We start from the raw sequence: 57209 nt of genomic DNA, 5'->3' as shown, positions 1-57209 counted from the left end.
TCATTGGAGTTGAAATGTCCGATCCGCGCATCAATTCCAATCGCGCTACCATAGCGGAATTTAGCTTACGGGTTTGACGTTTTTACATGTATGACGTCATAGTTCTACACCAACAACCGGTGACTATTTTGAGAATATTTCTCAGGTTTACCTAAAAAAAAATAGTCCCTGCCATCAACCCATTTTTTTACGTCTGCGTAACCTTAGGATTGGTACTTCAGAATCTTAGTTTCAATCCCGATATTCGTGGCAGTACATAGTCACTTTGATGATAGCGCATCTGTGTGCCTAAGATCAAAAACTAAAGTATTTATTCCGACAACCACATTCAAACTTATTTCCAAGCTGACTTCTCTAAGCTATCCGAATCACCCCTCTTCCGCTATCACATATATTACAAAGAAAATGTCAGAGCATATCCATCCTCTTCAATAAAAGCCATCCCTTTGCACAGGTGTAGACATTTTCGTGAAAAAAAGAGATACGTAACGATATATAGAATGGAAAACCATTAAACCATTAGACTAAATTACTTTTTGGTAACTTGGACAGAATTTCATCAAAATAAAATTAGGAAAACAAACGATCGATAAATAATAATGTGGATAACCAGCGAAAGAGAGAGAGGGGGGGGTTAGAGAGTGAGAGGCCATTGGCAATGAAATATGTTTCTTTTTTGTTGTCGGAAACATACAAACAGGATTATAACTTTCATATAATTGATGTATAGGGCTTTCGATTCCGGGTCAAATGAATTTTATATTTCGCCAATTTTAATCGCAAGATTGTTTACATGCGTCACATTATATATTGTTGATTTTTCGCATGTCCAAACTTCATAAAACTTTTTTTTTTGTTTTTGTATTATTTTAGCAAAGAAACGTAATAAACAAAATGGAAATAAGTAAAAATAAATTTAATAAATAAACAATATATGTGTCAATTATCGAGAGAAATTAAATTTAATATCATAATATTTCACACACACACTCACCCACTCACCAAACAAACATAACAAGAAAAATCTCCATAAATATATCAATCATTTTAGTAACTGAAAATTATATTTTCTATCAATAAAAGATCCACCTAAATTATATTTTAAAAACAATTGTAAAACCTTATTCAAAATTGACTACTTTAAACGAATATGACTAACAAACATAAAATAACAGAACAAAAAAAAAAACAAAACAACAACAACAAAAAAAGCTTTAATATCCCGTCAAATAACTTACAGACCGAACAATATATAAATATTTATCATTTGCCATTAATTAATGTCTTGTAAAACTTTAGCGAAAATTTGCGATCATAAATTTACCTTGTCATGTTATGTAGTTTTCAGGATCAAATCAAACTAAATTAAATTGTACATTTTTTAAAAGAATGAGTGAATTTTAACCCCGAATATATATATATACTTTAGACATTTATCTTCTTGCTCTATCTAACACTTAAAAAAAAACTACAACATCTAGAAAACAGCTATCTTTCTCTCTGTCTCTCCTGCGCTCGCTTTTCAGTGTCTATAACATATAATATACTTTAAATAGTTAAATGTTTACCAAAAAAAGAAAAACAATGAAACAAAAAAAAATAAATAAATTTTCTTTGTTATACTCACAAACATTATATAACTTCATTCAAACAACACAAAAACCCATTTTATTTGGACTTTTTTTTCACTCTTATAAAAATAATAAATGTAAGTTAAAAAGCAACATTAGAAATGCATAAATAATTGTAATTGTACCATTTTCCCTTTCTATTAAACAAAATGAAAAAAAAAAACAAAAACAAATATATATTGAACGTGCATTTAGAATTAGCTCTCCACAACAACAAAAACACTCTCCCGTTAATAATACTAATATTTAAAAAAAAATTTAAAAAAAACATGAAAAACTACAATAATTAAATTACGTTCGAAATGGTGATTGTTGTAGACTTATTGTTTATATATACATATATTGTCTACATATTGTTTAGCACACAAGTATTTGTAGTTGCTATTATTTATTGATAAAACAAAACAAAACAAAAAAAATGAATAACTTGAACTTAGTAAATTAATTGTAACCCATTGTAAAACTTTAAAACTAAAAAAAAACTAAACAAAAAAGTTCATAAAACAAAAACAAAAAATATATTTTAGACACGTATTGAAAATATGTTTCTTATATTGTGTATATTGTTCCAACAAATTTTCGTATTTTTTTTCTTTGTTTTTTTATTTTTTTACCATAATGATTCTTTCACTCAATCACTTATTGAACACTCGTACAGATATTAAATATCTCCCAAAAAATCTTTTAAAAAAATCGGAAAAGGTAGAATGACCGACGAATTTCGTAACTTAAGCACTTGATTGGGCACAAGAAAGGAATTGTTTAAAGTCTGATTAAAATAAACTCAGAGTAGAATGGACTCCGGACCCCGAATATTATTCATTCGGAATGGTATGGGAATCTTGCTCCGACATAATTTCAGACACAATCAGTATCAAATAAAATCAGGGCCAACGAATGGGAATTAAACTTGTTTAAAATTTACAACAGAAAATGGTCAACCGAAAAACGATTTCGAAAATGTAATTTTTTCGGTAAATTTTTGGGTAAATTTTGGTTAATAATAGCGATTCTCAGTAAGTTCAGTAAATAAAATTCCCAATAACATGTCCTTACCGTAAACTAAATAGGTATAGACTGGCAATACGTAGACGTAAAACTGAAGCTAAAGTAAACCGTAAAACCTAATTTGAAAAATATCCCATACGAATCAACGTTAGCGACTCACTCACACCCACTAACCATTTCGTATTTACTTTTACATCAGCGCTCGAACAAAATGTGTGTATGAAGGGTCAGTATATTACTATTTAGTCTACGGTCCTGACCGAAATCAATTAAGAGTAAGATAGAAGTTGGACTTCCAGTTCAGATGCACTTTAAGAATCTATTTAACCAATGTTTGGGTGGCTTCTGTCTTAAATCACCTTTCTTTCATTCTTATACAAATAGAATAAGCCTTGATGACGATGAGATGAAAAACGGTTAGATACATTATCTGTCAGTGTTCTACCTCCGCAACGCCCGACTTCGACTCGGGCTACAAATTTCCGAAACGTTTAAAAATGATGGATAGAAATCTGGGTGTATTCTGTTGCTAACACTAATTTACTGAATTAGAAAAGATTTTGTCCAAATATTTTTTCGGTAAATTTTCAATAACTGAGTCAGTAAATCACCTTCTAAAATGATTTAATTTGTCCAATTTGCAAGCAAGCAACGCACTTCACGCAAAAGTGCTATTAATGACAGCTGCCAAATGGAGTACTATTTTGTATGAAAAATTAACCTCACTCTTTTTACAGTGTAAAATTTTGTATGGAGCACTGTCAAGTTTCAGTACCCTATTTAGAGTACCACTTTTGCGTGCGATGAAGCAAGCTAAATAATTCTTGTTTAATATAATAAACAAAGATATATTTCCCCGTTTAACGGAAGAAAAGGCGATCGAACATATATTTGAGTGAAAGAATCATTAAATGATGAAAAATACACAAAAAAAAGTTTACGTTCGAACATTACATAAACTTAACAACATCATACTACGCAATACATCGATGTAATTTCTTTCTAAATGTATAATATTTCAGTGTCGTTTTCTCTACTATAAATATATTCGATATTAACATATAAATATATATAAATGTGAAATTTCGTTGTCCTATCAGTTTTTGTTTTTAAAATTTTTTATTTTATTTTCAAATTGATTTTATTTTCCTAATTATTTTTATATTTCTATGATCTTAATTCTCAATATCAAATAATTATAAATGTTGTAAGTCAATGTTACGCTTGTGATCCTAAAAAATACAAAAACAAAACAAAAAATATATGGAATTCTTCTCTGGAATTTGGGTGAACACATACTATTTTAACGATATGATGATAAATGACCAACAAGTTATGACATAAATCTAACACACTTAATACGCCATTTTTTTGGTTTAAATAATTTTTTAGTTTTTTTCTCTCATATTATTTTGAATACAATAATAAAAAAAACAAATTTAAAAAAACCTACTGCCTTAAATCTTAGCGATTGCAAAATATATCCTAAAATAATTATTTACTTTATTTACTTTTTACCAAACACTCGTAGTGGTAATGAGGAAATAAATTGCGGTTTCACAGTACTAGAGGTCTAAAATGTTATTAGATAAAAACACGAAACAAAAAAAGAAGAAGAAGAATAAACTGATGGAAGAAAGCATAAAAAAAGATGAAAACTATCTGGACGAAATAATGATTTTAGCGAATAAACAGCAATATATATATCAAAAAAACAAAAACAAAATATGTTACAATGAATTGGAATAAATGTATTCGTAAAATTTATTAATATTACCTTATTAACCTTATAAACAAAATTTCTTGTTTGTTTATAAGAAAAAAGCAATCTTACAAAACGCAAAAAAAAATTGTTAAAAATATTTATTTTGTTAAAAACAAAGAGTTAAGTGTTTTATCAGTTTTAAAATAATGAAAAAAGCAAAACAAAAAACAATTTTATTATCAATATTTATCACAGAATTTTTAAGCTAGACCCTAAATATATTTTTTATTTTATTTTTGACACAATTGACTAGCAAATTCATGCAAAATGTTGATAATTTATAATAATAATAGCTTTTCGTAACATGATGAGAAAAATATCAACACTTGTTTGCACTAGGGCGACAAAGTACTGAAATAATGGCATGAGTAAAAAAAGAGCCGAAAACATTCATTAGATTAAACTGTAATACGCAAAATAACTCTAGCTCAAAGAAAAGAACGAAAAACAAGTATTGCGACATCTATAAAGGACGTCCGCAATTCAATGTTGCCAGAGAGATCTTTAGTCATTGACAACTCCATAAATACGATTTTCTGAAATGTCCTGTAAGTAGAGGGTAGAGCATAAATTTACCTTCCGAAAATTCGTATTTCTCGGGTTATACTTTGTCTGACAACACTGAATTCTGGACGTCCTTTATGGATGTCGCCTATCTGTAATTTGGAATTCAGAAAATAAAACAGAAACAAAGCAATCTATCGATAAACATAATATTATATCAATGGTGTACATAGTTTCCACACAGATTTTTTGTTATCTGATTAAAGATATAAAGACAACGAAAGACATCATTTCCGCTCAGTCGACCAAAGGTACAATCTACGAAAAAAACGTCTTTTTAGTTATCTAAGACATTTAACGCCCACAATACACATTTCCGGCGCAAATTAAAAAATTGGGACCGAAAGGGTGCAAACGAAAATAGTAAAAAAAAGAGTTGTCATTCTAAGAGTGACAGCCTCCGACACCCCAACTGACCATCGAAAAATGTAGATGAATTTTTCCATTTATAATTCTGTACGGTTTTAGCCAATTCCATCTTATATCTCAGGTCCATCCTGTTTCACAAAGTTAGTGAGTGTGTGCGGTGTACAGAATTATAAACGCAGAATTTTATACTTTTCATGAAATCTGAAATATATTTCCTTTTGTACGTACATTACCATTACAAAAAGTGTGTTGATTTATCTGTTATAATTTATGATTCGCTTTCGGTCGCTACGCTCGTATACTATAGAAAAAAAACACTTCCCGAAAAAAGAACCAATCTTTACCCATGCTTCCCTAGTTAAACCAAATTTCGGAAACCCGAACCTGAAACCGATAATATTAATTGTCGAAAAACCAGATACTTTACAACCCGAGGGTAAAGCGATTCGGTGTTAGGGATCGGGCTGTCCCGCCTACCTCTATATATACATAATTGTAAAATTTATCGAAATTTCGTTGATTGTGGTGAGGTAAACTTTTCTGTTTCTACAAATTCTATACAATTGTAATTGTTAAAAAATTTTAAACTCACCGCACCGACTGTATTTATAGGTAACTGAATAACTACAGCAATAAAATAGAAACGAATAAACTTTAAAAAAAAATTGACTAAAAAATCAACATCCAAGATTTAGAATGTCGAAAATAAAATAAAAAATATTGATTTTACTTAAGACGGAGTTTCGAACAATGTAACTTCGATATCGACATAATATTCCATTGATGTTCAATATGAAAAATGGACTGCCTTCATCCTATTCATAATCACGATTTACGTTGATACAAAAAATAGCCCAGTTCTCGATAGCATTTAAAGGAACTGATAAATTTAACTCGATTGTAAAATTCAGTTAAATTTATCGATCGTTAAATTTATTGCAGCTCTGGCACTACTTTTTTGATCGGATAAATTTAACTGACAGTTGGTAAATTTGGCAGTTCTGACAGGAATTGAGCGAGAGCACGTACTGCAATTATTTGTCAACATTCACTAGCGAATTTTTGACAGTTTTAATTAGGCTGCCCATATCGCAGACACGGGTAGAGTAGAGAGATGGATAGTCAACTTTGACAGTTGTTACATTTCAAAAAAAAAAAAATTGCTGTACGCACCATAAATATACATTTTTATCGTTATTGTTATCTCTTTAAAAATTGGTCAACCATTTTTGAGACTACTTTTGACAGAACTGTGCTCGTCCGGGGAACAGCTCTAATCTCAACCGGAAGTGATATATCCATTATCAATGAATTTTGAATTTTGATGATTTTAGACTTTTAGTGAAACTTCACAATTTCACTGTAACAATTGAATGTCGTCACTTACAATTTTCGCAACATCAATCAGACACGTCTTAACGATTGTTCTTCGATCGATAAAATCAAATATATTTTTCAACGTCTCCCTTGCCAAAGGCTTTTCACTAAATTCACTAATTGAACACATAGCAAAACAATCAATATTGAGGTTATGTTACTCAAAGCACCGACTTAAAAATGAAGATAAAATTAGTAAATAACATTAATCAATATACTTACAACATACCATTCCACTAAAAAACATAATGAACGAATTGAACATTTAGAAAATATGCACCTGAAGAAAAATAAAAAAAAAATAAAATTTAACACATTTCATGAGACAACGACACTTGTACATTTATATAGAAAATACATAATCTTTTATAAGATGCTAAACAGATTTTAAAAGTAAATATGAAGAAAAAAAAGATTTATAAAAGCAAAAGAAAACTAATATTAAACTAAAAAGTTTGTGAAAAAATTGCTTAAATAATATACATAATATAAAAAATACTAAAAAAAAGAGCATTTGGCATTAAAAACAAAATGACATTAAAAGAGAATTTAAAATGTAATCTGAAAAATAAAAAAAAATAAAAATTTAAATAAACTGAAGCTTTGAGCTTTCAAGAATAAAAAAACGTAAACATAGACTTAGTGATAAATTTTTTTATGTCTTAAAGAATGTTCTAGGAGTAAATCCATTGAAACCCTATAACAAACCAACACGAGGCTCAAATACATCACAACCAGGATCGTTGAAAGGAACAAAATAAAAAGTCTTTTGAACAGTAAAGTCACTTTTTTTCTAAAAAATAATAATTAATTTTTAATTAATTCACGTTATAATAATTGAGATATTGTTCCAAGTACATTCTTTAAGATATTATATTGTTAAAACTTATACCCGTAATCGCTGACGTATATTATTAGAAAAAAAAGAAAAGAAAAATATCACTCATTGTTATATAATATAAAAATTGCTGATCATTAAAAAAAAATTAAATTAAATTCTTATATATAAAAAGCGTTTGATCTTTAGTTTTCCTTCAACAATTGATTGCTCCGCCAGCCTATTCACATTTACAGTGGATAAACAAATTGGTGGTAGTAATCAATTGGCCATTTTTGTTGGAAAAGTCAATCTGACAATGTGTGTGAAACGGTCTAGTCAAATTCGTTCGGTCAATTTATGTTTCTTGATCTGAAAGAAATATCGAATGTTGAATTTGCACTAAAAAAAACGAAGTTAAAACTCAATTATTTAAACGGAAAACATTTCCGTATCCGATCAAGACGAAGCCACGGACAAGGAAACGTACGAAATAATACGAAATAAATGTAAAAATTTTGAATCTTAACACTAGGACGAATCGATTGTTTCTCATAATTTTTTAAAGATTCGTTCTAGAGATTCGTGGCCCGATACTATTTAAAAAAAAGTCCAATGGATCCTTTGCAAATTTGTGGTCTACATTTAGGCGGAAAAGTATTCGTTTTTTTGATGATTTTTCTGAAACAAAATCTTTTTTTAAGTAAATTCATTAAAGCACGCAAAAATGTGTTATTTTTAAAGGCAAAATTGGGTTGAGGGAGATAATTTATCCCACGTGGAGAAACCTTTGAAGATTGTGTAAATTTATGCAATCTGCACAGGTTTCTTCAAGTGAGTTAAGTTCTGACTCACAAACCAATTTTTCCTTCATAAGTAACACATTTTTGCGTATTTTATTGGTTTTACTTTTTCAAAAAAAAGAAGATTTTGGTTCAGAGAAATCATCGAAAAACAAAAAAAAATCGCCTAAATGTAGTCCACAAATATGCAAATGGTCCAATACTCTTAATGATGTGCCCGAAAAAAATGTAACTTTGTGCTATCGGGTGCGGTCGGGCATCAGACGGTCTGATACTTTCGACTGAACGCACAATACTAAATCGTTCTAATAATGTTTTTGATTTGTGTTGCAACTTGAAAGGATTCAATTTTAAAAAACTGTTAAGAACTCCACGTAACTTCGATTCGACCAGTATACGACCTTAAATCAGAGGTCAGAAGTACCACTTCGAATCCCCCAAGCATTCTTGTAGCATAAATTCAATTAGTTGAACTATAGTACTTGTTTTCGGTGCGAGCTCCAAACAACAAATTTATATAGAAGTACCGTAGTCAGTCAGTCTAATTCATATTTTACGGTATACACGTCAACAGATAGATTGAAATGAATTGAATCCAAAAAATGATCACTCGGAAAATATCAATCAAAAAGAATGGAGGAATTCGGAAATCCTAAATTTTTTATAGAGAAAATTGACCATAAGAATGCGACTCTGTGTCCAATATTAATTTGCAACGACTGTAAACGATATCCGAATAAACTTACCTCATTTTAAGTTTTTGAGTTTCGATGCTAAAATGCATGAAAGCCTGACAACTTAAAATGTGATGATTTTATCGTTCATAACAACAGCATATTTCCGATATTTACATTGTCAGTGAAACAATAAAAAAATAATGTTGAAAAAAATGTTTCAGTTATTTTTTGTTAATAAAAAAAAACAAAAGATTGAAAAAAAATGTAGAAATAGAAGTTATTAAAAAAAAAGAAAATTGTTAATATTAATAAGGAAAATATGAATAAATTTAAATTTAAAACAGAAAATAAACAAAAAAATATTTCATGTATCAACAGAACTCTAAGTTGTTTTACGAAAACCAAACCAAATCAATATTTTCTTGACATGAAAAACCAAAAAATTAAGCAAGAGGGACATTATTTAAAGCGGCACTGTCTATATTGTTTTGAAAATAAGCTATAATACGTAGTAAAAAAGCCATATATTTGCATTCATTTAAATTCCCCAAGAAAAAAAAAATAATAAAATACAGTATGTTATATTCACTTAGATACATTTTAAGAAGTGTATACTGTTAAAAAAAAATTAATAAAAATTTAATTGAAAAAAAAATTACGCAAATTTAATATTTCCCTTCCTGAGCAAAAAATATATTGAAGATTCGGTACAAGACGCGTAGTTTGACACCAATATGAGGTCATCGGCATAACGTCTCGGGGAGATATGACCAAAAAGTTTTTGTTTGTGTTCGACTTTCCAAGATATATTCTCAATAAATCTCAAATGATTTCTGTAAACTTGTTTCCCTTTAGAAACGAACGCTATAATTACACAATTACACCAAATGAGACGAAATTACATTTTTAGAAGATTTAGTAGTTGCAATTAGCTCGACCCAAACGTTGCCAAAATTAAATTTTTCCATATAAAAACTGAAGATTGGTTTCATTCGAAAGCTACAGCATATGCCTTCAAGAGAAAAATTACTTTGGCTCGATCAGGTTAGTTGGGTGAGTGAAGTAGGTGAAATCAGCTTCCCAGTGGTGATAAGTGTCATCCTCTAATTTTGTCTCGTTGAGGTTATCTCGAAAAATTTTGTAACCATTTTTTTAAACGGGTTTGAGCCAAAGCAACATTTTCTGTAGGGCAATAACCACCAATTTCAATTTCAATTTCCAAAAATATCAATTTTATAGACATTTCTCCCACAAATTTTGGGCTACCAACCTCATATTGGGCTTAAACTGCGCGTCTTGACCATAGTTTTCAGGGAGTTTTTTTTACTGAAATCAGTACATTTGGTGAAAATATTTCGAAAAGTCACAAACGTGTAATGCAACTAGCCGCCGACTTCTTCGATCACACAAGTCATGCTTCGCAAGCTAAAAATTACAATTCTTGTTGGCCAACATAGCCAACATAGCTCACTTTATGCCGCAGAAATGACGAAATTTGTAACGCAACGAACCAGTTAAACATGCAGCAGTGTATAATAGTCATTTATGCAACTAGTGACGAAAAGTGACTTTGATAACTACATCGTGTGACAAAAACTACCAACCAGCTGCGAAAAATGAATTTTTGAAATCCGAAACAAACTATGCCTTTTTCCAAGGGCACCCTCTCAATAGAACAAACTGACAAATTAAAATGAAAAATCATATGTTTAAATGTGTGAGTGACAGCATCGTGTACATACAGTAAAAAGGAACTCCTAATGTCAAAAATAAAGGGACTCATAACGTCAGAAGCAAAGTTGACGTTTTCGTGTTAGAGGTTTTATTTTGTTAGAGGTGCACGGTTGGTTTGAAACGGGATTAAATAGGGAACGCCGACCACCAATTTTTTTTTTCCAGTTATTAACACATTCAAAATAATTGCGGCTTGTCAACTTTCGGCACTCTGGACTTTACTTAAAATGTCTTGGAATGCCTCCAAATAAATTTCTAAAAATCTAGAATTCAGTTTTGGACAATTGATGGACAAGAACATCGCACAGGAAAAAATCAAACCGAACGGCTGCGCCGTTTCCGTCCACGACCGGTAGATTATCAGTTAATTCTGAATATTGGGGTTGGTAGCGGGACTAATTGTAAGACTTTTTATAAAAAAACATCTTATGGGGGGGAATTCTGGTTTCTTCTAAAGTTCAATAATTCTGTAAGTTTTTGGTTGTTAAATCTTTTTTAGTAAGCCAATAATGACTTAGCAACCGTTTTAAATACAACAGCTTCAATAATAACCATTTGATTTAAAAAAAATACTTTGGAAGAGTTCCAGCAGTGCTAAAGTTCGCCGAAATATTTGGTAAATATGGTAAAAAATTGGGTCTGTGACATAAAACGTTGTATGCAACTCGATGCAAAATACTTTATTAGGCTCACGATGTGTAATATGACGTACGGCTTGCGTATCGAGAGAGGTATTTATACATACCTTGGTCTTGACCTGCTCTTTTAGAACTTTTGCCCACCCGAACATTGAACATACTCATTCCCGATTTTTGTTCAATATGAACACAACCCTGTCAGTTGTCTCAATTGTACAAAAGAGTGTCAGAGGTGTCAAGTGAAGCTTGAAAAATGGAAAGAAAATTTGATTTTCGTTGTGGAAACTACGGTAAAAAAAATCTTATTTACGCTATAAAGAGCGCCAAACATCCGTGGCACTACTTCGAAGAGAAAGATACGCTCAGTTCTGAGCATGGTTCGTTGCCAGCAGTTTTGGATTCTATGATCAGTAAATTGAATAAGATCAGTACCATCGAAGTTTCGTTAGACGAGTCCCAATGGAGAAGCTATTATGAAAATGGAAGATTCGTTTTCAACAATGTAAAACTGAAAACTTGTACGTAAATATCTGTGCAGGGCGCGGATTCTCGTATTTTCGTACCTCCAAATATTCGTAACTTTACAGTTGTGTGTGTGTCCCAAATGAACTGTCAAGATACGAATCCTTAAAGTTACGAACGTATGAGAATTGTGGCCCAGTGATTCTACTTTCCGATCGGTTTCAGTCTTACGTAGATGACTCAATACCTTTTGAATTAATATGTTCCAGACATGCAACTTGCAGGCGAAGACGTTGAACGTACGGCTTTCAACACTAAGTCATACAAGACCACGGACCAATTGGTTTTTGTTTCTGGTCAAACCAATCCACTTATTTTTCTCAAAGAATACGAGAAATGTCGAGACATAAAGTATGACGAAGATAAAATGTTTAAAATCAGAAATTTTGTTGACGCGTCACATAAAGGTAATGCACCCATCTCATACAAGTAATACACTCATCTCGAACTACATTTTTTCGGTTATTTCATTTAGCCGAATTCAGTGAGATGTACCACACAAGTGACTGGCAGACCGTTCGGAAAGCGTTCTTAAAAAGATATGCGTTGTCTTTCATAGAAAACAAGAAGAGAGCCTTGAACGTCGACTTTTTCGAGGAACTGAGTCTACGCTCATTCGTGGAACGAAAGCTCAACGGTTTCTCGTCGTATACCACTTTGACATTCATTAATCAAATGGAAATGGTTCTGTGCGATCTGCCGATTGAAATTTCATGTCTCTTTCTGGTAAACGAAATAATGACGAGAAGCAAAACGGAAATTCTGGATTTCTGTGACATGGTTCAAGATTTGGCTCTTAAAATATGTCAGAAGCCAGATACACAAAACGTGGACCATCTCGAGCCCCAAAACCCATTCAACTCGTTGAATATAATCAGATCTGACGTATCACAGTCTCCGAGCATCATCAAACGGTCAGATGGAAGAAATGAAAGTAATTCCGACGACAGCGAGTGGGAAACCATCAGTAAGTCATCGATGTCAGTTGACAATTCATCGAAGATTAAACGAGGCGGAGGACCTGGTCGTACAGAAAGTGTTGCTAAAAGAGAACGTGAAAGTCCACGAAAAACCGATAAGAAAATGCTCGAAGAGAACACAGACTACGACGCGGAATTTTCGATTCAAACGTCAGATGCTTTCAGCGCATCTCAGATATTCAAACTCTACTAAAATGTTGATAACTGAAATGAATTCAGTGATTTCTAAGTAACTTTTTCTTTCTAAATTGGGCGTAACGAATTTGTTGTTGGACTTGCGGTATGACGTTATGACGTCTACAAATCCACAACTCCACAATAATTCACAGCTCCTTGTATCATTGCCTTTTACTTTTCAATAAAGTATGAATTGAAGTTAAGTTTTCGTTTGCTTTCATTTCTCTTCTCTATCATTTTTTTCGTGGTAGGAGAGCTTCGTGTAGGATATCTATTGGTTAAAAAACGATAGGGACGAATTTCAACCAATAGAAATCCTTCACGGTGTTCTCCTACGGCGAACATTTGTGAATTGAAACCAGACTAAAAGACTTCACTGTAACAACTCTGTCTTGTTTGGTTTTATTTGAGTGAATTGACGCTGCGAACAAGCTGGGACTTAAGTTTTTTGAGGTAGGAACACATTGCAATGCCAAGTATACGTCGAAGGTCTTTAATTTGTGCTCGGTTAAGTTCTCTTCTTCAATACAATCTGCGGGATCTTCTTTTTACAAAATCTTGTATTTGTCACTGTGGCAACTTGTAAAAAAACAACAATCGAAACCGACTAGATACCAGTGGCGATCCACTTGTGAACGGACAATGCATGAACAAATTCCATAATCTATCGACAATTTGACAATATCGAGGTAAGTAGGAAAACATTCAGAAATAATTAGTTGGTATTGGTCAAAATAAATTTTACGAAAGAACAGGTAGGTGACACATAAATTAATTAATAAAATGAAAGAAAGTCTCTTCAGTCAATAGGCCAGACCTATCAAAAGAGCCTGATTTAGAGCTATGTCATACAGTGCTCAGTTTTCGTAAAAATCAGTTCATTTTGCAACATCTATAAACAATGGAGAGTCAGTGTCATGCTAAAAACAAATCAAATGTGCAAAAGCTCAGAAGTTCGAGACGAAAAGCAAAAAATTTCAAATAAATCCGTGCCATCTGTTTTCAGATAGATACAACAATAATACAGGGCCTAATTTAAGGAATTTAATTTCCAAAAATTTCACAAATTTCACAAATTTTACAAAAATTCTTAAAATTTCTAAATTTTGTTTTTTGTTATATCTTATTCCACGGCAGAGTAAAAGTAACCCAGGCAGGAGCGCTTGTTTGACTAGGGACCTGAATAATCTAGTAGCCCTATGTTTTTCGCGAATTAAATTTTTCAACTTATGTCAGTGTTCATTTGAGTTCATTTTCATACAGTGTATTAGGTCCCTCATTTGACGTTTCAATAATGAACCGCTCCTGCCAGGTTTACTTTTACTCTGCCGTGCTTATTCCAAAGTAATCAGTTAAGAGGCATAATTGTTCCTCCTAAGACACACTCCAACATGATACTTCTTAACAATTGATACTTGCTCCATCCAACGATCACAACTCAAAACAACTAGGAAATTCGGAAAAGCGCAATAATTTAAATTTGAACACACAAAATTTTGACTAAAATATGTAGATTTTCTGTCACTTATTTGCTGGAATCAACTTCTACAATGTATGCACTGGTAATGAGCGTATAATAAAGGCTGAAATCGTTTAAATTATCAAAAATTTATTTTATTATTTAGATCAAAAATTTGGCTGCCCATATGTACACTTTACTGAAATAGTTTCATTTTTGAAATCATTTTTCGGAAATGATTCGATTTAGTGTGACGCCATTTTATTATATTTTGATAATGCTTAAACCTATTGCAGTTTGTTTTTTAACATGAGTGACATATAAAGATTTATTTTAAAAATTTGTGACCGCAATTCCAACAGAATCAGTGGCAGTTTTTCATATAATACGCTCTTGTGTTGTGATATTTTTGGTGTTGTCAGGAAAGTGAGCAGTTTTGTGAAAATTTTAGCTCAAAACAGAGGTACTTTAATTTCATTATCTTATTAATTTCTGGAAAATGTAAGACCGCAATTCCAACGGCGAAACTCCATATTACCTTTCTGAAGCATATTCGTATAATTTTATATGACTTCCTAAGAGATACATCGACAGTTTTCGGGTCGTTTTTTCGGGTTTTGTGGTAGGAAAAAGTACCGATGCCTCTTAAGCTCAAAGACATGAAAAACAACTAAAAAGGCAGTAAAAACAACATTTACGATGCAATCTGTTGTGTTTTTAGATAAAATGACGAGAAGTGATGAAAATATGTAAGAATTTTTGGAAATTTAATATCCTTAAAATAGTCCCTGCAATAATATGAAATACAAACTTTTCGTTGCCTATACACCTTTGGTATTTTGGAGGTATGCGTGTCACATATTCACTGAGCAAAATGAACTTACAACATTCGAACGGAAGACGTGTGTATCTTGTGTTTATCTGTCTAGAACGATAATCTCGATGTTATCCCTGTAAGGCAAATGTGTTTGTATTGATAAATCTGTTCTCTACAGATAAAATATCATACGCCTTCGGCTCGGCACAAAACTTCCAATTAGTCAAAATAAACATTTTAGACAGAGGTGCATAATCTACTATTGTGCATCTACAGAAACAACATAATCAGCAATCTTACCATTTTAACAATATAAATTTTAATTAACTTAATTTCTCAAGCAGGGCAATTCCCGACCCGAGTTTAAACTTTTATACTCGAGTATAAAGTTTAAAGTATAAAATTTTGACAGAACTGGCATATCGATGAATGGTTCAGTAATTACCACCAAAGTATCTTCGGATCTTGATTTTATTTATGAAATCAGTAAAGCTGTTGTCTCTAAAGCTAAAGACAGTGAGCTGGAAAAACGTTTTCACCTATATGTAGCGCTACTGAATGACAACTAAAAACATTGCACGTCGAACACGTGCTACCATGCAATGACATGAGACAATACTCTCTCTAGCATCCAAACTCACTCAAAAAATCGCTTTAGAGGGGAAAATAAGTATGAGAAACGCTGATTTTTAATATGGCTTCAAAACAACAACAACAACAACAACACGAACGAACAAAGTAGCAGTGATTCATAAACGTATTTACCACCTTAATAATTGTAGTTTGGTTGCTAGGGAGGGTATTGCATGAGAGCACAGTTTGGATTGCCAATAACTATTTACAAATACGAATAATTTTTTCCACCTCACTGCCTCACGCCGCACTGGAGGTTTTTACCAATATTCATTTTGCATCTATTTTCGATACGTACGACATCTATAGTGAGTGAGCAAAATTAACTGGAAAGCTCAAATGCCAACAATATAAAAACAACACTAAAGCTTGAGCGAGACATGGTTCATGCGATGGATAAAACAAATTTTTATTCTCGTAAGAAGTACAGGGTGAAAGTACATTTATTTTGTAAGTGATGGAGTTTGGAGCTGAGTGGAATAGCCCGAACGAAGTATCGTCGACTGTCGACAAGCGAAAGTGCCTAAAGTTAGCCGTCCACAACACTTACATAATATGTATTACATATACAACCTTTCATGCCAAGAGGTCGAGAAATATTCTGGATGTCCAAGATAGACATAGATTCTGGATAGACATTTGCATTCATTGTTTGCATTCATCCATAGTTGATAGTCATTCTTACGACATGGTGAGTAACTACTTGAAGATTTCAAAGTTTCTTATGAATTTCAGGAATTCGTCGTTTATTCTAGTCGTTTCTTCACTTTTTTTACATTTTGTAAAAGAAATGTGCTTTTTACGAAATTTTAAGAAACGACGACTTCCTCAAGAAGCGGTGAATTTCTGTAGAAACGACGACATCTTCAGAAGCTCGCAGTTTCTTCAGAAAGTCATCAAATCTTCAGGACAATTCCCTCGACATGAAACTCTTCAGTTCCATGAGAAGTACTGGGAGCTACTTAATATGTCGTTTGTAACTGATGGAATTCAAGCCAGTCGGTAAGGACACCGCATTTTCCTATTTTTTTAGTTTATGATAGGTACGGACGAAAACTTTTTTTTATTAAAATCGGGTCGAGATCTTGCGTTAGTGTCGCAGGATTGGAAGGCTACTTGTTGGTCCCAAGCGTTTTTCGTATATAAATAGAGTACTTTTCAGTCCATTCTTCTAGTTTGATCTTGGGCGCCCAAGACACTTTGAAAGATAAAGGCGTTAGAAAAGGCTTGAACTTCTACCGTTACTCGAGGCTACGTTCAACTTCTATTTCTGAGATGAATACACTTCGTGAGAATTTCCAGTTTCGGATGAGGGCTACGCAGTCAATAGGGTCGTATACGCAACAGGGTTTTGGATAGTAACACGACTGTTACGTTCTCCACTCTGCTATTCTTATCGATTTGTCGGACAAAATCAATGTGAAAATTCTCTTCAGTGCCACTGGACCAGTGGAGAGTCTCTACTTACCATATTGCATATTGGACATATTTAAACTGAATGGTGAATCTGCTGTGATGTTGATTTTCTTCAAGAAAAACACGTTTTCAATAAAAAATAATTTATTTTTGGCGAACTATTTATCATGTGCATACAGTGTAAATATTAAGCTAAAGAAGTTCCTTTTTCTAATTTAAGTATTCTAACTTTAAGAAAACGAGCTTGGATATTCGAACATATTAGAACATATATTTTCCATTAAGCTAAATATACACCTCCGAGTGAAGCGGAAAAAATGACACAAAACAATGCTTTTTCTCTAGTACTGAAGCAAAGAGTCACATAAGTCAAATAGGGAGCAAAAATCAATCAACTCTGAACCCGCATTTAACTACGTTAACTCACTGATTTTTCAAAAAAACAATACAAACGGATAGATTGTTGTAACATAAACGACGAGTAAATAGAGTGAAGTACGGATTAAGTTGTAAGTGCACTCCGTTTACGTCTCCGTTTTATTAGCTTTTTTTTGTATTTTAGTTGACAGTTTGTATAAAGCCACTCTAACCCTTTATTTGACTGACGTGACTCTCAGCTTTGGTGCTTTGGTGATAGGCCACTTTTCCCGCTTCAACATAGCAGCGAAAATTTGTGTGAAACCGACGCAAATTCCCAAACTCGTTCTCTTGAAAAGAAGAAGAGGTTGGTGTTCCGTTAGAGAGCGAAATAAATTAACCTACAACAACAGTTTGAAAAGGCTATCTTACTGTGAATGTTTCGTTTAAAAATTCTAAAAATGAACTGTTATGAATTAGTGAAAGAAAAGAATGTTTGGGACTTTGATGTGGAAGAACGAATTGTCTTTGCATTTATATATTAATGATGGGTATCAAGTAAGTAAATTCCATTTTTCTTTTTCCTTTTAAACACAATCCTCTGGCGTATATTTCGAATGTCTTTTTTTTAATTACAGTTACTGTCAACCAAAATTGTGGCTGCGTTTGATTCAGCTTGTTTAACAGCTGGCCCACTTACACAATCACATCACTACTTTGGGGGCATTCACAAATTACGCACCCTCTAATTTTCTCCATACATTCTTGCGTACGTAGGGGACAGGATGTCTGAAATTCTTAATTTTCGGCGTGCGTAATTTGTGAATGACCCCTTACATACGGATTTACGAAGATGTTACTTTACTTATATAATCTCCATTAAAGAGTCAGACAAATTTGTCTTTTTTTGTTTAGTTCAACGAAAGAGGAATGATCTAACAATTACAATTAATAAATTCTTATGTACTTCTGTCATAAATCAAAGTTTATACCACAAAAATATTTAATCAATTAATAAACGACTTTTTCATAACACAGTTTGCACATAGTATTTTAGTGTGGACCCTATAATTTAATGGTAAGTTAAAGCAAATTGAAGACATGCGAAACCGAATGGTAAATCTTTTTTGGCCGACATTATTTGGCAGGTCCTGTTATTCGGAATTTCAATTGTTAAAATCTTTAAAAAACATAAGTTTGAAGATTTTAGGAATTTTTAACATTTACACCAACGAACACTTGAAAGTGCCGCTGCATTAGGCTCATCGTGTGTTTTGAGCTTTATCAATTCATATTTCTCGTTTGTCTCTCATTTCTCCATACATCATTTTCATGACCTTCCAATCGGCAGATACGATCCCAGTTGTGACACATGTCGTATGTCGAAAGAATTTAACTATCGATTTGCACGCAGTGTTGACGAGTACTGTATAGATCATCTTCAAGGCCGTTTGAAATGACATCCACGTCAAGAAATGCCATCCACGTTAAAAAAATCTCGTACAAATGAATGAATAAACGAAACATTTAACGAAACTAAAGTAAGGTTATGTCTGAAAGTACTGTATCTTGAAGATGATCTATAATGAACATGTATAATGAAAGATTAATGAAATGAAAGAATTGCTATAAAAATAGAGAGAATAGATATTCGGAATACGATAGGAGAAATGAAGGAAGTCACAATTGCAATCCAATTCTCTTTATTCAATCCATATTCGGTATCCAAGTTAGTTTTCATGTTCATCTGTCATCCTCACTAGTCAAAATGACAATTTTGAACCATGTCCGTACTGTGCTTTGCCGTAACAAGTTGACGTCTCAACTTACTGATGCATGTGAAAACTTCTGGATTTCTTACAGTTTGACACAATTGTTTCGCAATAAAAAGTTTTTGCCGCTTCAAACAGGTCCGTAACTATGGGGTCGACTATAAGATCGACAAAATCGGACGAACAATGTTAAGAAAGTATAGGGAAAAAATGAACGTAGATGTGGAGAGCGTCAAAAAACAAGCGTGGCCCCTTGAAACCATGGTGCATGCAATTCGACCATACTCAATAGAAGATAGAAACAGAGCAAAGACTGTTGATGCTTGTGAATTTCAACGGATTGAGATCTCTTGATTCTACGAATATATTCGTGGCAAGCATTCTGGTATAAATTTATAAACGCGTGGATTGATACCCGGCAGTGAATGTGAAGTTGCATGGGAATGTTAATGTGAAGGAGAGAGCATTAGGGCCGAAAACACATATACGACCAATTTTCCATTGTTGAGATCGATAATTATGCTGCATCTTTCAAATAGGTCTCTCCCAAGGCCGTTCAAAATGTCAATCGTCATCCACAGATAAGCCAACACAACCTCACTTTGAAGTTTTAACGAACAAATTTGTTTAAGTTGCGGTTATGTATGCTTCTGTGGATGACGGTCTGTTGTTTTCGGCCTGTCAAAATTCGTTTTTACCGTACGATGGAAGAAACCTATACGAATTGTATCTTACGTTAAACGTCAGCAACGCAAAATTGCTGATGTGTTTTCAGCATAATGCGATGTTCAAACAAAAGCAAATATAGAGATGACGTTAAAAAATTTAAGTCAAATTGTAAACTAAGGTTGAAGTCGCTCTCACTCCGTTTAAAAAATTGCCGGCCGCGTTTTGTCCATGTTTTTAACACGTTTTTTTGACAGCTGTCAAGTAAACCAAGAAAAAATTGGACATTATTCAATTTTTCCTTCGTTCATTTGACACTAGTGCCTCAAAAATTGATCTTTATTCACCAGTGTTTGTCGAACTGTCTTGTAAACGGAAGAACCGTTGTTTAAACTGTTACAATGCGTTCCATCTTCGTATTGCACCATCTACCGTACAACGCATAAAAACCTTAGAGAGGCGAAATTGTTAGAGAAAATAAATTTAATTCTCTCACAAATTCGCCTTTGTAAGGTTTTTATGTGTTGTATGTGTTGTATCTTTCCCCCAGAACGGTTCTGGTGTAAACAGAAGATTTCGGCCCGTACTGCCGTCACACCAAGACTTACCTCCGGAAATGGAAAATCAACTTCCTGGAAATGCTTAGCAGACAAATTAATTTGCCAAAAGTTTCCTGTCAAGAGAGCACTGCACTCCATTTCAGCTGTGATCAACTTCTTAGAAAAATACCATAACGGTTGCCAGATGCCTTTGAGATACGACCGAAGCGCTGACCCTGCAGCCTTGTTAAAAGCATCTGTGTAGCAAACTGGTGCAACCGCACAACAATATTAAAGACATGGGAAAAACAGGCACTTAGAGGAAGGGGGTGGCTGGTGAAAGACTACCAAAAAAGTACAGACGTATTTTATGGACAGCCCCTAAACGTTTCCTCTTCGGATGCATCAACAAAGGTGCTGTTGTGGCTGTTGTACAAGTTAGTAAATAATAAATTATGAAAAAAGTCCGTCGCACTTGATGTTCAGTTGTGAAATAAAAATTAAATTTACAATTAAAAGCTATCACATATTTATAAACTAATGTCGAATGCAATTCTTGCTGCCAAATCTTAAATAATATTCAATTCCTAATGTTGTACTTAGCCTTATCGATAACAAAAATTACAAACAATGTCGCATTGCAAAATAGATCCTAAACGTGGAAATTCTGGCAATTCCGTTAATCATTTTTCTTTGTATTCGGCGACAAATCTTCCACATTCAATTCCGGTGACGTTACCAATCCATTCGATTGCTTGTGAACGCCATTGACTCTGTTCAACAGCTCACCATTCGCTGCTTTACCATTAGCAATGCCATTGCTGCATTTATGGTCGAGTCCGTTATATTTTTCCGATTTCGGTGCTCGATTGTACGATTTAATGTAAAACGATGAAAACATATAGGTGAATAAACCGGCGTTCAATGTTAACAAACATCCGATTGATTTGGGAAAATTACAACTTGGTTGGAATTGGATTTGGATTGTATGTACAAAAACGATTAAAAATTGAATCTGAAATAAAGAAATTTTTGATGAAATAGTTAGCTGTTATAGTAGAGACAACCGCGAATGTTTCGAATGGTGGGTCTTTGTAGGAGAATAGTTGGAACTTTAAATTTTAAATTGTTCGGGCCTCTGCGCAGAAAATTTATTTCTCATCGAAAATAGAATCTGCGGTCTGGGTAGTACTGCAACAGTTAAGACTAAATGATTGTGTTTCCGGATGGTAATAATCACGTAAAGTCGATACATACGGTTTAAATACGTGTCGAGCGTATGGTATTGTTCAGCCGGGAGATCACACGTAAGTGACAGGTTCGGCTACCAGTGCTGCTATAGTTAATGAAGGCATTTTGCATACATGAGATCGTATGACCTAGCATTAGCGACCACATGCTTAACATGTATTCCGAACCACGCCTTCAAAGTATTCTACACTCTGAAGAATTGTTTTCGATTATTTCGCCTTAGTACCTATAGCAGTACTAAACCCACGAAGCCGCAGTAGGAGTAGAATACCGACAGCTCCCAACAATGTCTTGATTGGTAAACCGTGTGACAGCTCTACACACACAACTACACCAGATTTGAACCGATTCAGCCAGCTCTGTATTTGTGTACACGTCTGACAGCCGATTTTTTTGCTGCTGCGGTTGAGTTTCGAACCCTCACCCTGGCAACTCAATTGAATAATTGAAAGCAAACGAGTTAGCCATTACGCCATTGCGATTATAAACAAATGATTGAGAGGGATTCTTTTGAAAAACAGAATCTTGAAATCGGACACATTTTCCATTGGACATTTTTATATGTGCCTAGATTGCTATTTGTCCCTAGAACCTAAAACTATTTTCAAAAAAAATCTTCGAAGCTTGTGTGGCTGGTGGGAGGTGATCGAAAACTGCAAACATGGACTTTTCTAACTTCTCCAGGTACACACTCGGCAAATTTCACTGGACTACAGAATTTGCTGGTGGACATGATATTGTTTGCATCGATAGAGTATTGACTTGTTTGTGTGTGTGACCGGCTAATGTTCTATAAAATAGCATGACCACACCAGCTGGTAAAAGACCGCAGCTGTTACAAAATCTGCACTCCAGTGAAACTTACCCGGTGTATTTTCTTGGTAAACTCATTTAACAAATGAATGAAATTTTCCAAAAATTGAATAAATTTACTAATCGATATTTACCGAAAATTGACTAAATTTTCCAAGAATTGATTAAGTTTAACGAAAAGGGACACAATTTAACGAGAACTTACAAAATTTAACGAGAACTTACAAAATTTAACGAAAATTTACTAAATTTACCGAAAATTTACAAAATTTAACGAAAATTTACTAAATTTACCGAAAATTTACAAAATTTAACGAAGATTTACAAAATTTAACGAAAGTTTACAAATTTTACCGAAAATTACCCAAAATTGACTAATTCTACCGAAAAGAAAAATGTAGATTTTTGGTATATTTCAGTAAAAAAAAATCCCGGTCCTACGCCCGATGCAAATTGAGCCCATTTCGCGAATAAATAAATTGTTATAACCAAATTAAATAAAAACTGTTGCTGTACTTACAATTTGCATAACAGTTAAATATTTCTTCCACCACAAATGTTTTTGCACTTGTGGTCCCATGGCAGCTAGCATATAATACATATACATGATGACATGTATAAATGAGTTAATTAATCCCAGAAGCGTTCCGTGTCCACCTAAAATTGGTTTATTTTCATCAAAATTAATGACACATTGTTATTGTATATGAATCCACCCCGGTTCGTGATTTTATTGAATTTACATTGTAACAAGTTGGGTATAAAATGCGAGTATACGTTTTAATGTCAACAAAATTAATTTGTAAATTGAAATTTTTACCTGCAAAATATTTTAGACCGATAAATCCACAAATGGGCATCAGTGTATGATGGTACAGATGCAAAAACGATATTTGATTTTGCTTTTTTCTCAACACAAAGAAGACTGTGTCCAACAATTCGGTTATTTTGCACATGTAGTACAGCCACACTGCACGCGCCATCTGGTTGAGAAAAAACAACGAAAATTAATTTTTCCGATCGAATCAAAATGATCGTCTGGTCCCATTACTCTTATCGCTATCGGGTTATTGCTGTAATCAACTGGCTGGCATCTAAAGTTATAATGTTTTCGCCAGCCACCTTCGAGGCCTTCAACCACCAAATAAACACTAAGCACAACTTGAACTGCATTATAAATGATCTAAAACAGAATTTTTTGAGCAAATTAAATTCATGCTCCGAGCATTCACTTCATTTCATTTCATTACCAATGTGTTCTTCAATTCGAATGGTTTTCTATTTTTCATGTATCGTGGACCGGCATAAAGGCAAAAGTATAAATATGTGACTAGAATTGTGAACAGCGGTCCTGGTGAGCTGGAGAGCAGCCATGGTTTAGTTCTAGGATCTGAAAAAAATGAATAACTTTTAAGTACTGTGAGCGGCAATCAATTTTGCACCGAAGTTTACATTGCATGCATTTACATTTATAGGTTTTCACGGTGAGCTTGATCACTTGTGATACACTTGTCATACCACTTGTGTCATGCACATGACATTTCTTTTTGATTTTAAAGGACTTTACTAAAATCAGCAAGTTTCATGTGCAAGTAGTATGACTATATTCAATCTCACCACGTTTTGTCTTGCGGCCAGAAAATGCATCTAACCGGTTTTTAGCATTATACTGGTAGCAAGACAACAAAGCAGCGTACTGTCTTGCTGGGAAATATTTTGTTGGGGCTTGTAAGGTGCATTCCTCGAATTTGGCTCGAAAACAACCTTCCACCACGCCTCAACAAAAAATGTCCCAGCAAGACAGTAATGTACTATTACCATATTTGCCTATGATGTTTAATATCGGGATGTGATATCATCACCAAACACTGATAAAAGAGTTGGTTGGCAGTATATCGTCTACATCAAAATATTGTGTCAATACGATATTTTATTGCATAAGCGAAAAGAAAAAGAAAAAAGACGTAGGGGAACGATGAAATAGTACTCTATTTGACAGCTGTCATTAAAAGCACTTTTGCTTGAAGTGCGTTGGTTCTGTTTATAGTAATAATTTGTGGAAAAATCGCGCGCATACAATAAACAAAACTGAAATAAACTTTTTATGTATCTAACGTTCCACACCGTTTCACATGCTGTCGACAAGAGAAACGTATAGAGAGTCGTATCCGCCAACAAATTCTGAAAAAATACACCCACAATGAGCGAATCTTCCTCGACCCTTTTTACTCACCTTCGTTCACTACAAAGAAATGCACGATTCGGTCGATTACTCCAGCGTCAGACATTCTAATCTGAAAATAAAGAGAATTGAAAACTGTTAATTATGATTAATGCGGAAAAAAATTGTGTTTTATTATGCCTCCAATTACGATTCAGCGTTCAATGTGTTACTCATTATAAAAGACAAAAACTGCGTTTTAGATCATGGTAATTGAATGCAATAATTTTCAGTTTTACAATTGTATCGTGCTACTTTACATATAAATCTTACAATTTGGCAATAAAATCCGTAATTCATTTACTGTACGATACGTTCAGCTAGCTTATTATACTCTAATAAAATTTTAATTACACCAACGCACTTCAAGCAAAAGTGATCTTAGTGGTCAGCCGCAGAATGTACTCCATTTTACATGAAAATGTTTTCACAGTGTTTTACAGTTGGGTGGACACACTGTCAAATTTCAGTACCCTTTTTGGAGTACTTGAAGTGCGTTGATTACACAAAATAGCTTTTTTCTCAGCTTTACACTAGATGTCGCTTCGCTCCAACTTTCGATTGTCGAAAATTAAAAACAAAACCAAAATCACCATCACCAGTTGGCCAGTCACTAGTGAGAAAAAGTACAACCTCCAGTGAAACAGTGAAAAAAGGCATACGTAACCCAACTGAGGCAAGAAAAAGTTCACTTTCAGCAGCTCAGTTGCAGAAAATGCTTTTTTTAGCCACACGTCGTGTATTGTCGCACTCGGTCTACGGCCCCGAGACATGTACCCGACTAGAGCATAAAAAAGCATTTATCACCCGTTGACATAAATAGCTATTTTAAGCATTTTTAAGATTTATTTTGAAAAGTAATTAAGAAACAAACTGGTAATGGCTAGCATTAGATGTGTACAGTAGCAGTTGCCCTCATCACTGTTGCATTTGAAATGTTATTACACGGTTCGTCGGGGCAGCAGCACCCTCCTAAGTTCAGGATATCGAAGTTATTGAAGTGGGGAAGCATACAACACATTACAACTGTAGTAGTAACTTATTCACAATACAACTGCTGTAATCTCAAACCAAACATTCTATAAGTTTAAAAATTATAAATATTATTATGTAATGGCCGTCATTCACACATCTTTTACCATTGTATTCTAATTTTATGTTTTTCTGCTTCTTAAAAACAAATATAAGAAATTTGTTGAAGAGCAAAGTGGTTCGTGAATGGTAGTTTGTCCTTCTATTATTTTAATTTTGTGGATATAACTTCCTGCTAAATTTAAATTAAATCAAGTGGAGAACGTGGCAGACGCTGGAAACCCGCTTACGTATACTACTCTAGGTCAAGTTCGACCATTTTTATCGTCGAAGATTTTCGACCATTTTTGTTAAATTTGAAAGGTACTTCGCGCGAACCATGTGCAATTTCTAAGATATGTGTACAGTTTGTACAAATTTCGTACATAAGGCAGTTGATCGTGATTTGAGGTATCGTGACACTCTTTTTGTATGTCATTTTCGTGAAACCCTTTGATATCCCAATAGTAGTCGCGAACTTTATTATGAAGATTGAACATTTTGCTTCGTAATTAAACTAGAGAGTTCATAAGAATGGTACCCTCAAGATCCACGAAGCGAATTAAATCATCCTACACGGCGACCGTACAGTCAATTTCAAATCTGATGCTGTACACATTACACCTGTCTTCTACAACATTGTCAAAAACAAGTCGAAGCCTTCCAATGTTAACCCTTCCCATCCATACCAACGTCATAATGTAACAAATGAAACAACAACAACAACAGATGTTCACAATGTTTATGTTTGATAAGTGTCAACATAAATAAGAAAACAAACGACCGCAATACGAGACCCAAATATTAAGAAACAAGGCCTCGATTCTCATACCGTTTGTAACTTTAGGAATTCATAAATTGACAGTTTTTATAGGATTTTATACACGCAACTGTCAAGTTACGAATATTTGGAGTTACGAAAATACGTCCAGAGTTCCTAGCTAAAATTGAATGGCATCACCTAGTAGTTAAAACGTAAGTTTAAGGAGAATTACACTGAACTGAGTAGTTTTTTCAATTTGGGTAAAAGCAAGCGATACAAGAATATGCCGGGATCGAGCTCTGGAATCGAATTCGCTAAAGAAGCCTTTCAGCATAAGTTAAGAATACCGTAAGGACTTCGTCGCTTATTTCCTTGTCGTTCAGGAAAAACGTTATTCCTAACTTATGCTAAAATGATTTTTTAGCTAAATCAATTCCAGCACTCGCCACCGACTCGAACTTGAAACCTGCTATTCGCTAAAAAAAAACTATTTTTATTCGCTTCCTGAATTGCACAAAACTTTGCATGAAACACGAATCGTTTGCTGATATTTTATCGCACATAATTGTCTTGTTTCATAAACTATTATGTAATTCGGTGAGGGAACACGTTAGTTACGCCGCCAGTATGCAGTGTCGTACGAACACACTTTTCATGAAGGATTTGCAAGGTTGAACTAATGCAGAAAAAAATCAAATTGTACGACACATGACTCTGCTTCACTTTAAACGATTAAATACATATCGTACTCATAAGGAATATGTTGTACTTGGTATCATTGAAAAGGTATTCAGGCTAATGAATACTATCAATTTTCTGCCTAAACTTTCCGAAAAATCTGTGTTTTGCTGGTGATACTATTTCACGGGGGTTCCAAATTGTATGAAAAAATGATTTATCTAAAAAAAATGGGAAAATGATCAGGTCTTAGTCCTTTACCATAAACAGCATTAAAATCTTGGGTACAACCACTTTCAACAAAAATTTGTTTCAAGCTCACCGTGACGCAGGCCGAGATTCATACAACGATTTATGCAACAAAGACATCTACAGTTCACAGTTTTCGAGTTACATAAATAGCTATTATACAACTGGCTGGACAACTGGTAAAAGATTTGAATGTAAATTAGAGCGATCAACATGAACTATTACAAAACTTTTAGCTGATATCTCAGACACCGAATTGTACTTTTAATTTGAAGCACTAAGCAAATAATACCAGTAACCAGTTATACATTTAATTCAAGGCCATGGTACTGTTTATATTCACACACAATATCGGAAGTTTTGTTGCGTGTGGGTATGTTCAAAAGTAGTAAAAGTTTAAATGAATAATGTCCATTTCATTGGCCAAATTACATAAACTATCACACAATTTGGTTTGTTTGTTTTGTTTGGTTTTGTTTGGTAAAATTAGTAACCTCCGAAAGTTTGACCTCTTTCCATCAACAATTACCTGTTACTCGGCATTGCAATTTCTATCCCTTTCTAAATCAATATTCAATATTCGTTATAGTGTTGCTTAATGAACCTAAGTCAAGATACATTTTTTACGGTTCGTGGGTGTTTTGTTTGCTTCATTCGTTCTATTCGTTTTACATATGCACTATCATCACCGACAACTTCATCTACAACATATCATTGTATGTTCTACTGAATCTTTTTTTATAACCACTGGAAGCTACAAGTCTCATTAGAATCTATAAATGGCTCATTCCCAAACGAACTAAGTTTGATTTTTTTTGTAGCATAGAACTTGCGTCACACCTACTTATTGACACCGTAAGTCCGCTGCAAATTCAAAATGAAACACACAACCAAATCAAAGCCAGCGTTGTATTTCGTCCACTTTAGCAAACAAACTTCGTTTTGACGCTGTCAAAATACCACCTTTTTCCTTTGTTTGTCAATCCTGTCAATCAATCCTGTTGACTGATTTCTGATTTTACAAGCAAAATGCAAAAGCTGCGTTGCATTTTTACCACCATAATAGGTTGCTAGAGACTCTCTAGTAGAGAGGATATTGGTTGAAACTTATTTTTTAATTCATTGGTTGACCCATCGATTCACCGAAAATTCAAATTCTGAAGCGCACTTAAGGCGTGAATTAACGTGCGGGAGTGATTCCTAAATCAATAAAAAAAAGTTCCCGGCACCAATACAAACATATATTCTTCAGATCTAACTGGATTTTCATTTGACCATTGATTGATTCCGTCCGCAGTGATAAAACATCTTTACATTTTTTTATAGTGTATGACTTGCATCATGTCCGGTTGCTAACGGGCATGAAAACATAAACACAAGGTAAATTCATCTTCTAACTTTTATACTTATTGAGAATATATACGTAAGTACTTGCAACTACCAGCCACCTGTTCTCAACACCAATGATTGAGAGTTGTATGAGATGGTACAGAATAATAAATAAACAAGGCATCAGAACAGTCGGAGCGTTTGCTGCGACTTAGCCCCGTACGACCCGTAATCTTATTTCGTCCGTAACCATAATACGTCCGTAGCCGTAATTCGCTCGGAACCCTAATACGTCTACAACCCTCCAATGCGTCTGTTACCAAAATGCAAGTCGAGTTGGGCATGGTCAAATTTACTGAAAGTGTTCATTTTTAAAATTGCGCATGGCGCAATTACGAAAGCCCGTACGAAGTACCTCTCAAATAAAACCAACAATTTACGATATTATTTTAGAAACCCAAAATTTTTTGCCAACTTTCCATTGGGTATTCAATTACCTCTCAAATGAAACAAAAACTAGCAAAATCGGTTGAGATTACTCAATTTATGTGCAAAAAGCACTTAGCGCCGAGTAGCGGCCTTAGTCCAAGGGCCCAAATTTGAAACTGTTTTTGCCATCATTCTATTCGGCATTCAATTATCTCTCAAATGAAACATAAACTAGCAAAATCGGATGAGATTTACTCGATTTATGTGCAAAAAACACTTAGGGCCGAGTAGCGGCCTTAGTCCAAGGGCCCTAATTTGAAACTTTTTTTGCCATAATTCTATTCGGCATACAATTGTCTCTCAAATGAAACAAAAACTAGCAAAATTGGATGAGATTTATTCGATTTATGTGCAAAAAACACTTAGGACCGAGTAGCGGCCTTAGTTCAAGGGCCCAAATTTGAAACTTTTTCCGCCACGTTATTTTCGGTATTCAATTACCTTCCATAAAAAACTAAATCTAGCAAAATCGGATGAGATTTACTCGATTTATGTACAGAAAACACTTAGGGCCGAGTAACGACCTTTGAGCCCTCCCAACAAGCCCACGTTGCATCTTACCCAAAAACAATGTTCAGCAACTTTGTTCTACTCGTCAATACCTTTCATTTGATAAATCACAAGCAGCCATTGCGTATTTCGGTAGATATCGTCGAAAGACTGAAAAACACCTATAGGGCCCTAGCTCTGGAAGGGCCGACCCTACCATGCCCATTTTCGAACTTGACCTTACTTTTGTCGATACCAATCGGGGAAAAAAAGAATTTTGAAAAAAGGTTGTGATTTACTCAAGCTATAGGGGTCACGGACGGACGGACGGACGGACATTTTTTTTATTGCGGATTCGTCATCTATTAACATAACCAAATGCTTTGCCCTTACTGCTTCCAATTCGACGTGTTACAAACGGCATATTAATCTTATAAGCCCCCAGTACTTCGTACGGGGCTAAAAACACCGGAATGTGAAGACAGAAATAAAATTGAACTTGCAAGTATAGAAACTTCTGGATACTAATATCTAAACTAAACCGGATGGCTACGCAGACCCCGAACGAATCCGACCAATAGTAAACAATATTAAACTCATCGTGAGGGAATGATAAATCAATCAAGGCTAGTGGTAGGCTAAAGTTCAGTATTAGGAATCATCTTTTGATGTATTTACAAAGCGCCGTTTTACAATGTTGGATGATAGACGTTCAAAATTACATTCGGAAATATATTGATATTTCATCGAAAACCGTTTTTTCTTGTTTCAGCGACTACTTTCAATGCACTCAGCATGTAACATCTATTACATAACTCGGGATATAAAGAAAAGTCTCGGCTCCGCATCGCTTAGACAAATATCACACGAAAATTCTACTTTTCTCCTGTTTATCCCTAATTGTGTAAATAACTATTGAGACAATGAAACCGTCGCTTTTACAAAACGTTGCGCCTACAGATATTTTATTGATGTTAATTAATATACTGATTACTGGTCAAGTGTCTAACCATTTTTATATTGATGCATAAAAAAAATGCCAATGGGATGAGATGGTTGAAAAAAAAAACAACTTTTTTACGTTCATACACTCAGTAAATAAATTCCATATGTAGAATCAGCAACAGCCACATGAGTGATTTGTTTACGCATCAGCATTAATAATAGGAATTTGAGCACCACGATAGGTCAGAAACACTATTTTTTGTTGAGCATTCATCAATTTACATGTCGAATAACCAAGGTGCACATGATGAAAGCATCTTTTATTTCAAAATATCATCATTTAGGGTTTGGTCATAGTCGTCCGTTTTCATTACGTTTTGCTCCCGTGTACGTATCATTTCAAACAATGTGCTTTATTCTACCGTACAACGCATAAAAACCTTAGAGAGGCGAATCTGTGAGAGAATTTCATATATTTTCTCTCACAACGCCTCTCTAAGGTTTTTATGCGTTGTACGGTAGTAATTGTATAAAACACCAATTGTCATGTACACGGAGGCGAAACGGAATGAAAACGGATGACTGTGAAGTCAGACTTATTGTTGCAGAAATTTACTGACGATATTGTTTCTGCTACGCAATTATGTGGCAGATTTCTGTGTCCGATTCGGGGACATCATTTTTCTTCTTTTTTGCCCGTATGTTGCAAATTGCCAATAGATTGTGGAAATTGTTATCGACACTACCGCAAAAATCAGCGATGGCACTGCCTTCGTTTAGATCACATTCTCCATGGAAATATTATTCGATGAAGTGACAGAAGTGGCCGACTTGCCGACAGCGTCAAGCATCGAGAGTCCTGCGAAATAGTACTCAAATCCACAATCTATTTCGTAAATGCAATCACATACAAAATACGTTTTGCGATGAAAGTTCAAATGACAAAATTAAATAAAAAAAAAGATTGTAGCAATAGGCCCTAAATGTGGCTTGCTTCCTACATGTCAGATCTATGAATTGAATTGATAATCACAAAATTCACATATTACAATTGCAGGGTTATGATCTGTGAAGCGATTGATGTTTGTCGTTGAATATATTGATGTGTGTTTTTGACTACTCACAAATCAGATCTACGAATTGCCATAACAAAATATTGGTCCAAACCGAGGGGTAACTCACTTCTAGATTAAATGGATTAAATGGATTAAATGGATTAAATGGTATTAAATGGATTAAATGGATTAAATGGATTTAATGGATTAAATGGAATAAAAATTGGATTAAATGGATTAAATAGGAAAAAAGTTCATTTTACCAAATACTGTAAAAGTCTTAAAAATTGTTGATTTTGATCGAACCATGTAGTACAGCTCATACTACAATGTTAAAAAGCGAAAAAATCCACTTTTAGGAGTTTTTGGTGTAAAGTGTATTAAATGGATTAAATAAATTTAATACCATTTTTCACAAAAATTTTTTTCCTATACCTCACGAGTACTTAAACGAGCTGGGGATCGTGCAAATCTATTTTTCGCAATTACTTTACAAATTTTTCAGGTCGGTAGCCTAATTATTTCGGTAAAACTAAAAATTTTTTTTGGATTAAATGGATTAAATGGATTTAATGGATTTAATGGATTAAATGGATTAAATGGAAGTGCGTCACCCCTCGGTCCAAACCCATTTGTGAAGTGATAATTACAAATTTAATTGTTACATTCATTTGCATAAACAACAAGCTAACGTTCCCTATTATGTAATGCGCCGGTATCACGTGTTGCTCAACTTACAATTGTTTTAAATGTTATGGGTGCAGCTGTTGCTAATTCTGCACCAGAAACTCACTTACTGAGTGTATGAAAAAACCCAGAACTTGATTTCAAGAATTGTTAAAACTCAGTCCACCAATTTTGCTTAATAGGGAACGTCAGATGGTTCGAACAGAAACTGAACGTCCAACACAAACGGAAACACAAACAATTTTTCTTTGGAACAATGTAGCTTTGCCAAAGAAAAATCGTTTGTGTTGAACATTCCGTTTCTGTTCGAACCATCTGACGTTCCCTAATATCTGAGATATAAAAAAAGTGTAATGATGGACTCCATTATGGGATATGGTCATTTAAAAATCGTTCTTCATTTTTCGTTACATTAAATAAATTAGGTTCACCACAAAAAATCTATTAATAGTAATGATAGTGAAACTGTGGTGTATACCTAATAGGTGTGTAGTTTATGCATAGCGAAACTAAGGACTGTTCATACGTAGAAACTTTTTACCGGCACACTTAAACGTGGTTGAAAATTATAGAGTTTTGTCGCGAAAACAATTATCTTCGTATCCATTGAATGAAAATATTCTAAGACATTAAATGGAATGTTGTTACTCAAGTTTAAAAGGAAAAACGTTTGTTCGAATAAAAAACATGATTATGCAGCATTCGATAAATTAAACTGATGACGCACAAACAATATAAATGCATTTGATTACTTCAACAGTCCGGTAAAATTTCAAGGTTAACGTGCAAAATAGAATTGCAACAATTGGATTATACGACTGTCCATGAAAGACGTCCGTGTCAATTTCGAGCGTTTATATTCTTCAGTATATGAAATTTCGTAGGTCTTGAAAGGCACCACAGTCTATACGGGGGACATCTTATTTTTAATGATGGATAACTTCTTTCGATTTGATTAGTGCAATAACCTGTGAAACAGTGGCAGCTGAACAAAAATTGTCTGGAAGGCCGTAGTGATAATGCAGCAATTTCTTTTTGGTTTAGATATTTTAGTAGAATAAGCCCCAAGGAAAATGATTTTTTTAAGGGTTTTTTAAACTACGTTCAGATTTAGTAGAACGGGAGAGTTCGAAAAAAACGGACAATCAATGTTAAAGGTATAGATCATTGTCAATGTCGTTTGAGTTGTCAATTTCACAAAGCTAACCTCAAATCGAACAAAAAAAGTATTAAATTTTCATACATTTCAAGGGGCGTCTCTGTGAACGAAACATCTTTTGAGGTTAGCTTTGTGAAATTGACAAGTCATTTGACACTTTTTGAGAGAAGAAACCGCTATTTGTCACTGTGGAAAAACATGGTCGTAGTGGACGTTTACTTTATAGGCAGAAATAAACTTGGAATTGAATCTGAAAGAACGTATTGTGATGAAAAATAAAAGATTTACACACATGCGAGTTAACGACGAACCTCTTTCGTATGAGTAATCTACTCGACTAACTATACGCTATATGCATTGACAAAATAGTAAAATAGTTCGTCGTAATCACTTCGAACGGCTCGGTTTCGATATGAAATTGATATATAGGAAATTGGAGTGAGCTAACGTTCACCGTGACCTAAGCCATAAACTGCAGAAAGTCGTAATGAACAAAAACTTAACCTGTTACAGACGGCACGCATACGACCAGTATTATTATTGGGCCGTTGCTTCCATCGATCAAACTATTTTTAATCAGTTGATTTCAAATCTTGCATTTTTTTAACATGCATTTTACTATATAAATGTCCCTATTACCCGGAGCTAGTTATTATTTTCGTCGTCGTTATCGATAACAGATCAAATGAATAGTCGTATGAAACAGGTTAAATAATTCTGGTCTGACATTATTGCTCAATGTAGGACATTTACTTTGTCTTATATGTCTTATTAGCCTAAAAACAACACTTTTCCGCAAATGAAATGGTCATGACAATATTCGTGGGATCTACATCTGAAATGTAATAATTTGTGATTAGTTTTCGTTTGCAGCTTTGACAATACCAAACCGCAAGCAAAATCAAAACTGAAAAAATCATTTTGAAATTTGCGTGTAAAATGGTATCAATGTACACATATAACAACCGCTAAAACTCATTAGCACCAATCCATAATTTAAATTTGAATATTTGAAAAAACAAATTCAAAGTCACTGACTTTGGTCTATTTGTCCATAATTGAACCATACCACTGGATGTGAAATGGGTTTTTACTGCTGTCGTACTTCAGATTTGTATGTATTGGATACATTCCAGTTTTTGTGACATTGTTGACTTATGATAAAGTTTATGTGAAAAAACGAGTGTTTTGTTCAAAATCCGGAAGTGGTTTTTATGTCTTATGCAACTCATTTAGGCTGTAATTTTACTTTTTGTGTGTAATGCCCTTATATAGTGATGATGTAAGAGACTTTATAGATTTTTGGATTGAAACAGTTGATTGGTCGATATTTCATTTTTTTTTTGTCATAAGAATCACGTCTATGCATCCTTCATCGTGATTTGTTCACACATTCGCTGAACAGTGGTAATGAACAACTTTTTTTTCGACAAGTTACTTTAAGCCCAAATTTAAAATGTTTTATCTGAAGAGTTTCCAGAAAAAATTGTTTTCTTCTAGAGCTGTATCTGTATCTGTACTTTGATCAGCTCTGGCGGGCGTCTATCTTCTCGTTCCAGTCTACGTTCATTATTTCGTCATAGGCTGATCTCTAACCGTTCAAAATACACCAAATTATATAGTAATAACGATAATTCCTACTAAGAATCAGCATTCGAAAGAATTGTGGACAACATGGCTTTCACTTTAAACAAAAGTAAATTTACTTGTGCACAAACACGGCAGAGTAAAATAAACCAGGCAGGAGAGGCTACTAGATAATTTAGGTCCATAGTGAAATCAAGCACTCCTGCCTGGTTTACTTTACTCTGCCGTGGTACAAAAAATACTGTTTCGGTGTAAAAACTAATATGGAACGTCAGATTGTTCGAGCAGAAACGGAATGTCCAACACAAACGATTTTCCTTTGGCAAAGCTACATTGTTCCCTAATAGGGAACTTCGGATTTTTTGAACGAAAAATCCAAACGGAAACACAAACGGAAAGGGCAAGTTTGACAGATTCATTGACAAATAATTAAACTTTGACTGACAGATTTTAACTAATCAAACTTCCAGTTTTTTAAAGATTGCATGTGAAAACAATGCTATTGTAGCTGACCGATGACAAGAGACAACAATTGAAAATAAAGGGAACATTGGACCTAGTGTACTTGAAGATGAGTACACAGTTCTTTAAAAATGTCTGAAAAATGATTCAAACATAGATCCATAATGATTGAGAAATATTGACAGCAAATGTATGACACATCTGTTAAATGTTTTTCATAATGATGTTCACCTCATTTTTCGGACATTTTGCATGTTCTTATGAACTGTGTACTAACCCTTAAAAAAACAAACGGCCCATCAAAGTTTGGATTGACACTTACGCTCTTTAGTTCTTAAGCTCTGACATTGATTAAACTACAATCTTAAATTTGGGTTATCTTCATTCTTACAATAGCCACAACCATTTCAACATTTAATATGTTTTCGGCAATGTTAAACATAACACATTTGACGGTGGGGTTCTCGACGTGTAATTCTTATAAAAAATTTATTGAACTATGTAGCTGCTGAGATTACAGGTTGTTACATCGCAGCATCTGCTACTTTCTCAGCCGGTTTTTTTCTTCAAAATATGTAAATGGTTCGATGGTAAATAAAGGTAAAAAAAAATATTTGGTGCCATATTGTCTGACTTAGCATAATTGTGCGTCAGAATGAATGGTTATTTTTAAATTTTATGAGAAAATAGTCACAATGAGTTGCTGAAACGACGAAGGTCATAAAAGGAATTCGGCCAACTCTTGGTTTTTTCCGGAACAATTAACATTTCGATTCATTAACACTTCGATGATGCGTTAATGTTATTGACTAAGCGGTTGAGAACCACTTTGCGCCCACTAGTACTTGTAATTTTTTGTTAAAAAAAAGTATTAGCATCTGCTTCCTTGTGTGCATGGAAAAAATTCTTCAACAAGCTTGCAGGTTCTTGTCATCGAAATTCATGAATTTCCAACGGCCCTAACATGTAAAATTAATTTGTAATGGAATAAAAATGAAAATTCACGTTTTCTTGAGTTTCTTGAGTTCCCTGATCAACAATGTTCATGTTCATGTTCATGTTCATGTTCAATAGTCTAACTCCTGAATCGGTATTTCTATCACAACTGCCAGACAAAAAATAACTGAAATTTTAGTGACTCACAAAAAATGTGCCTAAAAGCAGCAAAGATTACGTATCCAGAACCAAGATTATTATACAAAAAAAAGAAGTTTTTCTTCATTTACGTTCTCAACAAAGGTTTGTCATAAAATCATCGCAGTTAAACTTTTTATGTCTTTGACGACTTACAGTTTTATTTGTTCCACATCGTTCCACATGTTGTCAACAATAGAATCGTAAAGAGAGTCTAACCGAAAATCCTCAAAGGACTTTCTGGGATTAGAATATTTTTTTTTTGTTTTTGTTAATTTCAAAGGAATTTCTAAGCCCACCATTGTGGTTTGCTTAACCACGTGCACGTGCAGGCGTGCTTAGTGATGAGACGGTTTGAAAGAAATTTCATTCTGCTTTTGATTCGCTAAAGTTTTACATGCGAAAAGGTATGACTACCTCTCGAGGCTGGTCATCTCTTTGTCACTGTCGGCCATGGCCTGATGAGATGTGGTATTTTTGAACAGCACTATTAAGTGCAAAGCATCAACTTGGTGCTTTATGAATCATTTCATCAGATCGAAACAGTGGCAGGAACCCCTTGTTGTGAATTACAAAGCATTTTACACGATTTTGAGGATGTTTTTGAGGATTTTCTATGTTTATCTGCCTATCACGTAGGGGATAATGCTAAAGCAATCACTTTAGGCACGCCGGAAAGTGCTAAGGGAGTCGAGGAACCTCCAAATAAATTTCTAAAAATCAAAAGTCAAATTTTTGATTTTTAGAATATTATTTGAAGGGATTCCTCGACTACCTTAGCACTTTTCGGCGTGCCTAAAGTTGACAAATCGCAATAACCGGCAACGTGACATACTGTAATTTGCTGATGAAAGCCATCATGATGATTTTATTGCACTGTGCACTCAATGATGATTTCTTTTCATAATTTAAACTTTAAGCCTTAGATCCCTCACTTACAAACACTTAAAAAAACTATTTTCACGACCAAATCATGATAAAATTGTAAACTCAATAGTCAAACATCAAACATCATCATCATCAGTAACCAGTCAACCAATTCGGCTAACAATATCACTAATAACAAACTTTGTGTGCACATCACGTAGAATATCCTCAATTTTTGAAGAAGAAAAAATGGATGATAATTTGTCGCCTTTTTCAATTTGAATAAAATGTTTAGTAAATTGTATACATGTGACACGATTCGTTCATTCTGTTAATTATTATAATCAATTGATTGTCGTCTTTATTGAGCGAATATTATTTAAAAAAAATCCTTCCTTCTACATGTCACAGATCGTGGAATTTTTTTTTATAGTTTTCATAACGTCAGCATTTAAATACAAATTGGCTGGCTTTATAGCAGAAATATATTTCCATAAAACGCAGTTATAATATACGCCGCTTGATTTATAATGGTTTATTTATCAAATAACATGGTGTCAATATCAGCTTGCTCCCAGATCAACCATCTCACAAATCGCGTTATTTACGTCACTGGGAAGACTGCGAATCACACGAGTTGTTTATCTTAACAAGGTTCATCGTCCAAAACAGATACGTAGATAACTGTGCATACGCTTCAACAGTACGTAATGTATAACTCTATATAGCCGAATATCTATTAGTCAGTGCTCGATATTCTGAATCGTTTTTGCGTTGCGGGTTCAAATTCTGGTCTGTGCAAGATTTATAAAAATGTAATCTTCTTACAAGATAATGATTCGATAGCGTGCGAGAAAAATTTTACCTTCCCTATTTGAAATGTGTTACTTTCCCTCCTAGAAAATGTTCAAATATTCTACAACAACAATGACTGTTTTTTTCAACCACATCGGTTCAAAAATCAAATTTTATGTGGAGGTGGATCAACGTTCACTACGTTAAAATTTAAACGCAGTATCGTTTGATAAGAAGACTACAATATTTCTGCATTTATCACTAGTTCGTTTCGATTATCTTTCATTGTTTCATTATAAGTTTGCGGGAGCAGCATCACTTGTACCATTTCACGATATCCTAAAATTTCATTCAAACTTCTATGTTGTACTCACAAGTTATTCGAAACGGAATTGTGATAATACAAAAAGATTAGTTTTCGCAGGCCATATGTTGGACTGGGTGTGGAAATGTTTTTTTTTTCTGAATCGATAAATAATAAAAGCAAAATTTGGGAAAACCATCAATAAGCTAAGTTGAGGACTAGGTATTTATCCTTCGATTAAAGAGAGTGACTTCGCTAGAAGTTTTATAATTATGACTTTCGTTCTAAGGTTGCGGTTGACGTAAAACGGTTTTTTTCGTTGTTGTTGTTGTTGTTGTTGAAGACCCATAAATAAACATGTTAGTTCTCTCAATGCTAATGAAAAAAAATTATTTACCAAAATAAATTTTATGATCCGATTAAAAGACGTCGAAGATAATTTATACACCTATATATGAGTAACTAAGACTGGTCGTAAAACGATAGAATTCATTTTCAAATCAGCCAGAAATTCAGAATTCATTAACGAAGTCTTTTTTTTCGTAATAAGTTTTTTTAATGCAGAATGATTTTGCGAATTTGAAATTTATGTTGAGACAGTAAAAATGATTCTTGAATTTCAACCATTTTTTCGAGGGGTAACTCACTTCTAGATTAAATGGATTAAATGGATTAAATGGTATTAAATGGATTTAATGGATTAAATGGATTAAATGGATTTAATGGATTAAATGGAATAAAAATTGGATTAAATGGATTAAATACGAAAAAACTTCATTTTACAAAATACTGTAAAAGTCTTAAAAATTGTTGATTTTGATCGAACCACGTACTACAACTCATACTACAATGTTAAAAAGCGAAAAAAATCCACTTTTAGGAGTTTTTGGTGTAAAGTGGATTAAATGGATTAAATGGATTAAATAAATTTAATACCATTTTTAACAAAAAAAAAAAATCCTTTACCTCACGAGTACTTAAACGAGCTGGTGATCGTGCAAATCTATTTTTCGCAATTACTTTACAAATTTTTCAGGTGGGTGGCCTAATTATTTCGGTAAAACTAAAAAATTTTTTTTGGATTAAATGGATTAAATGGATTTAATGGATTAAATGGATTAAATGGATTAAATGGAAGTGCGTCACCCCTCGCATTTTTTATGATTTCTGTTATTGCATAAAAAAAAATTAATTCCATTTCGTTCGGTAAAATTCTTCGATTTTATAGCACAATAGCCTCTAAAATTTATAATGAGAGTTTAGCTATTGATGGTTCAAGTCCTAAGTTTTTTTTTCTATAATTTTTTATTGATAGACACAGAGTATGCGGCCGTTATCGTCCCCCAAAAAAAAGTGTTTGCTTGCAGAAGGTTGAGACATACACAAAGACAGTTACAGCTTGTTCGTCAAAAAACTGACTTATCAGTATGATCACGAAATATGTTGAGGAATTGGTTAATGTCCGTTGATAAGTCGATCGCCACCGGTTTCTGGTGGATTTTGATTTTTGAAGATATTTAAATTGGGTGGTGACCACCCCCCAGACACTTCGACATAAAATATATGTGAAAAGTGTGAAAAGTGTCTCACCCGTGGTGGTTACGCTGATCGCTTGGTGAAAAAGGACTTCAAAATGACAACACTTCCTTATATGTGAATGGGGCGATTTAACGCCATGGATAGATAGATAGACCTGTGCTTGTTTTTGAATATGTGAGTTAACCTGTCACAGACGACTATTCACCTGTTATCGATAGCGACCACAAAAATAATGACAAAATCTGGGTAACACTGGCCTTCATTTAGTAACATTCATGTTAAAAAAAATTGAAGTACGAGATTTGAAATCAACCGATTACAAATGCTTTGATCGATGGAAGTAATAGACCCGATAATATGGTCATATGCTTGCCGTCTGTAACAGGTTAATACAAAACATCGAAAGACGTATACCCAATCTTCTCTCCGATCGAAACAGCGGTCAAATGTCTTACGAAAATGTAATTAATTTGCTAAGTCCCAATGTCATTTCTCTAATGTTAGCTTTCCATTCCATTAAAAGAATTTATATCAAACGAAAGAGTCAGTTAATTATACTTCGACAATTACATTTTGAACATTTCGTTACCTGCGACAAGTACATTTGTGTTTTTGATGATGGAAGTAATTAATGGTAAAAATTATACAAATTTATATTTATGTGACAGTGGTAATGCATATTTCGCAAGGGATAGAACGATGACTATGAGAACCGCCAACGTGGAATTTATTTTGGTGGTTATATGCGGTACTAATAAGAACGTGACAATGCTGCAGGTCAAGATGTGTATCTATCTATCACTCGAAAATAATTAAAATTACGATTTCACTTAGAATAGTTCTCACAAAAATGTGAATTTTCGTTTGCAAAATTCATTAATTTAATGCTGACAATAATTACCGTATTACGCAGATATAGCGACAATGAGAAAACTATGCAATTTTACTGTGTGCACAATATGCTCATTCAGACTGTAATAATATACGGTGAGAGTGAGAATAATAAAAGTAATAATTAAAAACCGATTATTTAAATTAAGGTATAGCGAGCCTAAGAAACATATATATATCTGACTGATAAATCGTCAAAGATAATTTGTAAATTTGTACATTACAAAGCACCTTTGGTTGCTAGCATACACTTATTAATTTTTGTTATTTCCTTGACTGAAAGTCAGGGCTCTACACCAGAAAATACCGAAAAATGTCTGTCCCAAAATTTGTTGGTGGGTTGTCCAGAAAGGACGTCTGTAATTTTTTGGTATTGGTAGTTGCATTTTTCAAAGAGAAGAAATTTTGAAGAAATTTTTGAAAAGTCTAGAAATTTTTAGAAAACTTATTCTCGAAAATAGGCTCCTGGGAGTTGCGGGAATCGTTAATAATTTGACTGTTCCTAGCCTAGAAATGGCACATTTGCCACATTTGCTTGTATGGAAATACTTTTTATGACTGCCACAAAAAACTTACCAATAAAATATGGAAATATGACAAAAATGTGATTCATCTGTCAAACAAATGGGAAATGTGAAAGTTTCGACAGCACATTCTCCGTTAGATTAGCACCTACGACAACACGGACTTTACCAGGGCCTACTTTTTCGAAACTAATTTCTTGAATTTCTCGAAATTTCTTAAAATTTCTCGAATTCGAGAAATTCGAGAAACTTCAAGAAACTCGAGAAATTAGTTTCTTGAAATTTCTTAAATTTCACGAAGTTTCTCGAATTTCTTGAATTTTCTGGAATTTCTTGAAATTTCTCTAATTCGAGAAAATCAAGAAACTTTGAGAAATTCAAGAAATATTTCTCGAAGTTTCTTGAATTTCTCGAAGTTTCTTGAATTTCTGAAAGTTTCTTGATTTTCTCGATTTTCTCTAAAAGTTTCTAAAAAGTAGGCCCTGCTTTAAATTTAGAAAAAAAACATACCCAAATGTGCGGAGATATGACTTAGATGTTACTTTCCAAGTTATGGTATGGGAAAATGTACCCATCCAAAGCACCTCAAGCAAAAGTGCTATTTATGACAGCTGCTAAATAGAGTATTTTTTGTATGAAATTTTACTCTTTTTACAGTGTAAAATTTTGTACGCACTGTCAAGTTTCAGTACCCTATTTAGAGTACCACTTTTGCTTGAAGTCCGATTATATCTTTGGACATTTGCGTTTTGTTTCTGTTATTTTTATGCTAATTTAGCATTGCTTATTGTTTTCTATCGATGGAAATAAAAACTTAATCATAGTTACAGGGTAAATCGTGTCAACTTCACGCTTTATATGACCGATGTAAAGAAAGTTTTACGTAAAATAATTCCGAAAAAGTGCCTAACATTAAATTCTTTTGGACTTGTCGTCTTTAAAAATGCAGACCTAACATGTTCATAATATCGAGTTTCTTCATATTGTTCAATTGTACCTATCGGAATTCCCAGTATATCTGGGTGCCTGAACAAAATCTTCTGATATCTTCGTCAGTCAAGTGACCTGACCCACCCATAAGGTGTGACCTGGTTAAATAATACTGCCCTTTGGTGCAGGAAACATTCTTGGCCTGTAGAGTAGCAATAATCAATTTTTTTAACAAAGAATTAGAGCGCTGACTTTGGTCGTTGAATATATTCGCTGAAATATTTGGCTGACTGAAAACACATCTGACTATATTGTGACCTAGACTCTGTTTCTGCAAGAAGCTATAGGTTATTTCTTCAGCTTATGATCTGAAATAAAGTGACCAAACGTACGAAAAATGTGATCTCTGCCATCGCATGTAAGCTATTCAACAACAACCTGTCTAAATATTTGATGGTAAAATCATTGCAAAAAAAATTTTCAATGTTAAAAAGCGATAGTAAAATTTTGAAAGAACTTTTTATTGTAAGTTTGTTTTGAACAGCAACAAAAAAAAAAACAATTTTGAAATAAGCATAATTACAACATAATGTAATTAACTAAACGAATGCTGAGAAAATTAAGTAATTTACGACTTTAATATTCTATAATCATCACCTTATAGGTGTTATAATGTGTGTCGTTAATTAGTTTGAAAGAAGTTCCTCGATGAAGAGTATTTGAGACGAGTATTATTGAATTATAATGAAAAAAAATTTGAAATTTTTCGTCAAGTTTGAATGTGAAAGCAATGTCAGAAGCAAACCTAATGCATATACTAGATCTCGTTTCAATAGTCAAATTAATAGTGGCAGAGACTTAAAATGTAATGTTACCTATATGTGTGTACACCCATATATATGTGCTGTGCGTTCAATAACAACTTTTATTTTTGCACCCAAAATGTAACCTACTTACACATGTACTACACAAACACCATCAACATCCATCAATTTACCAATTTTCAATTTTTATTAATGTTCGAAAAAAATGTCGTTTTTTTTACCTAAAATCTTAATTTTTCATTGGACGTTGTTGGATGTTGTTGCTTAAAATCTCTAAGTTCAAGTTAAAACTTCAAATTTTTAAAAATTTACAATTGTGAAATGGTGACATTTATGATTTTGCATTTTTATTTGAATGCGTGTGATTTATTTAAAAAAAAAAAAAACAATTTTTAACGACTTGTATGACGACATGAAGATGTTTTTTTTTCGTCGTCTTTCGCGAAAGTGCATTGGTACCTATACCAAATATGTCATCATAATTTACAGCGATTTCAGACGAAATCCAGTTTTTAATGGGAACCAATATTATTATCCACAAAAAAAATTGTTTGAATTTCGGTAGAGTGTTATTTACCAGAAATATGCTTTGATATGACGAACTTAAATTTAACGAGGAAATTATTGACAGTTTAAAAAATAGTGTCATGAAAATTGTATACGATCAAAGCACTTCAAGCAAAAGTGGTCATGGTTGACAGCTGTCAAACATTGTACTATTTTATATGAAATGGGTTTTTTTACAGTTCTTTACAATTGTGATACTCTCAAGTTTCAGTACCCTATTTAGAGACTCATGCTTGAACTGCGTTGATACGATTGAAAACGGACATAAATTTTCGTCTAAACATGTAATCAAAACTGTCATGTCTCACATTTCGTTTGGGATGATTGGCACCATGGTTAAAATTGTGTACGAAAAAACGCTTTGTACGTTTTAGAAACAAGTTATTGTCAATATTACGTATTTACTACAAGTCCATAGAGGAAAATAATTATTGACAAAAACTTGACAAAAAAGTGATAATTGACGCTTCGAATCAAATTTTGAGTGAAGACATCCTCTTGGTAATCATTTTTAATTTATTATTGTAGTCTCGTCAATTGACAATAGACGAATTGACGTAGTAAGCTTTAATTACAGTCATGCGGATTCTTGACTTTCAGGTGGAAAAAAAGTTCTGAAATTAAAATAAAATTTGCGATTCAATAATGACGGTTTCAGAAGTCGTAGAATCATTCAATAGAATCAGAATATGATGTGATTGATGTCCCATGTCGAATTTCGCTTATTAAATTATAAATGGACTGTATACGAATTGGGGGTCATTCGACATATAATTTCATAAGCGAATAGGTCCGTATACCTTAGGGGAACACGTCTCAATGACCCTATATATGCTGATTATTTTTACAATCAGCAAGTAATAACAGATTACACTGGGTGCAGCGAAAGTAATTCGTTGCATGGGGTAACCATTTTGGGGTAAAAACTCGGGTAAAAACAAGTTCAGAGTTTGTATATCCGAGCCGAAGGTGTTGTATACAACTAAATGATAAAATATTTAATCACGCAGCAGGATTTAATGTATTCTTCTTTATTGCGAAGGAATCTACATACAGCAAATACACTTCATGTTAATGATTATTTTTGCAGGAAGCAAACTGCCATGTAATGGTCAAGTTTCGTATGAGGCAGCCAATTAAATATTTTTTTTTAAATTTAAATATTATGTAGAGGAAGCTCAAAGTTGACAAATTTTTGTTAAAAATGAAAATCGGGAAGAGACACGGAAACATTTTCACAGAGTATTGTTATACGGTATCCCTGAGTAAGTTTGTTGATTCTAGTCCATAAATGTGCAAGGAGCCATTGAAGTTATATTTGACTAAAAAACAGGAGCTAGACGTTAATAAAATTTAACTTCACCAACTGAAGTAGGAGGTGAGGAATGCCGATGAACGATTTCAAGGGTACCCGTTTTTTTAATATGAATTTTACATAGATACACTGAATTGAATATTAAACTTTCATTCGTGGGATTTACGTTAGACCATGTTTCTTCATTTAAAAAAAATGTTTTCTTACAGTGCTTAGCATTCTAAAACCAGGCAATCTAGGGGATTTCTAGTTTTTCCTCTCAATAATTTTGACATTTTGACAATTGAATATACGACTCTTCTCGTCACATGCGCTCGCGTATGAATAGGAACTAATAAATACTTGAACATCTCGGACACTGGGAACCTCAAGAATAATGAAAAATTACAATTCCATCCAGTGACTGGTTTTAGAACGTTAGTCACTGTAATGTAAGTTTTTTCTCCATCTTTCACTGTAACAATGACTGATCTTGGAAAAATGTTACATTGCTCATGATGACTATCAGTAATGTACTTGTTTTGACACACTTACACTTTGGCTAGCGGGATTTTTTGTTTAGCTTGTGAGATAAATCTAGTACTTCAAAATGGACATTCTGACTATTTCCGATGCGTCTAAACAAAAGTTTTGAAGTAAAGAAAGGTAATCAACTAATATAACCAAAAGATTAATATTTTCATTATTGTGTCCATAAATGGATCATCAATACAAAATACATAATCACAAAAATGTAAACGATTTGTTTTTTTCTTCCGTCGCCGCCATATATATACCGTTCATAATCAATTTTTATTTACAAATTACTTAATCAATTCACATAAACACAAAGTTTTATAAAAATTTATCTACCTGCCTGCACATTATATATATTAATATTGATAAACTTGAACTTGAATTCCATACAAACGTGAATACATGTTTCACATCGCATATGTTCAACTTGTATGCATATTTTATATGGTTAACATTTCGTGATATTAATGTCAAACTGAAATTGAGACAAAAACATTTTTTTTATTTGAATACAAAAAATGCATTTGCCGAGACAAAAATGCATCAGAAATGCATGTGCAGTGCAAAATTTTTGTACAAAAAAAAAATTCGACAACCTAAGTTCAACAGTTTTGTGTCCATGTGTCAGAATTGCAAAATAAATATTTTACCAACAAGCAAGCAAACAAAAAATTATATTTAGTCCAGGTTTGCAGTTTTAAAATTAAAAAAAATTGTCAAAAACTGACTTACCTTTGATTAAATCGGCAATGTTAAGTTTAAAGGTAAAACAAATTGTATCGATTCGATATCAATTTCACTGATAAATCCATTCAATTTTTCTCTGTGTTTTAATTCGATATAAATCGACTTTTTCACTAGTTTTTCTCGGATGGTTGCAACTCAACGATATTTACCATGCACAGAACTAACAAAATGTTAAGTCAAAAATCACAAAAAAAAAACTAAAATTAAAATTAAACTTTTCGCACAATATTGTCATCCACTAGAACTCCCAGCACTATATAACTTTCAATTCAATCCAATATGTATAACAAATCAGTACCAATCGGTATAAACCTACTCTATATCGACGATTTGATTTGAAAAAAATAATAAATATTTAATGTGTAAATAACACCAGGTAACTAGCAAAGTTGATGTATAAGTTTCCTTTGTGGTTATGTGTTGTTAAGATTGGTGTACGCGCTGTGTCGGTTGACGATTAACTGAAAACCTTTGCTGAGTTTACTGGAGACTATAAACGTGCAAGCATGAATCTTAATAATATTAATTTTTCTGTTTATGCTGATGTGTTAAATTCTTATTTCTTCAATATTATATACTGTGTGCGAACATAAAGCCGGGACAACCTTCAACTTTTTTTTTTCTCTTCGGAAATCTAACACCGCTATTGGTGAATAGCAAATATAAATTTTATTGACTACCACAACGAAACAAACAAACAAACAAACAAACAAAAAAATTGACACAACTTTCGATTGAGGGGATTTTGATAATAAGGTAGTTTAGACAAAGTTGATTGTCGTAAAATAATTTATTTTTTACGTGGATGATCAAAGGGTACGGAATTAAATATGAGAAATATTTTGTGTGTAATTTTTGCTTAAAAACAGTAAAAATTTTCACCGATTTAATTACGACACAGCCTTGATTCGTTTAAATTTATAAATGGAGCAAAGTTTCAAGTTAAAATACGCAAAAAAATAATAATTGGTTACGTCTTTCCATATTATTTCGATAATAAGACAAAGGTTAAATTTAAATTTTAAAACTACCATTTTCGTTGGAGCTCATTCGGAAAACTTTTTTCGTTACAATTTTAACGTTTAAAAATAAAAAAATAAATAAAATTATTATGCATGTGGAGCCCATGAATAATTAATAACCGCGTTTCATACTCTTTTTTTTAATTCTTGACCACGTGTAATAATATACCTACGAAATGAGTGAATCTTATGTTGAACGCACTCGCACATGTGTCTTTAATTTTAATTTTAATTTTTTTGTTTTGTTTACTGTAAGCAATAGGAAAGAATAATAGGAAGAATTTTGTATGTGAAACATGATTTAGCAAATTGTATTGTTAGATTGCATGTTAATGTTAAATTGATGTGTATAACATTTTGATGAATTACAACGCAAGCCAGTAGCATGCAATTTTGGCCTAAAATCACATTTGCATTTTCTATTCATACGAACAGAATTGTCTAATTTATGGTTACACTTAGTGATCGAAATCGTATTCAAAACATCGTCGTCTCACATTAATTAATTTAATTTTCAAATTTCTTAGCAGAATCTTAACAAAATCTATTTTGATACTATCAATCTGTCAGGACATGTTAGATACATGTTTATGACTCGTTTTAATTCATGAAAATTGCTTTTGGGACTAAACAACAATGTAGTAAAGCCGAGAGGGAAACAGCAACGGAAAGTCCTGTCCCACCATTCGCTCATATTCTCCATTCATTCGCTCTATACATTCGCTTATATTTTCCTATATTCGCTCAAATTTACCGTTCATTCGCCCATATTTTCCAGCATATGCTCATATTTTCCCTTCATTCGCTCCAATGGCGAACGCAGCCGGTCCCACCATTCGCTCTTGTTGCTTCCCCCTCGAGTAAGGCAGTGTGGGCCGAGTGTACTTCGAAATCGGTCCGAATCGTATTTTCGAAGTTCGGCCGAAAAATAACCCGACGAATTGAATTCGGAATTCTCAGATTGTTTTCAAAATTATAAGGTGCGGACCGGCACAATTCCCATTGACAAAATTCTTCTTTTAACAGTTTGGTCTGAATTTGATAACTGGACTAGTTCCACCACCAAATTGGTTGATATACTTTCAAATTGATTCTTGATTTCACAAAACGGACCCTAACAACAAGTTTTCTACTTTCTATTTTATTTTGAAATGACTAACCAAGAGACTGGCAGCTACGAGAATATGGTTCAAACATAGTGAATTAGACCCTTCATTTAACATGCCATCGAATAAAATTGTCAAAGTACAAAAATTTGATAGGATATTTAGCTTTAACGTACTTACTAGGGAAGAATGGGTGAGCGACAAAATCCCAGTGCTACTAGACCTAATTTTGTTTACGAATGGTTCGTTAATTAACGAATCAACCGACGCCTTTACTGTGAGAGGACCGACTCCAGCATTTCTCTGCCCCTCGGTACGTGCTCCTCTATTTACATGATTTACATGATTTACAATGAGGGCTATTATAGAAGCATACTACTTTAAGGCACATAGTAACACTAATGACAATGTATACAGATAGTCGATCAGCCTTAAATATAAAAGCACTACGTTCGCCTGTTATAAAATCTGATATCACTGTTGAACTTACTAAATAAATTAGCTGAGAGAAACACCGTAAAACTAATATGGGTGGCAGAACACTCTGGAATTAAAGGAAATGAGGAAGCGGACACTTTAGCAAAAAATGGTTCACAAACATCTTATATAGGTCTCGCGCTTGTGATACAATTGTATTAGACAAAAAATAACATCAAATCTATTAAGTTCTGGACAGATAATCTGAACTGTAGACAAGCCAAAAATTGTATAAGGATCAACAGAAACAACTCCAAGTTTTTATTAAACTTCAGTAGGACGAGACTCAAAAACTATACAGGGGTAATCACGGGACACTTAGGCTTTAACAATCTTACTTACTTACTTAGGCGGGCACTACAACCTACTATTGGTTTTGGCCTCTTCCAGCAATCTTCTCCAATCGGACCTATTCCGCGCCAACGTTCTCCAGTCGCTCACTCTTAGTACTTGTAGATCAGACTCGTACACGTTCCTCGTTCATTCTTTGTACATGACCAAGCCATCTTAATCGATTGATTTTGATGAATTTGACTATATCAGGCTCCTTATACCAATCAACAGGCTTTAACAATCATCTAACCACTATCGACAGTTTTTTCAGTACTTCATTCTTTGCTCTCTATTTTTAGGTGAAATAACTTCATTCTGGTAAATTTCCTTCGTCATTGCAGTGAAGTTAGTTCACAAAAAAAAAAATCTCTGAAAATAGTAACTTTATGACGAAATGTAATAGAAATTTACGAAAATCTATTACATTTGAGCTTTAGTTTCCAAACATTATTTTCCTATTCGTTCGTTACTTGTTCGATACTAGTTGTCGAATAATGTTTCTGATTGTGTTCATTAGGCCTGTTCATTTTAGAGAAATAGTCTCAAATTTAGAATTTTAAAAAATAGTTTAGATCTGGGGAGCGAAGCATTTGTTCAAATGTACGAAATCGTCGGTTAGACGAGAGAAGAATGATGGTGTATATCTTTTTTACTCTTCTAACCAACGTATTCGTACAGTTGAACAAATGCTTCGCTACCCAGATCTAAACTATTTTTTTTTAATTCTAAATAAAATACGAGTCCAATATTTTAGCCTTCCGGACCAGATGAATTTGAGACTATTTCTCTAAAATGAACAGGCCTTTCATTCATTCTAGGTGAAATACATTTCAACTCTCCCTTGTATGAAAATGACTAGGGATGGGAGACGTTCAAAATTATCGATAATATCAATCGAAAGAAATTATCGATAATCGATTAATCATATCGTTATCGATAATTTAATAATTATCGATAATTATCAAAATATCGAAATTCGATAATTATCAAAAAAACGATATTTTGATATTTATCTGAAAATTCATGAGAATATACCGATATATCGGAATATATCGATAAATATCGGATTTTCGGACCGAAATATCGATATATCGAATTATCGATATCTTGATAATTATCAAAATATCAATAATTATCGATTATCGATAAAAAAAAGTCGATAATTATAGATTATCGATAATCGATAATTATCGATAATCATTATCTTTATCGCCCATGCCTAAAAATGACGTTGCGTTAGAAATACTTGCGTGTAAAAGATTTTGAATTTCGACCGCACTTATAGCGTGATTGTAGAGAATCATTATTTGGTTTCCAAACAATATTTCCCTATTCGCCAAGTCGGTTGGCCTGTGGAGACGGCACATTTCTTTCGCCGTACTGAAGTTAGTTCACATGACAATAAGTGACATGTCATTAGAAAGTCAGAGAGTTGAAAATAGATGGCGTCCCGCCTCGCCATCGTTCTCATCTCTATGGAAAGTTTATGACAGAATGTAACATATTAAAACAAAAATCTGTTTTATTTTTACCTTTCAAACGTCCCATGTGCTAGTCGAAATAAAATCTAAAAGCTCTTTTTCTTCAGAATTTTTATTTATAGGACAAGTTAGAGCCTTTAAGAATCAGAAATGTTATAGGTGTGGTAAAGTGCTTGGGCGTTTGATGACTGTAATGTCGCATTGTTTAGAGATATAAAAAAATGTGTAAAAATATTGTGGGTGAGCAGATGACTGTAATTATTGTGATGATGATTATTATGTGGTCACTCAATATTCTTACAAATTTGTTGTCGCAAAATAATTTCTAACTATAAACAATTTTCGTATAAATCAATATTCTACGTAGGTGTAAAAATGCAAAAAAGCTGACCCTCGTCGAATCGTTAAATGCTGGTGAGTATGACGTATATGCATACTTTATACGATCTGAAACAGTTTTACTGTAACTAACTTACAAAAACCAGCCAGTATCAATGAATCAGTATTAACAGACATTCCATAATGCTTTACAGTGGTCGAAAAAGTACTAACTCTTCAAATAGCTAAATTTTTTGTTTCGATCAATTAGTTTTGGTGTTTATTTCAATTGTTATGCACCACATGACCATGAGAATATAGTTGAATATGGTTGGGTTAAGTTGTACTTTACACACTCGTAATTGTTAATTCCGTTATTTAATGTATGAAGCTGAGGCAACTGAGTAAATTATACAAAAAATGGATGTGATGGATATTTGTTCTTCAAAAATTTGCTGCTGAGATATTCAGCTAGTATGAACTTTTTGACAAAAATTTATAATTGATAGAAGAGGCCAGCAAGAGGTGATAACTGATAGCGTTTCTTCCGCCTCGATTAGAGCAACGCCATCTGTTATTAACTATCTGGCAGAATCCGTAATAAATGTCTGAAAAACGTTCCCCATGCAAAATTTTGACAGAACTCAGACAAATGTCAAATTCTTTCATGTGCAAACCAAGGTAGATATAGTGTGGAGGCAAGTCTTGGTGCAAACCTTACTGAGTTTATATAAATTTAGTTTTTTTTTGTAATTCTCAATACGCGGCGGTTTTTAAGCGTTAGTCACTGTAAAGAGAAAAAAATTTCAAATTTATGTCCTTGATCTTGCCCATTCCGATGTTCATTTAAAAATTATGGCGTATCAAAAACTGCATTGATAATATACGTACATCATCAACACTTGCATAAAGTTCATTACCCCAAATTCAATAAGAGAATGCAGTGAAGCAGAAATGATCAACGTTCAATTTCCACAAAGGTTAAAGACCATCGTAAGCAGAATGAAACCAGTTGAACAAGATCGTGGATCCGAAAAGTAAGGTATACGTTTTGCAGTTTGTTTATACGAAAATTTGTAAACCAAAGAATGAATGCAATTCTTGCAGGGTAATCAATTTTTCTGTGACATTGTCATGGTCCATAAATTTGTTAGCGCTTACAGCTGAAGAAAGATATTTTGTATACGATTGCGACGAACATAACGTTTCCACAAAATGTAGAATCTATTTGGATGAACCTTGTTTTCTTTCATTACAATCACTATTGTGAACGAAATCTTTCAAATAGGCAAACATTTGGTCTAACTTTCCCTGAACTAAGAACTAATACTTTGGCCGTAAAAGAATTGAAAGCACATTAGGTACGATGGGTTAGAATGAGTAAGGCAAGCAATCTTTCCTTGGCACATAAGCTGCAAATGAGAATTTTTTATTTGGAGTAGGAAATTATTTTGGCTATTGGAATGTAGATGTCATATTTGTCTTATTTTGTGACACTTTGTTGGAGTCATTAGAGCTTATTAGATGTAACTAATAGCAGAAACTAATCATCCATGATGAAGAGAACCCGTATGAGCCTTATCGACCGGTAACATTACGTAAATTACATAAATTACGAAAAGTAAAAATCGGATTTTAAGACACCTCTTCCAGTTGTCCTGATGAATTTCCCCCACTTACGTTATGTAATTATTTTTGTACGACCTCCAAGTTATCTGAAACAGTAAAATGAACTAAAACCAAATTGTAGGATCTTTGTAGATGAATTCAATGTGCGAGAAGTAAATGATGTAGGAAGAGTTCCTGAATGGAACAGATCCTACAATTCGCACCTTTTTTAGCTGTAAGATTTACCTGGTTGATTATAAATCCGTCACAAATTATTTCCTTCAAATTGAAGATGGTCTTACGCTACGCTATCGAAAATGTGTGGGGACGGACAAACGGAAAGGAATTGCGCTAAAATCCATTTTATTGCCTTAGTTTAAATTCTTAGGACATTGTAAAGTGACATTTCGTTTGGCAAATTATGGTTGTTGTTTAGTTAGACGGAATATGGGAATGGTAAAGCGGTAACGTATCAGTAAAGAACAATCGGAAAGAGTCACAAATCTTGAATAAAAAAAAGGTTTTCCCCCATGCAGATGTTTTTGGTCAGATCTAATAACAGATTCAAACGAATAGACTTCAAATTGCATTGTTCAATATTGATGTTGCATTAAAATTTTATTAGTGATGTTGAAGTCATCACTGTAATTTTTCATGCAAACGTAATTCCAAGCTAATGAAAAATAAATTAATTTAACATTATCTTACGATATGAGTTGCTATTTTGAATAATTGTTAAGATAGTGTTGTATCAGTATTAGTAAATTACATGGGAAGCGCGGAGTAATCCATTCAACAAGACAACTGTTGCTACATTTGCTGCATTCAGAGTTACTGTCGACTAAGCATTTGAATGGGAGTTGGAACGGAATTATTAAGGTGCAAGGTTGACTCCCATGTTCCAAAAGTTGCAACATCTTCAAAGCTTAACTTTAAGAATTTCAAGAATTTCTGAGTTTTTTTTAGTTATCTTCTGGACTTTCGGGATTTTTGAGGTGACAGTGTGTTAGTTCCCAAAATTTAGTTAGGTCCCACAACCGCACGTGATCCAAGGAATTTGAAATTTAAGATTGTTGAGGTGGCAATTTGTTGGCTCCCAAAATTCCAGCATCCCATTGTCTATTATCGTCAATATTCTATAATTCGAAGGAATTTAAATGACTTGCGAGGTTTTTTTTTGTTGATCTCTTTGGACTGCCAGGTGATTTGAATTTTTCTAATGATTCCTCAGGAATTGCATGGCCCAAATATTACGATAAAAATGTCTTCTACCATTTACATGGCATCATGTATTGAAACAAAGGCTCTATACCAGGCAAAAGTTGACCGATTTTTAAACGTCGGATTCGTTCCTTACATCCGCCGTTTATACAATGACAACAAATGAATGAAGGTGATATGGATTTTTATTGTGCGCGAAATTTTTGAAAACGCAAATGATTTTTGTGGAATTTTTTTTATTTTGATTTTTTTAAAGGTATTTTAGGTTTTAGGTATTTAGAGTGATATATATTTGATCACCCTAAATACCTAAAACCTAAAATACCTAAAAAAATAAAAGTAAAAAAAATTCCACAAAAATCATTTGCGTTTTCAAAAATTTCGCGCACAATAAAAATCCATATCACCTTCATCCATTTGTGGTCATTGTAAAAACGGCGGATGTAAGGAACGAATCCAACGTTTAAAAATCGGTCAACTTTTGCCTGGTATAGAGCCTTTGATTGAAATCATGCCGAAAATGAGTAGGATTTTGGCGAATGTTCTTCGAAAGTCATCCCGTACATTTATTACGTCTGGATTATAAAATATGATTGTAAATGACATCAGCAGATTTAGGTGTTACAGTTGAGACCTACAATGGTGATAGAGATCACCGCGATGATATCATTACATATGATACGTACTCCGTCAAATGACATCATGTTATTTATGGTGGTACAAACAGTGCAGAAAACAATAAAAATTTACCAAAAGCAGAAAAGAATTTTTGAATTTATTGCTAGTCGTCAGACTATTCCAATTCCAATGCTTGTTGTTTTGTATGATTTAGAACTAACTCATACATGACTTAAAAGGCAAAGTGTTAAATGAAAAACAAACTGAAATAAACAAATGAAATTATATGTGATGAACTCCGTACGCAGACTAATTGTCCGGTTTTTAGCACATTTATATTTAGACTTCATCCGATTCAAATTCGGGATCTTTTCGCACCACTGACGCTTTACTAATGGATTCGTTATTGCATTGTCCGTTTGTATAGATTATTTAACGAAATGAGCCGCTAACATTTGACAGGGGAATAAATACAAATGTTTACATGTTAATACGTACCAGAGTGGTTGTGGTAAGGCTATGAAAGGACCAAAAGTAGTGTGATTGAGTGGACCAGCTGGTAAAACAGCTGAATCAAATGTAGACACAAATTTGGCTGACATTGCCTGTAGTAGTTTTCTGACGCAATATACCAGGAAGGTAATAGAATTATACGAAAATCTATAGCATTTCAGCTGTCTTAGCCCCCCAAGCGGGGACGTCAATTATGAACGCTCACTGTGTTCATTAAATAAATAAGTCAGCTGCCTATATATAGGTCACTAATGTGATAATCGAAAAAGGAACGATTCCAGTCTGTGTATTTACTATGTCGTCGCTATTTCCTACGAATTTACATTTTCATAAAAGAATATATTTTTTGCGCCTGACGATCATAATTCGACGCTTTTCGTCACTCACTCTAATGATGAAATGTGCGTTTTTTCGGCACTGCTCACACCAAAATGGCCACGTCCGAAAAAAGAACTTTTACGGCCGTTGATTGCGTTCGTAAAAGTAACTTTTTCGGACGCAAAAGATGATTCTTAGAATTTCAAAGTAATTTCAACGTTTATTCTCGCAAATTATAATACAGCGTACACAAAGTCAAGCATTTTGTTTACTTTTGGTAAATATTTATCGTGCAGTTGCTCAGTACTTTGATTTCCAGGTTACTGTTCCGTTTCGGTGCCACAGGAATGTTCAAGCACGATGCAACCGTTTGCGACTGCGACTGAATAACTGTTACTGTATGATTCACTGAATCCAATTGGCCAGTAACCGAATTCCCAGCAGCAACGTCGACCGAATCCATTTGTCGAATCACCGAATTGATTGGAGCAATTGCATGTACCGATCTGACCGAAGGAACTGTAATATCCAAATTGGTGCTGATTTTTCAGGTAAAAGGTTCCGAATTACTATCTCAGCCTCCATCTCAATATCGAAAAAGTCGTCTTCGGTCTCGGATCCGCTCATTTTGCTTTTTTTACGTAGCCTTGAGTCGACACTCAAAATTGAACTAGAATGTTCATGCGTCGTTTACGATTATTTGGTTTCTGTGCAACATTGATTTTTACATGACGGCCATTTTCCGTAGAGTGATTTTCATTTTTATTTAAATTTGTGTTTCGTCTCATTATGATCGTCAGGCGCAAAAAACGTAGTTTGTAACTCGTGATGGACGTGATGAAAGCAAAAATTTTCAGGACACGTCATAAGCTTACGACTAGTCCTGAAAAATTTCACTTTTCATCACTCGTAACGAAAAATACTATTTCATGCTAGCGTTTCGAAAATCCTTATTTTGTCCACTATGACGCGTTGTGAAAATGGTGTTTTGAAGTCATTCTGAGAGGCGCAATTTTAGGTGAGAAAATAATTATTTTCTACCCTAAAATGGCGGGCCATATTGTGTGAGAGAAAAATCATTTTGTCACCTAAAATGGATGAATAACAAAACACACTATCTATTATACTTTCTTCAAAGTGGACCAAAAAGCGGATTTTCGCAAAACGCAAGCATAAAAAACGTTGTGTTCCCCTTGGGGAGAAATAGGAAGTTCCACTTCGCTCTTGGTGAAATTTCCTATTTTCTTCACTTGGTTAACAAATAACTATTCT

The 57209-nt window shown here is 33.6% G+C and overlaps 2 protein-coding genes and 2 long non-coding RNA genes across 4 annotated transcripts; 2 read left to right on the top strand and 2 right to left on the bottom strand.

The window, feature by feature from the left end:
* Window positions 1-3368: 3368 nt before the first annotated feature.
* On the top strand, window positions 3369-23201 carry LOC119069422. The gene is made up of 3 exons (XR_005086327.1): window positions 3369-4030; window positions 9931-9932; window positions 23187-23201. It is a non-coding gene; the product is annotated as an uncharacterized LOC119069422 (long non-coding RNA).
* On the top strand, window positions 11569-13257 carry LOC119069419. Its single transcript, XM_037173471.1, has 3 exons — window positions 11569-11901; window positions 12115-12312; window positions 12381-13257. Exons 1-3 carry the CDS (start codon window positions 11637-11639, stop codon window positions 13076-13078), a joined length of 1161 nt encoding a protein of 386 aa, XP_037029366.1. The 5' UTR covers window positions 11569-11636; the 3' UTR covers window positions 13079-13257.
* Window positions 17514-20136, bottom strand: LOC119069421. The gene is made up of 2 exons (XR_005086326.1): window positions 18740-20136; window positions 17514-18618 (listed from the first exon to the last, which is right to left on the bottom strand). It is a non-coding gene; the product is annotated as an uncharacterized LOC119069421 (long non-coding RNA).
* LOC119069420 (elongation of very long chain fatty acids protein 7) lies at window positions 21088-47396 on the bottom strand. The gene is made up of 7 exons (XM_037173472.1): window positions 46908-47396; window positions 25019-25079; window positions 24036-24175; window positions 23837-23968; window positions 23606-23768; window positions 23306-23442; window positions 21088-21736 (listed from the first exon to the last, which is right to left on the bottom strand). The coding sequence occupies exons 2-7, from the start codon at window positions 25071-25073 to the stop codon at window positions 21401-21403; spliced, it is 963 nt and encodes a 320-aa protein (XP_037029367.1). The 5' UTR covers window positions 25074-25079; window positions 46908-47396; the 3' UTR covers window positions 21088-21400.
* Window positions 47397-57209: the final 9813 nt, after the last annotated feature.

Source organism: Bradysia coprophila (assembly GCF_014529535.1).
Source record: "Bradysia coprophila strain Holo2 chromosome X unlocalized genomic scaffold, BU_Bcop_v1 contig_35, whole genome shotgun sequence".
NCBI lineage: Eukaryota > Metazoa > Arthropoda > Insecta > Diptera > Sciaridae > Bradysia > Bradysia coprophila.
Note: the sequence above shows the minus strand (reverse complement) of the source record. Positions and strands in the feature narration are given on the sequence as shown.

What these genes read in the sequence shown, in the direction of transcription:
- LOC119069419 (XM_037173471.1), top strand. Translation starts at nt 11,637, where the DNA reads ATGGAAAGAAAATTTGATTTTCGTTGTGGAAACTACGGTAAAAAAAAT. An exon ending in CAATGTAAAACTGAAAACTT is followed by an intron (nt 11,902 to 12,114) that starts GTACGTAAATAT and finishes AATATGTTCCAG; the next exon opens with ACATGCAACTTGCAGGCGAA. An exon ending in TGTTGACGCGTCACATAAAG is followed by an intron (nt 12,313 to 12,380) that starts GTAATGCACCCA and finishes TATTTCATTTAG; the next exon opens with CCGAATTCAGTGAGATGTAC.
- LOC119069420 (XM_037173472.1), bottom strand. Translation starts at nt 25,073, where the DNA reads ATGTCTGACGCTGGAGTAATCGACCGAATCGTGCATTTCTTTGTAGTG. An exon ending in TCGAATTGAAGAACACATTG is followed by an intron (nt 23,969 to 24,035) that starts GTAATGAAATGA and finishes ATTCTGTTTTAG; the next exon opens with ATCATTTATAATGCAGTTCA. An exon ending in CGGTCTAAAATATTTTGCAG is followed by an intron (nt 23,443 to 23,605) that starts GTAAAAATTTCA and finishes AACCAATTTTAG; the next exon opens with GTGGACACGGAACGCTTCTG.